The sequence below is a fragment of the Ranitomeya imitator genome, chromosome 7 (genome assembly GCF_032444005.1).
Source record: "Ranitomeya imitator isolate aRanImi1 chromosome 7, aRanImi1.pri, whole genome shotgun sequence".
NCBI classification, from domain to species: Eukaryota; Metazoa; Chordata; class Amphibia; order Anura; family Dendrobatidae; genus Ranitomeya; species Ranitomeya imitator.
In genome coordinates this window covers 217,116,503-217,183,628 of record NC_091288.1, presented here as the reverse complement: position 1 = coordinate 217,183,628, position 67,126 = coordinate 217,116,503, and the positions used below count along the sequence as shown (strand labels likewise).

Below are 67,126 nucleotides of genomic sequence, written 5' to 3'. Positions count from 1 at the left end.
TTGAAACTTTCAAAACTACTTTAAGATCGTATAATATCACACTGGAAGAAAATGCCATGTATAAATAAACACAAGAGGATTTAATTAAACTGGAAGAGGACATCATGCAGAGGAAAAAACGTAAATTCCAGCGAGATATGGATGATTATGCGAATAATAAAATTTATAACTGGCATGAGTGGAATTGTTCCTCTTCCAAAACACCTGGTTCTATTTTGAAACATACAAATTACCAAAGAAAATACAACAAACGGTCTGTCAGTTTCAACTCTCATGACAGCGATTCTGGGGACTGTTGCTTTAATACATCTGAAATTCTTCTAACGAATCAATGAAGAGAAAAAAAAGTGGCAATGCTGCACAGCCTGAATAAAACGTGCTGGTAAGAACACAGTCACTTGTGGGTGTAAAGCTTCAGTAACTGGAGGTGCTCGCATGAGAAGAAAAACAAACAATCCAGTATAAATATGAAGAAAAAAATGCGGCAGCACTCACCAGATAGCGTAGATCAAACCTTTATTGAAGGTAAAAAATCCATCATGACGTGTTCACGGCTCGGGGGAGTGCGGACATAGTGGAAGTGAGCAGGGGAAGACGTCTTCCCCTGCTCACTTCCACTATGTCCGCACTCCCCCGAGCCGTGAACACGTCATGATGGATTTTTTACCTTCAATAAAGGTTTGATCTACGCTATCTGGTGAGTGCTGCCGCATTTTTTTCTTCATATTTATACATTTCTTCTAACGAATCTGCCAGCTGCAGTTTCAGTAGACAGAGCCATAGGTCAAAAAACGCAAAAGGCGTGAAGGCCGAAAGCACAGAAAGTGCTTCGGGCATACAAACACGCCGCAAGCAATACAAACAGAAGTAGAGCCATGCAATGTATTAACCCCTTAGCGACCGCCGATACGCCTTTTAACGGCGGCCGCTAAGGGTACTTAAACCACAGCGCCGTTAATTAACGGCGCTGTGGAAAAAGTGAATAGCGCCCCCCAGAGTCGGATTTTCTCCGGGGTCTCGGCTGCCGAGGGTAGCCGAGACCCCAGAGAACATGATTCGGGTTTTTTTTTACCCACCCCCACATTTGCGATCGCCGGTAATTAACCGTTTACCGGCGATCGCAAAAAAAAAAAACGCGATCTCTTTTTAATTTCTCTGTCCTCCGATGTGATCGCACATTGGAGGACAGAGAAAAGGGGTCCCAGGTAGCCCCCCAATACTTACCTATCTCCCCCGGTGCTCCTCGTGTCTCCCGGTGGGCGCCGCCATCTTCAAAATGGCGGGCGCATGCGCAGTGCGCCCGCCGGCCGGCGCCGGGAGAATCTTTGGGGTCTCAGCTGCCAGGGGTAGCCGAGACCCCAAAGAACATGATCGGGGTCGGTTTTACCGACCCCTGTTTTGCGATCACCGGTAATTAACTGTTTACCGGCGACCGCCATCTGTCTCCATCTGCTGGCCGGCAGGAGAACAGCAGTTGGGGCTAAAATTAGGGCTAGGGTTAGGGCTAGGGTTAGGGCTAGGGTTAGGGCTAGGGTTAGGGCTAGGGTTAAGGCTAGGGTTGGGGCTAAATTTAGGGTTGGGGCTAAATTTAGGGTTAGGGTTGGGGCTAAATTTAGGGCTAGGGTTGGGGCTAAATTTAGGGCTAGGGTTGGGGCTAAAGTTAGGGTTAGAGTTGGGATTAGGGTTAGGGTTTGGATTAGGGTTGGTATTAGGGTTAGGGTTGGCATTAGGGTTACGCTTGGGATTAGGGTTAGGTTTGGGATTAGGGTTAAGGTTAGGGTTGTGATTAGGGGTGTATTGGGATTAGGGTTAGGGTTGAGATTAGGATTAGGGGTGTGTTGGATTTAGGGTTTTGATTAGGGTTATGGTTAGGGTTGACATTAGGGTTGTTTTGGGGTAAGGGTTGTGATTATCGTTAGGGTTAGTGATTAGGATTATGGATCGGGTTGGGATTAGGGTTAGGGGTGTGTTGGGGTTAGGGTTGGAGCTAGAATTGGGGGGTTTCCACTGTTTAGGTACATCAGGGGGTCTCCAAACACGACAGCCAATTTTGCGCTCAAAAAGTCAAATGGTGCTCCCTCCTTTCTGAGCTCTGCCGTGCGCCCAAACAGTGGGTTACCCCCACATATGGGGCATCAGCGTACTCAGGATAAATTGGACAACAACTTCTGGGGTCCAATTTCTCTCGTTACCCTTGTGAAAATAAAAACTTGGGGGCTACAAAATCTTTTTTGTGGAAAAATATATATATATATATATATATTTTTTTTTTATGACTCTGCATTATAAACTTCTGTGAAGCACTTGGGCATTCAAAGTTCTCACCACACATCTATATAAGTTCCTTGGGGGGTCTAGTTTCCAAAACGGGGTCACTTGTGGGGGGGTTACTACTGTTTAGGTACATCAGGGGCTCTGCAAACGCAACATAACGCCCACAGACCATTCTATCTAAGTCTGCATTCCAAAACGGCGCTCCTTCCCTTCCGAGCTCTGCCGTGTGCCCAAACAGTGGTTTACCCCCACATATGGGGCATCAGCATACTCAGGATAAATTGGACAACAACTTTAGTGGTCCAATTTCTCCTGTTACCCTTGTGAAAATAAAAACTTGGGGGCTACAATATCTTTTTGTGAAAAAAAAATATTTTTTATTTTCACGACTCTGCATTCTAAACTTCTGTGAAGCACTTGGGCATTCAAAGTTCTCACCACACATCTAGATAAGTTCCTTGGGGGGTCTAGTTTCCAAAATGGGGTCACTTGTGGGGGGTTACTACTGTTTAGGTACATCAGGGGCTCTGCAATCGCAACATAATGCCCACAGACCATTCTATCAAAGTCTGCATTCCAAAACGGCGCTCCTTCCCTTCCGAGCTCTGCCGTGCGCCCAAACAGTGGTTTACCCCCACATATGGCACATCAGCGTACTCGGGATAAATTGGACAACAACTATTGCAGTCCATTTTCTCCTGTTACCATTGTGAAAATAAAAACTTGGGGGCTACAATATCTTTTTTGTGGAAAAAAAAAATATTTTTTATTTTCACGACTCTGCATTCTAAACTTCTGTGAAGCACTTGGGCATTCAAAGTTCTCACCACACATCTATATAAGTTCCTTGGGGGGTCTAGTTTCCAAAATGGGGTCACTTGTGGGGGATTTCTACTGTTTAGGCACATCAGGGGCTCTCCAAACGCGACATGGCGTCCGATCTCAATTCCAGCCAATTCTACATTGAAAAAGTAAAACGGCACTCTTTCTCTTCCAAGCTCTGCGGTGCGCCCAAACAGTGGTTTACCCCCACATATTGGGTATCGACGTACTCAGGAGAAATTGCACAACAACTATAGTGGTCTAATTTCTCCTGTTACCCTTGTGAAAATAAAAATTTGTCAGCAAAACGATCATTTTTGTGTAAACAAAAGCGATTTTTTTTTCACGGCTCTACGTTATAAACTTCTGTGAAGCACATGGGGGTTCAAAGTGCTCACCACACATCTAGATAAGTTCCTTAAGGGGTCTAGTTTCCAAAATGGTGTCACTTGTGGGGGGTTTCTACTGTTTAGGCACATCAGGGGCTCTCCAAACGCGACATGGCGTCCAATCTCAATTCCAGCCAATTCTACATTGAAAAAGTAAAACGACACTCCTTCTCTTCCAAGCTCTGCGGTGCGCCCAAACAGTGGTTTACCCCCACATATTGGGTATCGACGTACTCAGGAGAAATTGCACAACAACCTTTGTGGTCTAATTTCTCCTGTTACCCTTGTGAAAATAAAAATTTGTGGGTAAAAAGATCATTTTTGTGTAAACAAAAGCGATTTTTTATTTTCACGGCTCTACGTTATAAACTTCTGTGAAGCACTTGGGGGTTCAAAGTGCTCACCACACATCTAGATAAGTTCCTTAAGGGGTCTAGTTTCCAAAATGGTGTCACTTGTGGGGACTTTCCACTGTTTAGGCACATCAGGGGCTCTCTAAACGTGACATGGCGTCCGATCTCAATTCCAGCCAATTCTGCATTGAAAAAGTCAAACGGCGCTCCTTCACTTCTAAGTTCTGCGGTGCGCCCAAAAAGTGGTTTACCCCCACATATCGGGTATTGGCGTATTTAGGAGAAATTGCATAACAAAATTTATGGTTACATTTCTGTTTTTACACTTGTGAAAATAAAAAAAATGGTTCTGAATTAAGATGTTTGCAAAAAAAAGTTAAATGTTCATTTTTTCCTTCCACATTGTTTCAGTTCCTGTGAAGCACGTAAAGGGTTAATAAACTTCTTGAATGTGGTTTTGAGAACCTTGAGGGGTGTAGTTTTTAGAATGGTGTCACACTTGGGTATTTTCTATCATATAGACCCCTCAAAATGACTTCAAATGAGATGTGGTCCCTAAAAAAAATGGTGTTGTAAAAATGAGAAATTGCTGGTCAACTTTTAACCCTTATAACTCCCTAACAAAAAAAAAATTTGTTTCCAAAATTGTGCTGATGTAAAGTAGACATGTGGGAAATGTTATTTATTAACTATTTTTCGTGACATATCTCTCTGATTTAAGGGCATAAAAATACAAAGTTTGAAAATTGCAAAATTTTAACATTTTTCGCCATATTTCCGTTTTTTTCATAAGCGGGATCCGTTGAAGCGTTCCAGAGTTATAACCTCATAAAGTGACAGTGGTCAGAATTGCAAAAATTGGCCTGGTCATTAAGTACCAAATTGGCTCTGTCACTAAGGGGTTAAATCTATCCTCTTGTAGTTTTTCAGTGGAGCAACTAAAAGTGTTATCTTATGGGACGAATTTTGCCCCAGATCATGATTTCAATCTTTTTGCCTCCATACTTGACATAAACAAATTTGTCAGAAATTTAACAATTAAAAAACATTTTTGGTCTGAGGAGTCTTTAAGCAGCCAAGTTCTGGAGCCACAGAGCACTATAGCTAATGAGTTTCATACAATGGATTTTCACGAACAAATTGCTTTATTGTCTTTACATGAGTTACAGGATCAGAGCGCTATGTCTCAGAATTGCGCAAATGTACGGGATCAATTGAAACTCAGGGACCCCTTCTTTTATCCCATCCAATCCAGGGCGGACTGTATGAACAAATTTCAAGAGGTTCTGGAACGACAATTAAAAAAACCTCAAGTTCACAAAACCTGGTACAGGCGTCTCTCATAATATGACTAAACAGCAAAAGGATATCATTCAGGAAATTCAAGAAATGAAAGACATTGTTATCAAAATGAGTGATAAAGGGGGGGTAGTAGTGGTGTTGGATTCTGTGCAATATGAAGAAGCAATTTTTAATTTATTGTCTGACGAACTGACTTGTAAGAAATTGAGACATGATCCCACTACTGACTTTAAAAAAAAGTTGGATAATATTATTAATGAGGGATTCTCTTTAGGAGTCATCTCAAAAAAAGTAAGTGACTCTCTTATAGTTTCTCATCCAGTCACACCTATTCTATATGGGTTACCGATGATCCATAAAAACAGCACCTCTCCACCCATGCGTCCAATCGTATCCAGTACTGGCTCTACCAACGAACTTATGGGACAATGGTTGGATTCTCTATTACAGCCTTTGGTTCTCAGAGTACCAGGCCACATTAAAGACACGAGAGACATTTTGAACATTTTGTCACAAAAAAAATGGTCATCTAATTTTTCCTGGCTCAGTTGTGACGTGGTTTCCCTTTATACTTGCATACCCCACAACATAGCATTAAAAGCTCTACGATTTCATTTGGAGAAATACAGAAGTTATTCCCAAGATTTAATTGAATATATTTTACAGGTTACATTATTTTTGTTGACCCATAATTTTTTTTCTTTCAATCGGGATTTTTATTTACAGCACATGGGTGTGGCGATGGGTGCCAAGTTCTCGCCATCTTTAGCCAATTTAGTTATGGCTTTTTGGGAATTTCATTTTCTGTATAGTACATCTAACAAATTTGTTCCTTTCATTGCCTGGTACGGGAGATATATTGATGATACGCTTATAATTTGGAAGGGGGATGTATCAGTCATACAGGATTTTGTTGATCACATTAATCATAATGAATTTAACATCAGATTCACATATGTTCATGAAAATTCCAAAATTACTTTTCTAGATCTGGAACTCACGGGAGTAGACAAACATATAATTACCACCCGCACTTTCTCCAAACCGCTGGCAGGGAACACCATTCTTCACGCACACAGCAGCCACCCAAAGCACACTGTTCAGTCAATTCCGGTAGGAGAATTTACCAGACTAAAACGCAACTGTAATGATGAAGTTGCTCTGCAACAGGATCTGGTCAAATCTTGTACCAGACTTAACCCCTTCCCGACCCATGACGCCACGTAGGCGTCATGAAAGTCGGTGCCAATCCGACCCATGACGCCTATGTGGCGTCATGGAAAGATCGCGCCCCTGCAGATCGGGTGAAAGGGTTAACTCCCATTTCACCCGATCTGCAGGGACAGGGGGAGTGGTAGATTAGCCCAGGGGGGGTGGCTTCACCCCCCCCCCCGTGGCTACGATCGCTCTGATTGGCTGTTGAAAGTGAAACTGCCAATCAGAGCGATTTGTAATAGTTCACCTATTATAACGGGTGAAATATTACAATCCAGCCATGGCCGATGCTGCAATATCATCGGCCATGGCTGGAAATACTAATGTGCCCCCACCCCACCGATCCCCCCCAGCCCTCCGATCTGCCCGGTACACTGCCCCGCTCCCCTCCGTCCTGTGCTCCGCTCCCTCCCGTGCTCTTGTCCGCTCACCCCCGTGCTCCAATCACCCCCCCGTGCTCCAATCACCCCCCCTGCACTCCGATCCACCCCCCGTGCTCCGTTCCACCCCCCGTGCTCCGTTCCACCCCCCCCGTGCTCCGTTCCACCCCTCCCGCGTTCCAATCCACCCCCCGTGCTCCGATCCCCCCCCCAGTGCTCCCCCCCACCCCATCATACTTACCGATCCTGCCGGGGTCCGTCCGTCTTCTCCCTGGGCGCCGCCATCTTCCAAAATGGCGGGCGCATGCGCAATGCGCCCGCCGAATCTGCCGGCCGGCAGATTCGTTCAAAGTGCATTTTGATCACTGAGATATAATCTATCCCAGTGATCAAAATAAAAAAATAATAAATGACCCCCCCCCCTTTGTCACCCCCATAGGTAGGGACAATAAAAAAATAAAGATTTTTTTTTTCCACTAATGTTGGGGTAGGGCTAGGGTTAGGGTTAGGGTTAGGGGTAGGGTTAGGGGTGGGGGTAGGGTTAGGGGTAGGGTTAGGGCTAGGGGTAGGGTTAGGGGTAGGGGTAGGGGTAGGGTTAGGGCTAGGGTTAGGGCTGGGTTAGGGCTAGGGTTAGGGTTTCGGTATGTGCACACGTATTCTGGTCCTCTGCGGATTTGATAAATCCGCAGTGCTAAACCGCTGCGGATTTATTGCCGATTTACCGCGTTTTTTTCTGCGCCTTTCACTGCGGTTTTACAACTGCGATTTTCTATTGGAGCAGTTGTAAAACCGCTGCGGAATCCGCAGAAAGAAGCGACATGCTGCGGAATGTAAACCGCTGCGTTTCCATGCAGTTTTTCTGCAGCATGTGTACAGCGATTTTTGTTTCCCATAGGTTTACATTGAACTGTAAACTCATGGGAAACTGTTGCGGATCCGCAGCGTTTTCCGCAGCGTGTGCACATACCTTTAGAATTAGGCTATGTGCACACGGTGCGGATTGGCCGCTGCGGATTCGCAGCAGTGTTCCATCAGGTTTACAGTACCATGTAAACCTATGGAAAACCAAATCCGCTGTGCCCATGGTGCGGAAAATACCGCACGGAAATGCTGCGTTGTATTTTCCGCAGCATGTCAATTCTTTATGCGGATTCCGCAGCGTTTTACACCTGTTCCTCAATAGGAATCCGCAGGTGAAATCCGCACAAAAAACACTGGAAATCCGCGGAAAATCCGCAGGTAAAACGCAGTGCCTTTTACCCGCGGATTTTTCAAAAATGATGCTGAAAAATCTCACACGAATCCGCAACGTGGGCACATAGCCTTAGGGTTAGGGTTGGAATTAGGGTTGTGGTTAGGGTTGTGATTAGGGTTCTGGCTACAGTTGGGATTAGGGTTAGGGGTGTGGGGGGGTTAGCGTTGGAGGTAGAATTGAGGGGTTTCCACTGTTTAGGCACATCAGGGGTCTCCAAACGCAACATGGCGCCACCATTGATTCCAGCCAATCTTGTATTCAAAAAATCAAATGGTGCTCCCTCACTTCCGAGCCCCGACGTGCGCCCAAACAGTGGTTTACCCCCACATATGGGGTATCCGCGTACTCAGGAGAAACTGGACAACAACTTTTGGGGTCAAATTTCTCCTGTTACCCTTGGGAAAATAAATAATTGCAGGCTAAAAGATCATTTTTGAGAAAATATTTTTTTTTTTCATGGCTCTGCGTTATAAACTTCTGTGAAGCACTTGGGGGTTCAAAGTCCTCACCACACATCTAGATTAGTTCCTTTGGGGGTCTAGTTTCCAAAATGGGGTCATTTGTGGGGGATCTCCAATGTTTAGGTATACAGGGGCTCTCCAAACGTGACATGGTGTCTGCTAATGATTGGAGCTAATTTTCCATTTAAAAAGCAAAATGGCGTGCCTTCCCTTCCGAGCCCTGCCGTGCGCCCAAACAGTGGTTTACCCCCACATATGGGGTATCAACGTACTCAGGACAAACTGGACAAGAACATTTGGGGTCCAATTTCTCCTATTACCCTTGGCAAAATAGGAAATTCCAGGCTAAAAAATCATTTTTGACTAAAGAAAAATTATTTTTTATTTTCATGGCTCTGCGTTATACACTTCTGTGAAGCACCTGGGGGTTTAAAGTGCTCAATATGCATCTAGATAAGTTCCTTGGGGGGTCTAGTTTCCAAAATGGGTCACTTGTGGGGGAGCTCCAATGTTTAGGCACACAGGGGCTCTCCAAACGCGACATGGTGTCCGCTAACAATTGGAGCTAATTTTCCATTCAAAAAGTCAAATCGCGCGCCTTCCCTTCCAAGCCCTGCCGTGCGCCCAAACAGTGGTTTACCCCCACATATGAGGTATCGGCGTACTCGGTAGAAATTGCCCAAGAAATTTTATGATCCATTTTATCCTATTGCCCATGTGAAAATGAAAAAATTGAGGCGAAAATATTTTTTTTGTGAAAAAAAAGTACTTTTTCATTTTTACAGATCAATTTGTGAAGCACCTGGGGGTTCAAAGTGCTCACTATGCATCTAGATAAGTTCCTTGGGGCGTCTAGTTTCCAAAATGGGGTCACTTGTGGGGGAGCTCCAATGTTTAGGCACACGGGGGCTCTCCAAACACGACATGGTGTCCGCTAACAATGGAGATAATTTTTCATTCAAAAAGTCAAATGGCGCTCCTTCCCTTCCGAGCCCTGCCGTGCGCCCAAACAGTGGTTTACCCCCACATGTGAGGTATTTGTGTACTCAGGAGAAATTGTACAACAACTTTCGTGGTTCAGTTTCTCCTTTTACCATTGGGAAAATAAAAAAATTGTTGCTAAAAGATAATTTTTGTGACTAAAAAGTTAAATGTTCATTTTTTCCTTCCATGTTGCTTCTGCTGCTGTGAAGCACCTGAAGGGTTAATAAACTTCTTGAATGTGGTTTTGAGTACCTTGAGGGGTGCAATTTTTAGAATGGTGTAACTTTTGGGTATTTTCAGCCATATAGACCCCTCAAACTGACTTCAAATGTGAGGTGGTCCCTAAAAAAAATGGTTTTGTAAATTTCGTTGTAAAAATGAGAAATCGCTGGTCAAATTTTAACCCTTATAACTTCCTAGCAAAAAAAAATTTGGTTTCCAAAATTGTGCTGATGTAAAGTAAACATGTGGGAAATGTTATTTATTAACTATTTTGTGTCACATAACTCTCTGGTTTAACAGAATAAAAATTCAAAATGTGAAAATTGCGAAATTTTCAAAATTTTCGTCAAAGTTCCGTTTTTATCACAAATAAACGCAGAATTTATTGACCTAAATTTACCACTAACATGAAGCCCAATATGTCACGAAAAAACAATCTCAGAACCGCTAGGATCCGTTGAAGCGTTCCTGAGTTATTACCTCATAAAGGGACACTGGTCAGAATTGCAAAAAACGGCAAGGTCTTTAAGGTCAAAATAGGCTGGGTCATGAAGGGGTTAAACAATGCGACTATCCAAATTGGATGTTGAACCGCGCTCTTGGCATTGTGTCAAAGAAAAATCATAACGATCTAATAAAATCTCCTGCTGGCAATAGTGCTCCAGTGAATATTAAAAAACAATATGCGGAAAAACCTTTTGTATGCCTGCAGTATAGCCCACAATTCAATGCAATTAAAAAAATAATTCACAAATCTCTACCAATTTTATTTGAGGACCCAATCCTTGCTAAAATCTTACACAATGGCTGTAATATCGTTGCCAGAAAAGCACCCACTTTGGGGAGCATTTTATCACCAAGTGTTTTTGTCTCAGATAGACCGCAATCTACATGGCTAAAATGCAAAGGCTGTTTCAAGTGCAACACAACTAAAGGTACCGTCACACTGAACGATATCGCTAGCGATCCGTGACGTTGCAGCGTCCTGGATAGCGATATCGTTCAGTTTGACACGCAGTTTGACTGGATCCTGCTGTGCTGTCGTTGGTCGCTGCAGAAAGTCCAGAACTTTATTTGGTCGCTGGACTTCCTGCAGACATCGCTGAATCGGCGTGTGTGACGCCGATTCAGCGATGTCTTCACTGGTAACCAGGGTAAACATCGGGTTACTAAGCGTAAAAAAAAAAACGTAAAAAAAAAAACACTACATACTTACCCGATGTTTACCCTGGTTACCGGCATCATTGGTCGCTGGAGAGCGGTCTGTGTGACAGCTCTCCAGCGACCAAACAGCGACGCTGCAGCGATCGACATCGTTGTCTGGATCGCTGCAGCGTCGCTAAATGTGACGGTACCTTTATTGTTCGACATGCAAACACATGGTTGCTATGAAGTTTTTTTCAAAATTATAACCATACTAACTCATTCCAAATACAAGATTTTATAAATTGCAACACTCGGAATGTTGTTTATAAAATTGACTGTACCGCATGCGACAAGTCCTATATAGGGTGTACTGGACGAAAATTAAAAAATCGCATTACAGAACATCTATATGACATTACAAAAAATACAAATCGCAACATTTCATCTGCGGCTAAACACTTTATTGATCATCACACACGGAATACTTCATTTTTTCGTGTATTGGGTCTGGAGAAAATAAAAAAACCTTACCAGGGTGGAGATATCCATAGAATGCTATTAACCCGGGAAGCTTATTGGATTTTTGTTTTGAGCACACGTTTTCCGGGCGGTTTGAATCGTAGAAATGAGATAATGTTTCATTATTGAAATCTGTCTAAAATCCAGTAATCAATATTATATTGTTTTATTAGAAATTAATTTATTTTTATTTTTGTTCATGTGTTCATTTGTATGTAATTGCTACAGCCTTTCAGGACCTTTTAATCATGGGATGTGTTATTTCCTGTTGATTGGTGCATAGTACTATATATGTCCGCATGGGCTTTGGGATAGATCAGCTTGGATAAAGACTGCGGTTGCAGTCGAAACGCGCCGCTTTCCTCCCGGGGTTATTGTGAGATCCGTGGAGCATGCACTTTTTGTATAAATCATTTTTATTGAACACAGCAATAAAGAATAAAGGTAAACAATACAAACTGGAAAATTTGTGCAATGATAGGCAGTAATTACAAGTCAAACAGGAGGAGCATTGTTACAGCATTTAAGACTTATAATTTAACTTTCTGATTAATACTGCTATTGGCTGTCCTGAGATTATGAGGTAATAACAATAGAAAACAGCCGAGATAGTTGGTAACCATTAATAGGTTCCTTTGTATTCATTTAAAATACTATATATATATATATATATATATATATATATATATATATATATATATATATATATATATATATATATATATATATATATATATAATCAAACTGGGTATGGGGAGAACAAACATGGAAAGTCAGAGAGGGGAAAGAAAGGAGGGTAAGAAGAAGAAGAGAGGGATGGAGGAGGGTGTGGGAAATTTGGGGAAGGAGTGTGGCTGCCTCCGCATCCCAGCGGACAGAACGCATGCCAGGAAACGGCCCGGACGTACACGAAAATAGGCTATATAATGTGTCGGGTTCTGGAAACCCAGAGGTCTAGTTCAGGAGTTTCCCTAAAAGCGATCCAGGGGGCCCATATGTTGTAGGTTTTTCTGCGTTACCTGGTGACTGGTTTATCAACTGCTCCATTCTATAGATGTTATTAAGTTCTGCCACAAATTCTGTACGGGAAGGAAATTTTTCTTGTTTCCAAAACCGAGGGATTAGATTTCTGACTGCGGTAAGGAAGTGTCTGAGGATACCCCTCTTGAACCTAGATATTGACAAGTCGCATAGAGACAACAATGCTATACTTGGTGAAGGTTGGATCTGTATGATAGACTGTATGAAGTTCAAAGACGGCCAACCACAAATCCTTTATGGGGGGGCAGTTCCACCAGATATGCATGTAAGAGCCTATCTCCTTTAGACATCTCCAGCAGGTGTCAGGGGTCGTGGGGAACACCTCATGCACCATGGAGGGGCATCTATACCATCTTGCTAGAATCTTATAGCTCCTCTCCTGTGATACCGCGCATAATGACGATCTAGACGAGAAGAGAAGAATTTTTCCACTATCTTCAGATGACAAGGACCTTCCCAGATCGCCCTCCCATTTCGAGAAGAACAATGGCCAACCCTGCAGTGGAGCCCCCCCCTCTTGAAAGATTTTATATAGCAGCGAGACAGTATGGTCCGGGGGGTTTGCTGATATGCAAAGCATCTCAAAGGGAGTTAGCGGCCTGCTGATATTGGTTTGTTTAGAGATTGAGTGGATATAACTTTTTAGAGTGTGATTCCTCCTCTGGGAATAATTCCCGAAGGGTCTTCATCCCAGTTTCTTTTAAATCAGATATTTTTATTAAACCATCAAAATTTTACATAAACAATAAAAGGAATAATTTGTTGTCAGCAATATACAAATACACAATACTTTTTCCTTTTTTAAAGAACTTATTTAGTCCCAAACCAAAATCTCCCCCCCCTTCCCCCCACCCTCCAGAGACCTGTCAAGAGTTGTCCCCCACCAAACTATTACATACAAAAGTACAAGAAGAGGAAGATGACTTGTCAAGAAATATTTCCATAGGGGCAAAAGGTTTTCAGATCACATTGATTCAAGCCACGGACTCCACAACCTGTCAAAGAGATCCATCCTGTTCCTCCTCACGTAGATACTCTTCTCCAAAGCAATGATATGGTCCACTTGCTTCATAAATTCTCTCCTCGTTGGTGGCTCTTCCCTAATCCAGAATTTGGCGATCAACTTTCGCGCAATGAATAACAGTCTAGCTATAACCGTTTTATACAACTTATCAGTTATTACCTCCTCCACATAGCCCAAAACACATACCAGAGGATCCCGGGGCACATTACAACTGTATGCCAATCCCACTTTATTCAACACCACCACCCAAAAGGATGACAGCCTAGGGCACTGCCACAACATATGAAGGATGCCCGCTTCGGACTGCGAGCATCTAGGGCACTCTGAATTAGGCCTCAATCCAGCTTTGAATAACATGTCCGGGGTTCTATAGGCCCTATGAATGACAAATAATTGTGACAGCCTACCAGGCGCGCTCATTGAAATCCTGGGCACATAATCCAACACTGATTCCCATCGGTCATCATCAATCGCCCCCAGGTCAGCCTCCCATTTCGCCCTTGCTCTAATAGGGTGCTCCATCAAAAAAGAGAATAGAAGGAATTCATATATACCCGAGATCACCCCCTTCGTGCTTCCCCCTACGAGGATAAAATCCAGCATAAGATCCACCTGGATTTCAACAGGTCCTCTCTTACACTGTGCCCGGTACGCGTGAGAAAGACGACGGTATTGATACATCTCTGAGTCCGGGAGTGAAAATTCTTCCTGCAATACCTCAAAGTCTCTAATTCTACCCTGATGTAAAATCTGGCCCATCCGAGAGATGCCTGCCTCCCTCCAAATATGAAATCCCTCCATCTGTCTAAACTCTTGTAGGACACAATTATTCCAAATGGGTGAGAATCTAGTGAGTGCCCATACACCCCTAATTCCCTTAACTTTTTCCCACACCTTGTGAATGAGCCTTACAGTGCAAAATTTAGAACCTTTCTCACGGAAATGTCCCCCCTCTAGGCCCTCACTCAACGCCTTCGTCCCAATCAATGATCTCAGACTGCAAGGTGCCCGCATCCCCCCTGACCCATCTCCCCATCCCCTGAAGTGCTGACACTGTGAGGCCAAAAAATACAACCACGGATTGGGCAATGCCACCCCTCCCTCCGTCTTTGGTCTTTGTAGGGTTTCCTGTTTAAATCTGGGGCTCTTCCCACCCCAGATCAGCTCACCAAACAAAGATCTGATCCTCCGAAACCTATTCTGCGATATCCATATAGGGGAATAGTGCAGCACATAGAGTAGCTGCGGCATCACAATCATTTTTATCAGATTTATCCTACCAATTACTGATAAGTGTAACTTTTTCCACGCCTGGACCTTGGTACGTATTTTACGCAGAAGAGGTGCCAAATTCAGCTCCTCAAAACTAGTCAGAGGGAGTGCGATCTGAATCCCCAAATACTTAAATTTCTCAACTAGCTTCAACCTTGTGACAAAGTCCCCCCCATCACCATCCCTACTATCATCCCCATCTATCAACATCATATTCGATTTGTCCCAGTTGATCCTTAAACCCGAATAACTCCCGAATTCCTCAATAATGGCTTCCGTCCTGACCAAGGTCTCCTCGGAATACTCTAAGAAGAGCAGGATATCATCAGCGTATAACGCTACTTTTTCTTCCGCCTCCCCGTACATGAAACCCTTCACCACCCTGGACCCTCTGATCTTTGCGGCAAGGGGTTCCACCGCCAAGGCGAAGAGCAGCGGGGACAGAGGGCAGCCCTGTCTAGTACCTCTAGATAAAGAGAAAGTCTCAGAGAGAGCGTCATTCACTCTAATTTTGGCCACCGGAGAAGAGTACAACAGCCGCACCCATGCAATAAATTTAGGACCAAACCCCATTCGTTCCAGTACTGACCACAAATAGCTCCACTCCACGCAATCAAAAGCCTTATGAGCGTCCAAGGATACCACAACCCGTTTGCCGACATTGTCAGAAGGGATTTGCAAATTTAAAAATAACCTTCTCAGATTAAGTGCCGTTGATTTATTGGGCATAAAGCCTGACTGATCCGGGTGAACCAATCTATCAATCACCCTAGATAACCTGTTTGCCAGAGCTTTTGCCAGTATCTTAATGTCAGCCGTCAAAAGTGAGATTGGTCTATAGGACTCTGGTAGTTGTGGGTCCTTGTCGGCCTTAGGGACAACGACCACGATAGCCTCTCTCATTGAAACAGGTAACTCCCCTCTATCCGATGAACTATTATACACCTCCGACAGTCTGGCCAACAAAGTTTCTTTCAAAACCTTATATATCTCGGCTGGAATACCATCCGCCCCCGGAGCCCTACCCCCCGCAACTCCCGCCAAAGCGGCCCCCAACTCCTCCTCCCCAATCGGCTCCTCCAACAGCTCACATTCTTCTTTGCTCAACCTAGGCAGGTCAATCCCCTCCAAATAGCTCGTCATGTCCTCAGCCCCCCTGTCTACACTTGAAGTATATAACTTATTGTAGAACTTCCTAAACACTTCCAAAATCTGCTCCCCCTGAGTAACCAATATTCCATCCTCCCTCCTAATGGAGTAGACATGAGAAGAATCCCTCTGTGCAGATGCCACTACCGATAGTAAATGCCCCACCTTTTCCCCCTCTGAATAAAAAGACGCTTTTTGAAAGGCCCGCAATCTCTCCGCCCTTCTCAAATATAATTGATTGACCTCCTCTTGAGCCTTCCTCATCCGACTCTGAGACTCCCTAGTACAATGGGCCCCCAATGCTACCTCAGCTGCCTTCAGTTCATCCAGAATAGCTTGATCCTGTACTCTAGTCCTAGTCTTGTGTCGTGAAATGTCACGAAACAGAATCCCCCTTAAACACGCCTTCATGGTGTCCCATACTACATGACATTCCGCACTCCCCTCATTAATCCTAAAAAACTCCTCTATTTCAGCCCCCACACTTTCCATGTCCAAGAGTTGTAACCATGAGGGGTGAACCTTCCATCCCATCTTCCGTAAACCAACCTGTTCAGATAATTTTAATGAGACCTGAACTGGACTATGATCTGATAGAATCCTGGGATTATAATCCACCTCACTTAACAATTCGTTCATCCCGACATTGCCCATGGCGACATCGATACGAGACATAGAACCATACGTGGTCGAGTAGCAGGAATAAGAATAAGTATTAGCGTTACGAACCCGCCATAAATCAATCCAGCCTATCTCTCTAAGGTAATTCCCAAAAGGAGTGCCATTACCATCCCTACGTAGCGGAGCGTGATTACTCTTATCCCAATGGTCGTCAGCAATGTTGTTCACATCTCCCACCACCAGAAGAGGAACCCCGACCCACCCTCTCATATGCTCCAAAATCTCTTGAATTTTCTTACCAGAATACGGCGGGGGTATATATAGTGAAACAATGCAAATCAGACGGTTAAGAATTTTACACACCAAAAGGACATACTGACCATCTTTATCAATTTTAACCTCAACTTCCTCAAATGGAGTACTAGTATGGATCAAAACAGACACCCCCCTTGCATAATTAGAGAACGTCGAGTGATATGCCCTGCGCACCCACTTTTTCTGTAACATATCTACTTTTTCCTCCACCAAGTGAGTTTCTTGCAGGCATATCACCGAGGGCCTCTGTTTCACTAGGTACTGAAATATTGCCGCACGCTTAGTAGCATCCGCTAGCCCCCTAACATTCCAACTTATTATATTAACCTTCCCTCCCATTTCCTTAGGAAAAGGTATAAAATGAGAATCGTCTCTCCCAGGTCTCCCCCAACATCCTCGTCCCCCCCCCTTCCCACCCCCCATCCCAACAACTAACCCAACCTTCCCCATCTATAACTCAAGATACCTCAGATACTCCGAACTTACTTTCTCTATATGAGAAACGAGGGCACTTAGTATACCCTGGAACTAAGTCTTTTACCGCCCATCTCTCCCCCTTCCACCGCGACCAATATGAAATATTCATTGCGCCGCCGAACACAATACTACAACCGTTAGGTGCAGTTGAACCATCTGCAACAGTAACATTCAAAAAGGACCTCTCCAACGAAGAGAGGCAGGACCAGCAGAGTCACAATCCTTACGAAACAGTCTCAACGGTTCCGCTCAGTGCCAATCTTCTTGGCGTTAGTATCCAGCCATAGCATCGCCTCCTCCGGATTTTGAAAAAATTGAACACGGTCCAGCGCCACCACCCTGAGCCTAGCTGGGTAGAGCATTGAGTATTTTAGGTCCAGTTCACGGATCCGTCGCTTGACCTCCCCAAACTTCATTCTAAGTTTCTGCACCGATGCCGAGTAGTCCGGATAAATGGAGATCCGGTTCCCATCTATGCTCAGGCCATCACTCAGCCTGGCCTTTCTCAATAATGTCTCCCGATCACGGTAGTCCAGAATTTTTGCCAATATAGCACGAGGGGCCGAGCCGGGCGGCAGAGGACGAGTGGGGACCCGATGTGCCCTTTCCACCGAGAAATGGTTGGTAAGGTCTGCTCCTCCCACCGAGTTCTTAAGCCATGCCTCAATATATTCAGTAGAGTTATTTCCCTCCACCTTCTCCGGCACCCCAATTATTCTTAAATTGTTTCTCCGAGATCGGTTTTCCAAATCGTCTGTCTTAAATTCCAACTCTGCAATTCGTTGGATATATTTCTTTTCTCTTTTTAACAGTTCATTTGTCTGATCCTCCACACTGCCCACACACTCCTCCACCACCTCCACTCTTTTCTCCACTTTGCGCATAGCAGAGTTAAGGGACTTTATTTCAACTGTCAGATCATCCACCCTAAGATTCAGCGCGGCCAAGGCAGATTTGCAGTGTATAACGACAGAAAAAATGTCCTGCAGTGTTGGTTCCCCCATCTTTAGCTGCTGCACCACATCAGAGTCATTAGTCTGCACAGGACTAGCAGCAGGTGTCCCACTTTCTGCGCCATGCGTCCTCCCTGGGGAACATTGCACCTCCACCCCTCCGGGCCCAGCCTCCCCTCCACATTCTTGCCTCATCAGGGCTTCCTCCACCTCAAGTCCCTCTGGACCCAGCAGCAGGGCTCCCCCCTCCTCCGTGCGGGCAAATCGCTCCAGCCGGGCTATTACCTCCAGCCTCCGGCGGTATGAAACGCTGGCCCTGGCCGCCTCCTCCTCTGCTACGGCGCCATCTTGAATTTTCGCGCCGGCTGCAGGCGCCGACTGTTTGCGGCGCGGCATCTCCGCTCCTCGCCACTTATTGACTCCGGAGCCCTCCTCCCCCCGCCTGAGACTTGCGGGATCCTTCTGCCCGGTTTTCGGCGTTCGGCGGCGCCTTCAAGGGTAGGTTTAAGGAGCGGTGCGGGGAGAGAGATCCTGCGCACGTCCGCTCACATTCGTCGCTAGGCCATGCCCCCGGAATCTTTTCTCTTATTTAGAAATGTCTCTCTATTCAGTCCCGCCGGAAAAGCAGAATTGTCATAAATTGGAATTAAAGGGCCCGGGAGAGTTGTGATCTGAAGGTCTTTGTTTCGGTTTTTAATAAGAAGCAATATGTTTCTCGTAAGGAAGGGTATGTAGATGTCCGGCCCCAGCCCCTTGCCTCCTGTCCAAAGAACAACTTGGGAGTCGCATCCATTAAGATCGTTTTCTAAGTTTACCCACTTTTTGTTGTTTTTACTGTGATAAAGGTCTAGGATACAAGTTCCCATTGATGCATAACTATAAATCGCGAGATCCGGGAGACCCAATCCACCTGTCAGTTTAGATCTACTTAATGAAATACGGGCCCGATTATGAGACCAAATAAAACGAGTGATTGTTTGTTTGGGAAAAGAAGGAAGCTGGTAGGTATAGGGGGATTGTTTGGAAAAAATATAAGAGGCGAGGCAGGAGGTCCATCTTAACTGCATTGATCCTACCCAGCCAGGACAATTGGAGCATGTGCCATTTCTCCAAGTCTGAGTTTGTTTTCTGTAGGGTTGGCGCAAGGTTGGTTTCAAACAGTTTAGAAGTTTTGCTTGTTATTTTAATACCTAAATAAGTAAGGGAATCAAAGCACCATTTAAATGGGAAGGTCTTCCTTAATTGATACACCAAAGGGAGTTGGAGTGAAATATTTAGGATTTCTGATTTATGGGAATTCATTTTGAAGTTACTTAGGTGGCCGAATTTATGTAGGAGCATGCACTTTTTAAGAATTTTTCAATAAATCTGCAATTTTATTTCTAAGAAGCTGGAACATGTGTTTTTTTTCTGCTGTGAATCCATTGCCTTTCAAGACTGAGTCCCGTGCTTCCAACAAACGGTGAGCCGGCTTGTCCACTTTTTTCTTCTTCAAAAGTCATTATCTCAGTAAATTAGAATACTTTATAACACCAGCTGGAAAAATTATTTTAAAACCAGAAATGTTGTCCTACTGAAATGTATGTTCAGTAAATGCACTTAGTACTTGGTCGGGGCTCCTTTTGCATCAATTACTGCATCAATGAAGCGTGGCATGGAGGCGATCAGCCTGTGGTTCTGCTGAGGGCTTATGGAAGCCCAGGTTGCTTTGATAGCAGCCTTCAGCTCGTCTGCATTGTTGTCTCTGGTGTCTCATCTTCCTCTTGGCAATACTCCATAGATTCTCTATGGGGTTAAGGACAGGCGAGTTGCTGCCAATCAAGCCCAGTGATACTGTTGTTTGTGAACCAGGAATTGGTACTTTTGGCAGTGTGGACAGGGGCCAAGTCCTGCTGGAGAATGACATTTCCATCTCCAAAAAGCTTGTCGGAAGAGGGAAGCATGAAGTGCTCTATAATGTCCTGGTAGACGGCTGCACTGACTTTGGTCTTGATAAAACACAGTGGATCTACATCAGCAGATGACATGGCTCCCCAAACCATCACTGATTGTGGAGACTTCACACCAGACCTCCAGCAGCTTGGATTGTGGCCTCTGCACTCTTCCTCCAGACTCTGGGACCTTGGTTTCCAAATGAAATGCAAAATTTACTTTCATCTGAACACAACACCTTGGACCACTGACAACAGTCCGGTTCTTTTCTCCTTGGCCCAGGTAAGAGGCTTCTGGCGTTGTCCATTGGTCATGAGTGGCCTGACACAAGGAATGTGACACTTGTAGCCCATGTCCTGGAGACGTCTGTGTGTGGTGAAGCAATGACTCCAGCAGCGTCCGCTCCTTGTGAATCTCCCCACATTACTGAATGGCCTTTTCTTAACAATCCTTTCCAGGCTGCGGTTATCCCGGTTGCATGTGCACCTTTTTCTACCACACTTTTTCCTTCCACTCCACTTTACACTAATATGCTTGGCTACAGCACTGTGTGAACAGCCGGCTTCTTCAGAAAAGACCTTTTGTGGCTTCCCCTCCTTGTGATGTGTCAGTGACGCCTTCTGGACATCTGTCAGTCAGCAGTCTTCCCCATGATTGTGGAGCTACTGAAACAGACTAAGGACCTTTATAAACCATTAGGAAGCCTTTGCAGGTGTTTTATGCTAATTATTCTAATTTACTGAGATAATGAACGTTTTGGATTTTAAGATCATTTTTCCAGCTGCTGTTATAAAGTATTCTAAATTACTGAGATAATGACTTTTGGGTTTTCATTGGCTGTAAGCCATAATCATCAACATTAACAGAAATAAACACGTGAAATAGATCACTCTGTGTCTAATGACTCTATAGAATATACGAGATTCATTTTTTGTATTGAAGACCTGAAATAGATTTACTGTTTGATGATATTCTAATTTTGTGAGAAGCACCTGTATAGGGGCCTTACACCCACTACACATGAGCGAGGACTGCAGAGTAATAAGTCCTGTGGTTGCAGTTTCTGGGTTTAACATCTCTGTACATCTGTGCTGTCATAAACGTTTGTTATAATGTTTTTCCTGCAGGTCCACTATGGACGTTGTGTCGTGGCTCTATCAATTTGTAGGAAAATGCCGCAAAGCTCTGGGTGAGTGAGACTTTTCCGTAGTCAATATTATAGGCATTTAAAGGAAACTATGCACAAATCTAATAGGCTGTGGTATACCATAAAGTGGCGGAGCATAACACAAACTCCCTGGTCCAGGCTCCACCCTCTGCATTATAAATAATGATCTGCAATATCACGATCAACCTGTAGGCAAAGATTGCACTGTGTCTGCAAGAAAGTGGCCATGTTTTTTTCTAATCCTGAAAACCCATTTTAATTGTTATTGGAGTTCTCCTTTAAGAATTGCTGTGGCTTGTCTTATTGCAATATCCTAGGGCCTGCTGTAGACGCATCATCCCCCACAATGCACCATAGCATATTCTGTACACACTTTGATCCAGCAGGGGTATGGGAAGTCTTGTGATACTGAGAGCTAACTGGATACCAGCAGAATTTAGAGTGCTGCTTTAGATGTAACTGTAGTAGTGACAGTAGTATCAGTGCTGGGGTTGGGGTATGCAGGGCACCGCTGATCTCTTCTTTCTTTCTTTCTTTTAGGTAATACGTCGTGTCCGACAAGAGCTACAGACGAAGATGGACAAACGGGCCCGAGAAAGTGTCTGACGAGAGCTAAGGAGGAAGATGGACAAACAGGCCCAAGAGAGTGTCTGACGAGAGCTAAGGAGGAAGATGGACAAACGGGCCCGAGAGAGTGTCTGACGAGAGCTACGGAGGAAGATGGACAAATGGGCCTGAGAGAGTGTCTGACAAGAGCTACAGACGAAGATGGACAAACAGGCCAGAGAGATATCAGCTTCTTGTGTTGTCTGAGTCTGTGCGGGGCTGGAGTGCCATTGGGCAGCATGTACCCGGGGCCCGCCACAAAATGACATGGTCTGAGCCTTCCTTTCAGATATATCTACTGTTGATCGAGAAGATTTATTGTGGAAAGACTTTTACACATCTGCATCTCAGCTAAAGGTACCGTCACACTTTAGCGACGCTGCAGCGATACCGACAACGATCCGGATCGCTGCAGCGTCGCTGTTTGGTCGCTGGAGAGCTGTCACACAGACCGCTCTCCAGCGACCAACGATCCCGAGGTCCCCGGTAACCAGGGTAAACATCGGGTAACTAAGCGCAGGGCCGCGCTTAGTAACCCGATGTTTACCCTGGTTACCAGCGTAAAAAAACAAACAGTACATACTTACATTCAGCTGTCTGTCCCTTGCCGTCTGCTCCTGCACTGACTGCTGGCCGTAAAGTGAAAGCAGAGCACAGCTCTGTGAAAGTGAAAGCACTCACCGCTGTGTGACTCACCGCTGTGCTGTGCTTTCACTTTCACTTTACGGCCAGCAGTCAGTGCAGGAGCAGACGGCAAGGGACAGACAGCTGAATGTAAGTATGTACTGTTTGTTTTTTTACGCTGGTAACCAGGGTAAACATCGGGTTACTAAGCGCGGCCCTGCGCTTAGTTACCCGATGTTTACCCTGGTTACCAGCGAAGACATCGCTGAATCGGCGTCACACACGCCAATTCAGCGATGTCAGCGGGACCTCAACGATCAAAAAATGGCCCAGGCCATTCCGACACGACCAGCGATCTCACAGCAGGGGCCTGATCGCTGGTACGTGTCACACATAGCGAGATCGCTACTGAGATCGCTGTTGCGTCACAAAACTTGTGACTCAGCAGCGATCTCGCTAGCGATCTCGCTATGTGAGACGGGGGCTTTAACGCTTCAGTTACTGCAGATCGAACCTTTGTCTTTCTCACGACCTCACCTTGTTCACATGCACATTCCCGCCCCCTTTCTCTATATTTACCCTTTGTATATAGTTAACCCCTAATTCAAAGATCACAAAATCCTATTTGTATATTGCACCTTGTATTGTATTGTATTGTATTGTATATTACGCCTGTGTGGCGTAAAATTAAAAAAAAAAAAAAAAACCTAGTTAACTGGTTCATGCAGCTTTACATGAACACCCGAGCCTTACACTATGGCTGGTCCGAATAACTATAGCAATTGTTACCATCCACCTCTTGTGTCTCCCCTTTTCCTCATAGTTTGTAAGCTTGCGAGCAGCAGGGCCCTCATTCCTCCTGGTATCTGTTTTGAACTGTATTTCTGTTATGCTGTAATGTCTATTGTATGTACAAGTCCCCTCTATAAGTTGTAAAGCGCTGCGGAATATGTTGGCGCTATATAAATAAAAATTATTATTATTATTATTATTGCACCCTTCCCCCCACTAATAGTGTCCAGTTTATTGTCCGTGCAGCATATTGAAATATAGGGGGGACAATGATTTAGATTATTTTCCGGCTCTCTGCCCCTTTGACATTCTTTACATCTTACAGAAAGTACTGTGAGGTCAGGATGTGGTTAGTTGTTTTTTTTTTTTTTAATATAAAGTTGTAGATACGTAGACGACGTTTTATTTTTTTTTATTTCCTTCTCTGTGAAATATTGAGAATCTCATGAGATCTTCACATGGGTTTGAGTTTAGAGTCTCACCCCATCATTTCTGTAGTGTCCAAGAGGTGGGGAAGGGGTGACAGATGCTTAAATGGCCCTCCGCCCGGAGAAAAATCCCCAAAATTTAGATATACTGGGAAAAAGGTGATTCACGTTGGCATGGGGCGCAAAGGCATTTGCACCTCACCAAATGTTTGCTAAAAATAATAGTAATTTTTCAAAATTTTGATACCTGACATATCTAAAAATCAACCATAAAATTGATTCTAAAACTGTTTTTATTATTAAAATCCATGTTATTGGATACAATCAGCATTGATATTTTTGGACACACTCCTAAGTTGAGCGGTTCTTCCTTTTTCCATGTGAGAGAATTGTACGATAGTGTTATTACCATTATTATTCTTACTTCACTCTTTTATGGTTCTGTTTCACCCTGAGCTAATAAATGTAATCACGTGAACTATAATAAAATATTACAGATCAGTAATACTCGTCTGTTACTCTGTCGCATTTTGAGGCAATTTTTGGCTGATTATGATATTGATTATATCAATATTACGCGAGACCCAAATGATGTGGAGTTTGTGCTCATTTCCCATAAGGAGGTGTTATGTGCAGGTTGGGAGTTTTAAAACCTGATGGAAAAATGTCCCTTAATTTAGGGCTGTCAAAACAAGAGTAAGTTTGGCCTCAAAGAAGACCAATCACCCGTTCATTAATAGGTATTTTTTACTTGGTGTAAATGCCGTTTTTCTGCTGAAACCGGCGATGTTTTTCTTATGTGCCTTAGATATGGCCTCCTCTCTTCTGTATATTCATCTAGTCCCTTTGTCCAACTGGGCGTGGCTCTCAAGAAAACACCCACTGAGGAGCATTGAGGGCCATACCCACTTGCTAAAACTACTACCTTTATATATATATATATATATAATATAATGAAGAGGGGGCCATATCTCAGGAACAGCGAACAGCAGGAAAAAAAAAAAAAAAAACAGGGCCAGGTTCAGGAGAACGGCGGCATTTACACCAGGTAAAAAAAAAAATCCTGTTTATGTGAAGTGAGAGGTCACATTTCGATGGTGGAACCGCTATACTGTGCCCACTCCACCCATGTCCTGACAGCAGGGCGTGAACACTTATTTTTCTGTATTTTTTTTTTTACCATTCTGCTTCTATCACCACCTGCTTGTCAGCAGTTTCCTGTTCTGTAGATTTAATTATGTCGCGGTTGCAGCTCCGGAAACTCAGGATTTATTTAATGGGATGATGTAATTTCTAGCTTATTTATTTTTCCCTCTTTATCTGAACTCCTCGTCTTCTGTCCTTGTCGTCCTTCAAAACCTGCCAGGTAATAAAAATCCCAACCTTAACCTTATCAAAATATGTGTATCCCCCCCCCACCTCATTGATCAATCCTAGAATGCAAATGATCAAATCACGCTGTTTGGAGACACTGAAGAAGTGGGAGATTTCAGCTCTGGAGGCTGCAGAATTTTACTTCTAATTAAAAATGGCTCCAGGGTTCCTTATTATAGACTGTCCAGTATGTAACAATTTCTAAAAACCCCATTCAGACGGTAATAACAGATCGCAGATAAACTCTAAGCAAATACCAGATCCAAGACCATTCAGAGCTGCATTCACAATTCTGCTAGAACAAACTATATTTTGGTTCTACCTCCTGTCACTGATGTGATCTACCAGCCGAGCTGCAATTGTATAACTTTCATCAAGGCTTCCACAATACATTGCTCTTTGAGTAACAGGAAACTTGGATGTCACCATACAATTTACGGAAGGCGGCAGTGGCTGCAGCAGCAAAGTGTAAGCTCCTAATAAGTAATGACCGGATTTTGCCTGACAGCTGCCCCTGTTGTGTTGGTGTGGGGCAGGCCTGCACAATATATGGCCTGCAGTTTTGCTGCTGCCCGCAGAGCTGATGCCGCTCCCTTGTCTCCATATCCAAATGCATTTGCATCTTTCAGACACAAATACTTTTGAACACTGTGCCGCCGGGACTGGTGTGGAGGAGCGCCGTCAACCCCGCCCCCGACGGGCAGCAGTGGGGTGAGGTCCGCACACTGCTGACATCATCACACTGCTGCTGATGCAGGGGCCGGCGCTGCAAAGGTAGCAGACAAGTTGGGCATCGGTAAGCGCTCCATGGAGGAGCTGAGGATGAAATGTGAAATCATTTTAGATGAGGTATCGGGGATGGGGAGCATTGGCGTTACTGCCAAGGCATATTATGGGGGCAGGGGGAATTGTGAAAGGGACCATATTACAGCGAGTGGCAGCGGGGGACTTAATGCAGAGGGGCACTGTGGGGGAATATTATGGACAGGCTCAGTGTTGAGGGGGAGTATATTATGGGGTGGGGCACTGTGTGTGTGGGGGGATATTATGGAGAGGCTCAGTGTCGGAGGGCATATTATGGAGTGGGGCACTGTGTGTGGGTGTGGGGATATTATGGAGAGGGGCACTCTGGGGGTAGATATTATCAAGCGGGGCACTGTGGGGGATATTATGGAGAGGCTCAATATAGAGGGGGATATTACAGAGAGTGGCACTGTGGGGAGGATATTATGGAAATGCTCAGTGTGGGGAGAATTATGGAGAGGAACACTGTGGGGGACATTACAGATAGGGTCAGTGTCAGGGGCAGTATGGAGAGGGTTATATTATGAAGAGGGGCAGTGTGGGGGGGATATTTTGTGCAGGAAGCACACTGTGTTTCAATTTATTTAGGAGTGCAGCATAGGAGATATTCATATTTATGGGGCAGTAAAATTATACTTTTATTTTTAAGAACACCATGTTGGGAATTGCTGCTGCAGATGGAGAAGAGAGAAGTCTGCAGAGGTGAGCTCTGGGCATAAAATCTCATTATGGTGTCTGTACTATGTGGAGACAAAAGGGATGGGAATGACTCAAATCAGAGAAGATGGTACATATGATGTACCTGACAGTGGTTCTGGTACTGCAATCATGTACTGACAGTGGTTCTGGCACTGCAATCATGTACTGACAGTGGTTCTGGTGCTGCATTCATGTACTGACTGTGGTTCTGGCACTGCAATCAGGTACTGATGGTGGTTTTGGCTCTGCATTGAGGCACTGATGGTGGTTCTGGCACTGCATTCATGCAGTGATGGTGGTTCTGGTGCTGCAGTCATGTACTGTCGGTGGTGGTTCTGGTGCTGTGTTCATGTACTAACAGTGGTTCTTGTGCTGAATTCATGTAATGACTGTGGAGGCAGGAGCTTAGCTTTTGGGACTGAAAGAGGCAGGAGCCTAGTTGTTGGAAAACAAGGTGATGTTCTTTTTTGGTGAGGGTCGGAGCTCAGTATAGGGAAACACAGGCTCCTCCTTGACTCTTGATGGATAATTTGAGATGAAGTGGTGGTGTGACACACAGACTTGTTCACTAGGAGTTTGTTGGTGACAAATTGCTTCACATCCAGTGATCATTTTTCTGATGTGTTGAATCCCGTGTAGTCGCTCTAAGTCCTAGAAAATAATTAATAACTTGTATCGAGAGATATTTGACAAAATTAGGAAGGCTGTGATTGGTAACAGTTAAAGATGTACGTGGATTTTGCTGCTTTCACATGAGGGAGTGATGTCAATATTTGCTTTGTTAACTCTACCTTCCTTTTATTGCTTATTGCTTCTGTGATTGAGATATGGTGAGACTGATTGAAGGGCAATCTTGTTTGATGAGCACTTCCCACTTTAAAGGTCATCCTCCTTATCTGCGGCTGCGAATCAATACTGCTGGATGTGAGAGACCACAATATCTGGTCTGAAAACCTTGATACTGTAAGCGCATAAAGATTGGCACAATTCTCGATAACAGTGTATCCCGAGCTTGGATAAATAGGGTTTCATTTCAAAAAACCTGATCTGCACATCCAAACATAGACACAGTGTGAACAGGTGCTGAACCCAGAGTCGCCAACTCGTATATATTTAAGTAAATAGGGCAGCACACTGCAGCGCCAAAACATGCAAACTTGAAAACACAAAATTTGAACTGCATTACTGCACTAGAAATATGAAAAATGAGAGCTTTTAGCGCATAAAAATGGCCAATTTTATGTGTACCTCGTAGCCACGATAAGGCATCTCTCTTATACGAGGCCCTACGCTTGACCTACCTCTCTGAGAATAAACGTCTCCATCTGAATGGGTACATGTGAAACCTCTCCTTGGACTCAAATTCTCTCTCACTGTGGAGGGGTATTGGACCTATTATAATTAAAACACCTGAAGCTAGGAGGCGGGGAGTGCACGATCAGAAGGCTAGAGAATACTTCTAATTAAAAATGGCTCCAGGGTTCCTTATTATAGACTGTCCAGTATGTAACAATTTCTAAAAACCCCATTCAGACGGTAATAACAGATCGCAGATAAACTCTAAGCAAATACCAGATCCAAGACCATTCAGAGCTGCATTCACAATTCTGCTAGAACAAACTATATTTTGGTTCTACCTCCTGTCACTGATGTGATCTACCAGCCGAGCTGCAATTGTATAACTTTCATCAAGGCTTCCACAATACATTGCTCTTTGAGTAACAGGAAACTTGGATGTCACCATACAATTTACGGAAGGCGGCAGTGGCTGCAGCAGCAAAGTGTAAGCTCCTAATAAGTAATGACCGGATTTTGCCTGACAGCTGCCCCTGTTGTGTTGGTGTGGGGCAGGCCTGCACAATATATGGCCTGCAGTTTTGCTGCTGCCCGCAGAGCTGACGCCGCTCCCTTGTCTCCATATCCAAATGCATTTGCATCTTTCAGACACAAATACTTTTGAACACTGTGCCGCCGGGAGTGGTGTGGAGGAGCGCCGTCAACCCCGCCCCCGACGGGCAGCAGTGGGGTGAGGTCCGCACACTGCTGACATCATCACACTGCTGCTGATGCAGGGGCCGGCGCTGCAAAGGTAGCAGACAAGTTGGGCATCGGTAAGCGCTCCATGGAGGAGCTGAGGATGAAATGTGAAATCATTTTAGATGAGGTATCGGGGATGGGGAGCATTGGCGTTACTGCCAAGGCATATTATGGGGGCAGGGGGAATTGTGAAAGGGACCATATTACAGCGAGTGGCAGCGGGGGACTTAATGCAGAGGGGCACTGTGGGGGAATATTATGGACAGGCTCAGTGTTGAGGGGGAGTATATTATGGGGTGGGGCACTGTGTGTGTGGGGGGATATTATGGAGAGGCTCAGTGTCGGAGGGCATATTATGGAGTGGGGCACTGTGTGTGGGTGTGGGGATATTATGGAGAGGGGCACTCTGGGGGTAGATATTATCAAGCGGGGCACTGTGGGGGATATTATGGAGAGGCTCAATATAGAGGGGGATATTACAGAGAGTGGCACTTTAAAGGTCATCCTCCTTATCTGCGGCTGCGAATCAATACTGCTGGATGTGAGAGACCACAATATCTGGTCTGAAAACCTTGATACTGTAAGCGCATAAAGATTGGCACAATTCTCGATAACAGTGTATCCCGAGCTTGGATAAATAGGGGCCACTTCAGGGTCTGCAATTTTGGAGAAGGAAACCTTTGGTTTTCAAAGGACCATCTGTCACGATTCACAGGGAGGATAACTTTATCATCCCGCCGCTGCCACCAATATGTCACAGATCCCAGGGAGGATATCTTTAGCATCCCCGCCGCTCACACTAATATGTCATGAACCGGGGTTGTTTGGTTGCCCCTGGTTCTTTTCTGAAGGGGATTTATCTATATCCCACTTCCCAGTTCCCGTTTTGAACTTGCAGCTCTCTGGCGCCCCCCTTACCCTCAGGTCAGTCAGGGTACTGCACCTAGGATAATTAGTCACCAGAAAGGCTGCCTTACTTTGTACTGGCTAATGGGCACACTGCAGCGAGGGCGATATAACTACTCCCACTCAGGCGGGAACAATAATTATCAACGCCGTCCGTCACTACAAGGTCTCCCAAATAGTTACTTACCCCTTGATAAAGCTGCACACGAAACGCGCGTCGGGGAACCGGTCCACGCCAACGGAGGTAATGTGCCTATGCCACTGAGCAATTTAACTCTTGGGTCTTTATGTGATAGGGTAATTTAACCCCTTGATCCCCTATTAAGCTGCACTTGCACCTTACAAGTCACTAATCTCACTTCTGTGAGCATTGTTACCCTACTCGGCCATAACTTTACTTAGGCCTTTTACAACCTTAATCTAACTCATATAGGTACAGATACATTAACCGTAGGGGGGATCTTTTTCACCCCCTTCTTACCCCCTTTTTCCCATTGTGGATTTACACTTTTTTTCTGTATACCTATATGTTCCTTTTTTCACACAAGCCCATAGCGCCATTTATCCGTAGGCTGGTCCGTATACAGTTTGCACAGTGTCTTCGCAACTTCTTATCTCTCTGTTTTATACAATGTGTTGATTTTAATAATTGATTGAAATAAAACGTTTGTATTTTAAGGCTATAGCTTTTTTTCGCTTTTTCGGATGTACATATTTTTCATGAGCTGCCTGAACCTAGGCATGGCATATTTCTGAGGTTAAGGTCTCCCAAATGTATACAAGAGACACTGACGCACTACTATTGCACAAATCCAAATTGAAGGGGTGCAAAAGAGTGGTGACATGGCATAACAAAGAAAGAGAAAAAGGAACCACTCCAAAGCAATGCACACCACTATATAAATATATAGAAAAAACAAACTTTTATTGATACAACAAATATAAAAACATTTAAAAGACATATTTAACCAAGATCCCCAAGATGATCCCGCCAGAGTAATAGAGGTAAAAAAACGTACATGTCTTTCATGAATATTTACACAATAAAGAGAATATGATAACAATATATCAAATAACCTCGTGCATTAATGCATGAATTGCCAATCAACCCCCCGGGGTTGGAAAGATAAGTAGTCACTGTTTGTACCAAGAGTGGAAACAAAACCCAATAGGCAACTGAATAATCACAGGACACACTGACAACGATCTCTACAGACACAAAGGATTATATAAAGTGTGTACCTGTCTGCCAGAAGAATATTAATGTACCTGTGGTGTAAGGAGAATGGTTCAAAAGAAAGGGGCTTAAATAAGCATTGTGCCAAAGTCTATTGGCCACAAAAAAGATGGTACACAGGAGCCTAAGTAAGCATTGTGTCATGACGTAAGGGGTACACGTGACTCATGACAGCCTTTACTGACTTAAATGCCTAACCTTAATTACTTACTGAATCGGATCTCTCGTAAACTGCCTTATCGTAAGGTCCCCTCCTGAATAACGACATTACACCAGATTTGGATTAAATGGCCACAGCAGCCTTTTATTAAACATAAAATACAACATGTGAACAATATCCCCCCCAGGGAGTGGCGGTCCTCGAAGCCTCAAAAATAACCTTGCAGAAATTCAAATTGTGTACCTTGGCCTCCAGGCTTAGTCTTGCCTCCAGCCGCTAAGCACCAGCTTGGAGGCAGATAATGACCAACCCGGCCAAACCAACCGATTACCAAATCCTTTAATCAGCCCCTCCACGGGCTGATCTACCACATCCACTCGCAATCCACTCCGGGGGAGTCCAGGACCACTAGAGGTCCCCCCCTAGAATCCGCCATTCCCCTCTTTCCACCAACTTCGAGGACCTCCCTCCCCTGCCACCAATATAAATGTTTTGACACCTCAAACATTTGTGCCCCTCCAAACCTTTAAACCCGTCTCAATTCCTTCCTGAACAGCGAGACACGACATGTCAACCCCGATTGCATTTCAGTGCACGCCATCTGCCCTCCAATATTCGCCCTTTCCGGATTCCAAATTTACATGACGCACTACCAATGCCCCATTCCGCGCCATGAACCGAGATACCGCCTTACTTACTTTTATTCTGGCCTTATTTATCCCCTCAATTGAGCAAGCACCTCGCCACACCTTCCTCGGGATAATATCCGACCAGACAACTAACAACTTCGGATACGCCGCCCAAAGTCTTAAAATGTCGAACTTTATATCCTTTATCAATTCCCTACAGGGCCTTTTACCCTAGTCATTCCCGCCCAAATGAATTACTACCACATCCGGAGCTCGATTATAGTATTATAGTAGTTATATTCTTGTACATAGGGGCAGTATTATAGTAGTTATATTCTTGTACATAGGGGCAGTATTATAGTAGTTATATTCTTGTACATAGAGGCAGTATTATAGTAGTTATATTCTTGTATATAGGGGCAGTATGATAGTAGTTATATTCTTGTACATAGGGGCAGTATGATAGTAGTTATATTCTTGTACATAGGGGCAGTATTATAGTAGTTATATTCTTGTATATAGGGGCAGTATTATAGTAGTTATATTCTTGTACATAGGGGCAGTATTATAGTAGTTATGTTCTTGTACATAGGGGCAGTATTATAGTAGTTATATTCTTGTACATAGGGGCAGTATGATAGCAGTTATATTCTTGTACATAGGGGCAGTATTATAGTAGTTATATTCTTGTATATAGGAGCAGTATTACAGCAGTTATATTCTTGTACATAGGAGGCAGTATTATAGTAGTTATATTCTTGTACATAGGGAGCAGTATTATAGTAGTTATATTCTTGTACATAGGAGCAGTATTATAGTAGTTATATTCTTGTACATAGGGGCAGTATTATAGTAGTTATATTCTTGTACATTAGGGCAGTATTATAGTAGTTATATTCTTGTACATGGGGCAGTATTATAGTAGTTATATTCTTGTACATAGAGGGCAGTATTATAGTAGTTATATTCTTGTACATAGGGGCAGTATTATAGTAGTTATATTCTTGTACATAGGGGCAGTATTATAGTAGTTATATTCTTGTACATGGGGCAGTATTATAGTAGTTATATTCTTGTACATGGGGCAGTATTATAGTAGTTATATTCTTGTACATAGGAGCAGTATTACAGCAGTTATATTCTTGTACATAGGAGCAGTATTATAGTAGTTATATTCTTGTACATAGGAGCAATATTATAGTAGTTATATTCTTGTACATAGGAGCAGTATTATAGTAGTTATATTCTTGTACCTAGGAGCAGTATTATAGTAGTTATATTCCTGTACATAGGTGCAGTATTACAGCAGTTATATTCTTGTACATAGGAGGCAGTATTATAGTAGTTATATTCTTGTACATAGGGAGCAGTATTATAGTAGTTATATTCTTGTACATAGGAGCAGTATTATAGTAGTTATATTCTTGTACATAGGGGCAGTATTATAGTAGTTATATTCTTGTACATTAGGGCAGTATTATAGTAGTTATATTCTTGTACATAGGGGCATTATTATAGTAGTTATATTCTTGTACATAGGGAGCAGTATTATAGTAGTTATATTCTTGTACATAGGGGCAGTATTATAGTAGTTATATTCTTGTACATAGGGGCATTATTATAGTAGTTATATTCTTGTACATAGGGAGCAGTATTATAGTAGTTATATTCTTGTACATAGGGGCAGTATTATAGTAGTTATATTCTTGTACATAGGGGCAGTATTATAGTAGTTATATTCTTGTATATAGGGAGCAGTATTATAGTAGTTATATTCTTGTACATAGGAGCAGTATTATAGTAGTTATATTCTTGTATATGGAGGCAGTATTATAGTAGTTATATTCTTGTACATAGGAGCAGTATTATAGTAGTTATATTCTTGTACATAGGGGGCAGTATTATAGTAGTTATATTCTTGTACATAGGGGCAGTATTATAGTAGTTATATTCTTGTACATAGGGGCATTATTATAGTAGTTATATTCTTGTACATAGGGAGCAGTATTATAGTAGTTATATTCTTGTATATAGGGGCAGTATTATAGTAGTTATATTCTTGTACATAGGGGCAGTATTATAGTAGTTATATTCTTGTACATAGGGGCAGTATTATAGTAGTTATATTCTTGTACATGGGGCAGTATTATAGTAGTTATACTCTTGTACATAGGGGCAGTATTATAGTAGTTATATTCTTGTATATAAGGGCAGTATTATAGTAGTTATATTCTTGTATATAGGAGCAGTATTATAGTAGTTATATTCTTGTACATAGGGGCAGTATTATAGTAGTTATATTCCTGTACATAGGGGCAGTATTATAGTAGTTATATTCTTGTATATAGGGGCAGTATTATAGTAGTTATATTCTTGTATATAGGGGCAGTATTATTGTGTTATTTCAGCAGTCGCTCTTCTGACAGTATATAAACATCTTATGATTGGTCTTGTCGCTATGAGATCATTTTTGGATCAGTGATGTCTCTCGGATTTATCTGTGTCGCACATATGACTGAGGAGACACATTGAGGTTATTAATAGCAGACAGTGCAATATTGATAATGACGGTGACACTTAGTGATCTCAGGAGAGGACGACTCCAGGACTTACCTATATACTGTTTTTTTCCATGCAGAGGTTAATAGCGCTGCGGCTATAAATTATAATTTTGTAATGCTGCAATACCGTGACAATTTTATATTTTAGTTGCAGATTTCACTGTAATCATTGGTAAAATCGTCTGTGTAATACCACAAAATCGGGGACAGGTGACGGCATCTCATCAGTCATAACATCAGGGAAAGTCATCTACCATAAGTGCGATCGGACTTGGTCGCCTCCTCCCAGTTTTCCGCCCGCTAACACCCTGACCGTAGAGATGTAATTAATTGAAGCGAGATCCGAGATTAACCCAGGATTAGATCTCTGATCCGACCTCATCTGTGATTTAACATTGTCCCGGGTGGTGGGTAGGGGAGGAGGGAATGTGAGGGGTTAATGAAATACGATATAAAGTAGGAGAACATAACAATGTGATATTATATAAAACTAATGGTGTAATAATAATTATGGGTCAAACTAACGGAACAATAACAGTAAAATCTAATGTAGAGTAATACGGGATAATAGAGCGCAGTAATAATACTGTACTATTATAGGTATAATAATATACATCCCAGACTAAAGCCCTAAATACAGATCACAGATGAGACCCCTGAAGTAATACAGACTCCAGTGCAGACCCCTTAAACTAAAAGACCCCAGACCAGACCCCAAAACTATTAGACCTCAATCCAAGCCCCCAAACTAATACAGATCTCAGACCAGAACCCCTAAAGTAACTCAGACTTCCGTAGAGGCAGTCCTCGAATTCTGCACTCCCAATAGGTAGACGTTGGTGCTTAGAACGAAACATAATCAGATTCTAGAAAACATGACACTTCGGGATAGTTGAATATGAATCAAGAATTTTGTAACCTTCTCTGCCATGGCTTTGGCTTTTTCGTGTTTCATTTTATGATTAATTATGTGATGATTTATTATGTTTTTTTTTCTGATTATATTTTGTTATTTTACTTATAGATAACTTTGATAAAGGCCATTAGGCCGAAACGTCAGTTTTTTTGACAGTATGTGACTGGTCATTACATTAAAATATTTTTGGCATTACTACTAGCCTTTTTGCCCCAGGTTAATCAAGTACTAGTTTATTCTTTTCCTGAAGGCATTGCCCTTTTCTGATAGCTAACCCCTTGATCAATATATCAAGATTTTTTTAATTCACAGCCGACATATGAAAAGGACAAACATAGTTTCCAACGTTTCGGCACGTAGCCCTTTATCAGAGATATCTATGTGAATAGCAAAAGAAAAAAATGACTAAAAAATAAAATTAAAAAATGACAAACAAATGTACGTGATCGAACCCCATGATTGTTTAAATAAACGAGCGCGGAGTCGTCACTACACACGGCTTTGTTAAATCCTAGCACTGCTGGTCTTGATTAGACATTTGGCTAGTTTTGACTAAACAAATAGGCATGTGCTCTCTTCAGTGTGGCAGCTGGGAGACAAGCCAGTGTCTCTGTGAATGGAGACTGCACGGGTCAGCTGGGAAAGCTGAGCAGTCTGTGTGTTGGAGCTGCAGCTTGTACAGTGTGGACTGTGCCAGTTGAACACTTCTGTTTGGCGCTGGAAGCTGCTGGGGATATGGAGACTGGTGGGATCGTACCTCTTCTTTGTGTAAAATTTTCTCCGGCACAGGACTGTAATCTTTTCTGGTGAGACCGCACTGACATATATGTATCTGCTCAATGAACTGTTTATTTGCTGTGATACATTTGTGCCCAGAAGAGGCTGTTTTTTTTTTAAAAATTTTAATGCATGATAGTTTTATGAAAGCAATAAATAAACCGCATTGCCTATGTGAATGCTACCTACTGCTGAGTGTGAATCCCTATACCCTAAACTAACATAGACCCCACACCAGACCAATTCTGACTCTAGACCAGGCCAATTAAGCTAATTTAAGTCACAGACCAAATCCCCAAAACTGCTACAAATTTGAGACCACCACACCCGTAAACTAGTACAGACCCCAAACCAGAATCCCAGATTTCAAAATTAATTCAGACTCCAGACCTCTCCATGTATGAAAGTCATGAGTTTAAGAATTGGAGATATGGAGCATGGGTTTATACACTGGACAATGGCATGGTGATATTTGCGGTACACGACAATTACACTTGTGGTTCAGGACATTTGGGGTGACACGCATGTGTGCTCCTCTTTGATCTGTGGCGTTGGACAAGAAGTCCCCTCCGGAGCTGCAGACATGTGCTTGCTCCCTATCTCGTGGGTGCAGATGGTAACGCCTCACGTGTTACACCCCAAACATGTCCTTAGATAATATTAAAAGATCTGACTCTGCGCAGAAGAACACAACAACCAACACATCTAAGAGAAGAAACATGGCAGCAGCCTTCATCCTTCTGTCCGTGCTCCTAGGGGCCGGGGTCTCATGTAAGTATGACTTTGTGAACATGTGTGATATGGGGTCACCCATGAGAGAAGGTCCTGACGATGTCCAAGACCTCGTCATCTATGGATTAGATAAATATCATAATTTGTATGTTTCTTTGACCCAGATGCTGTACTTGAGATCTCCGTGGACTCCAATATCGTGGCCAATATTGGGGACACAGTGAAGCTGAAATGTGTCCTGCAGGGTCTGGAAGGTCCCGTGGACCTAAAGAAGCTCATGGTTCAGTGGTACACACGCGGGAAGCAGATCGCTGAGTTTGATGATAAAATCCAAATTTCGAAAACCGGATTGTCCATGTCCTTAGAGGGACTGATGAAAGGTGACGCCACGCTGACCATCCAGTCCTTCACCGCAGAGGATGCTGGGAACTATCGCTGTTATTTCTATTACAAGTCAGACCACACCATGAAGCAGACAGTGCTTTCTGCTATTGGTAAGTTAATGTCACGCACGCTGGCACTTTACACATGTTGCCGTAAATCATTGACTAGATTACCTATTTAGCAGATTTTTATATATACCCTTCCCATTTAGGAAAGATGCCCCCCAAACTAAGGCTTTATAGGTAGTTATTATGATCCCCTTCATCATATCCCAAAATAAATGCAAAACAGATCCCAGACCAGATCCCCTGAACTAATATGGCCGACAAACCAGACCCCTAAAGTAATACAGACCCAGACCAGATCCCCCAAACTACTATAAACGGCAAACTGAGCCCTAAAGTAATACAGATCTCAGACCAGATCCCCAAACTACTATAAACGGCAAACTGAGCCCTAAAGTAATACAGATCTCAGACCAGATCCCCCAAACTACTATAAATGGCAAACTGAGCCCTAAAGTAATACAGATCACAGACCAGATCTTCTGAACTAATATGGCCGACAAACCAGACCCCTAAAGTAAGACAGACCCAGACCAGATCCCCCAAACTACTATAGACCGCACACTGAGCCCTAAAGTAATACAGAACCAGACCAGATCCCCCAAACTACTATAAACCGCACACTGAGCCCTAAAGTAATACAGACCCAGACCAGATCCGCAAACTACTATAAACCGCACACTGAGCCCTAAAGTAATACAGACCCAGACCAGATGCCCCAAACTACTATAGACCGCACACTGAGCCCTAAAGTAATACAGACCCAGACCAGATCCCCCAAACTACTATAGACCGCACACTGAGCCCTAAAGTAATACAGACGCAGACCAGATCCGCAAACTACTATAAACCGCACACTGAGCCCTAAAGTAATACAGACCCAGACCAGATGCCCCAAACTACTATAGACCGCACACTGAGCCCTAAAGTAATACAGACCCAGACCAGATCCCCCAAACTACTATAGACCGCACACTGAGCCCTAAAGTAATACAGACCCAGACCAGATCCGCAAACTACTATAAACCGCACACTGAGCCCTAAAGTAATACAGACCCAGACCAGATCCCCCAAACTACTATAGACCGCACACTGAGCACTAAAGTAATACAGACGCAGACCAGATCCCCCAAACTACTATAGACCGCACACTGAGCACTAAAGTAATACAGACCCAGACCAGATCCCCCAAACTACTATAGACCGCACACTGAGCACTAAAGTAATACAGACGCAGACCAGATCCCCCAAACTACTATAAACCGCACACTGAGCCCTAAAGTAATACAGACCCAGACCAGATCCCCCAAACTATATAGACCGCACAGAGCCCTAAAGTAATACAGACCCAGACCAGATCCCCCAAGCTACTATAGACCGCACACTGAGCCCTAAAGTAATACAGACCCAGACCAGATCCCCCAAACTACTATAGACCGCACACTGAGCACTAAAGTAATACAGACCCAGACCAGATCCGCAAACTACTATAAACCGCACACTGAGCCCTAAAGTAATACAGACCCAGACCAGATCCCCTGAACTAATATGGCCGACAAACCAGACCCCTAAAGTAAGACAGACCCAGACCAGATCCCCCAAACTACTATAGACCGCACACTGAGCCCTAAAGTAATACAGACCCAGACCAGATCCCCCAAACTACTATAAACCGCACACTGAGTCCTAAAGTAATACAGACCCAGACCAGATCCCCCAAACTACTATAGACCGCACAGAGCCCTAAAGTAATACAGACCCAGACCAGATCCCCCAAACTACTATAGACCGCACACTGAGCCCTAAAGTAATACAGACCCAGACCAGATCCCCCAAACTATATAGACCGCACAGAGCCCTAAAGTAATACAGACCCAGACCAGATCCCCAAACTACTATAAATGGCAAACTGAGCCCTAAAGTAATACAGATCTCATACCAGATCCCCCAAACTACTATAGACCGCACACTGAGCCCTAAACTAATACAGATCTCAGACCAGATCCCCCAAACTACTATAGACCGCACACTGAGCCCTAAAGTAATACAGACCCAGACCAGATCCCCCAAGCTACTATAGACCGCACACTGAGCCCTAAAGTAATACAGACCCAGACCAGATCCCCCAAGCTACTATAGACCGCACACTGAGCCCAAAAGTAATACAGACCCAGACCAGATCCCCCAAACTACTATAGACCGCACACTGAGCCCTAAAGTAAGACAGACCCAGACCAGATCCCCCAAACTACTATAGACCGCACACTGAGCCCTAAAGTAATACAGACCCAGACCAGATCCGCAAACTACTATAAACCGCACACTGAGCCCTAAAGTAATACAGACCCAGACCAGATCCCCCAAACTATATAGACCGCACAGAGCCCTAAAGTAATACAGACCCAGACCAGATCCCCAAACTACTATAAATGGCAAACTGAGCCCTAAAGTAATACAGATCTCAGACCAGATCCCCCAAACTACTATAGACCGCACACTGAGCCCTAAACTAATACAGATCTCAGACCAGATCCCCCAAACTACTATAGACCGCACACTGAGCCCTAAAGTAATACAGACCCAGACCAGATCCCCCAAGCTACTATAGACCGCACACTGAGCCCTAAAGTAATACAGACCCAGACCAGATCCCCCAAGCTACTATAGACCGCACACTGAGCCCTAAAGTAATACAGACCCAGACCAGATCCCCCAAGCTACTATAGACCGCACACTGAGCCCTAAAGTAATACAGACCCAGACCAGATCCCCCAAGCTACTATAGACCGCACACTGAGCCCTAAAGTAATACAGACCCAGACCAGATCCCCAAACTACTATAAACGGCAAACTGAGACCTAAAGTAATACAGACCCAGACCAGATCCCCCAAACTACTATAAACGGCAAACTGAGCCCTAAAGTAATACAGATCTCAGACCAGATCCCCCAAACTACTATAAATGGCAAACTGAGCCCTAAAGTAATACAGATCACAGACCAGATCTTCTGAACTAATATGGCCGACAAACCAGACCCCTAAAGTAAGACAGACCCAGACCAGATCCCCCAAACTACTATAGACCGCACACTGAGCCCTAAAGTAATACAGACCCAGACCAGATCCGCAAACTACTATAAACCGCACACTGAGCCCTAAAGTAATACAGACCCAGACCAGATCCCCTGAACTAATATGGCCAACAAACCAGACCCCTAAAGTAAGACAGACCCAGACCAGATCCCCCAAACTACTATAAACCGCACACTGAGCCCTAAAGTAATACAGACCCAGACCAGATCCGCAAACTACTATAAACCGCACACTGAGCCCTAAAGTAATACAGACCCAGACCAGATCCGCAAACTACTATAAACCGCACACTGAGCCCTAAAGTAATACAGACCCAGACCAGATCCCCCAAACTACTATAAACCGCACACTGAGCCCTAAAGTAATACAGACCCAGACCAGATCCGCAAACTACTATAAACCGCACACTGAGCCCTAAAGTAATACAGACCCAGACCAGATCCCCTGAACTAATATGGCCGACAAACCAGACCCCTAAAGTAAGACAGACCCAGACCAGATCCCCCAAACTACTATAGACCGCACACTGAGCCCTAAAGTAATACAGACCCAGACCAGATCCCCCAAACTACTATAGACCGCACAGAGCCCTAAAGTAATACAGACCCAGACCAGATCCCCCAAACTACTATAGACCGCACACTGAGCCCTAAAGTAATACAGACCCAGACCAGATCCCCCAAACTATATAGACCGCACAGAGCCCTAAAGTAATACAGACCCAGACCAGATCCCCAAACTACTATAAATGGCAAACTGAGCCCTAAAGTAATACAGATCTCAGACCAGATCCCCCAAACTACTATAGACCGCACACTGAGCCCTAAACTAATACAGATCTCAGACCAGATCCCCCAAACTACTATAGACCGCACACTGAGCCCTAAACTAATACAGATCTCAGACCAGATCCCCCAAACTACTATAGACCGCACACTGAGCCCTAAAGTAATACAGACCCAGACCAGATCCCCCAAGCTACTATAGACCGCACACTGAGCCCTAAAGTAATACAGACCCAGACCAGATCCCCCAAGCTACTATAGACCGCACACTGAGCCCAAAAGTAATACAGACCCAGACCAGATCCCCCAAGCTACTATAGACCGCACACTGAGCCCTAAAGTAATACAGACCCAGACCAGATCCCCAAACTACTATAAACCGCACACTGAGCCCAAAAGTAATACAGACCCAGACCAGATCCCCCAAACTATATAGACCGCACAGAGCCCTAAAGTAATACAGACCCAGACCAGATCCCCAAACTACTATAAATGGCAAACTGAGCCCTAAAGTAATACAGATCTCAGACCAGATCCCCCAAACTACTATAGACCGCACACTGAGCCCTAAACTAATACAGATCTCAGACCAGATCCCCCAAACTACTATAGACCGCACACTGAGCCCTAAAGTAATACAGACCCAGACCAGATCCCCCAATCTACTATAGACCGCACACTGAGCCCAAAAGTAATACAGACCCAGACCAGATCCCCCAAACTACTATAGACCGCACACTGAGCCCTAAAGTAATACAGACCCAGACCAGATCCCCCAAGCTACTATAGACCGCACACTGAGCCCTAAAGTAATACAGACCCAGACCAGATCCCCAAACTACTATAAACGGCAAACTGAGCCCTAAAGTAATACAGACCCAGACCAGATCCCCCAAACTACTATAGACCGCAAACTGAGCCTTAAAGAAATACAGATCTCAGACCAGATCCCCCAAACTACTATAGACCGCAAACTGAGACCTAAAGTAATACAGACCCAGACCAGATCCCCCAAACTACTATAAACCACAAACTGAGCCCTAATGTAATACAGATCCCAGACCAGATCCCCTAAACTAATTAAGACCTCAGACCAGACCCATAAAGTAATAAAGACCCCAGACCAGATCCTCCAAACTGAGCCCTAAGGTAATATTGATCCAGACAGATTCCCCGAAACTGAGCCCTGAAGTAATACAGACCTTAGACCAGATCCCCCAAACTGAGCCCTAAAGTAATACAGACCCCAGACCAGATCCCCCAAACTGAGCGCTAAAGTAATACAGACCCCAGACCAGATCCCCCAAACTGAGCCCTAAAGTAATACAGACCCCAGACCAGACATCTAAGCTAATACACACCCAGACTGCAACCACTAAATACAGACCCCAGACCAGACCCCTTAAACTAAAAGACTGTAGACTAGACCAGACAACTAAATTATTTCAGACCCCAGACCATCTGAATTAAAAGACCCCAAACCAGATCCTTTAAACTAATAGAGACCTCAGACCAGACCCCCTAAATTTATAAAAGCCCCACATCAGAGCCTTTCATGTAATTTGTACCCTCGACTAGAGTCCCTAAACTAATACAGACCCACTAGACTGTAAGGCCACAGATCAGACCCCCTAGACTAAGATTTTAGACCAGATCCTCTAGATAAATTCCAGACCCCAGACAAGAGTTTGGGATCCATTGGCTTCGATTAATGGCAGATTGTCAGATACTCCAGATTATTGGATGATCCTTAGATAGCAATTCTCTATGTCATGTATCTGAGCCGCCATGTTCCCTGGACCTGGCTATTTTTTATCGTTTTTTTTTTTTTTTTACTTTTTTTGCAGGTGCACCAACCCAAAGCGTAAGTGACGTGGAGCTGAGCACCTGTGAGACCGTCCTGGACAAGAAGCTGGACAAGATCATCGACTGGATCAGCAAAGTGGAGAGCAAACTGGCGGACGTGCAGAGTGGCTGCTCCTCCCAGAAGCACAAGACGCTCGGAAACTGATCCGACGCCTCTCCGCGCTTTCCCTGCTGCCTCACTTATCAAGACCGACCTTGTTGCCTGTAGCAACCAATCAGAATGCAGCTTTCATTTTTCCACGGCAGTTTTAGAGATGAATGCTGCTTTCTGATTGGTTGCTATGGGTAACGAGGCCTGTTTTCCTCCTTATACCTTGTTTCCATGAGTATTATGGCTTCTGGATTCGTAGTTTTGATGGATCCACTTATAAACAGATCTCATAGCAGGATCTGTCAGCTTTCTGCCTGACTTCAAGAATCGCTCAGCTGACGTCACACCTTACCGTTACCCTGCGATAGACCCATGATGGAAATCGGCCTACTTTTGTTATATTTGCATCCGCAGTTTTAAGCACCGCCCTTATATCTCTAGGGAAACCCGAAAAATTCCTAGAAATTCTCACTTTTCGATATTTTTGTGTAATTTCTCTTTCTTTTGAGCATCAGGGAAAATCACACACACAAAAAAGTTGAGTTGAAGGGTATGGAAGAGAGATGAGCACTCCTAGGGTGCACTTTTTTATTTTATAGCCAAAAATTCAGTTTTTTTGTGGGATTTTCCGCTGAAACAGGCCTCAAAGGGCTTGGCGTGTACTAAAAGGGGCGTTCTAGTGACATTTTGAGGGCGCACCTGGTCATGTGTGAATGGGGATGAAAGTTTGGGAAGGTACAGATATTGCTTCACTTCTCTGTGCTGTCGCTTCATTGTGGGGTTGAATACTTATGCAATAAAGCAAAAATAATAATAACTGCTGTCTCTATGTGTAATCATTATAAGAAGAGTCATTTCTTGTGTTGTAGGCAATACCCGGCAAACATAGGCAAGTGCCAGGGTCTCTGGTGCCTGGGGGTCCGACTCGACCCAGATATCCATTGGCGAATGCGCACACTGTGCGTACACAGCACCGGCACTGGCTGTGTCGTACAGCCGACGCCTAAAGCTATGCTCACACATTGTGTTATTGCTGATTTGTTATTGTCTCTTGTGCATGTTGATAACGTTTAGTGCCCCCCCCCCCAAAAAAAAAAAATAACGCAACTTCCTTAAGTTTTTGCACCAAAAATACAGCAAAACCTTAGTGATAGTAGTGTATCGATGGCAGGGTCATGGCACCCAGAAGGCCGACTGTAGGCCCCTGCTTCTTCCTTGTCCGTCTGCCATGGTTGTATGGCCATTGGTAATTTTACAATAATCTGTAATATTACAATATATCGTACATATATCGTATATCGTACAATATATCGTATCGTACAAGCGATGACGCCATTGAAGGTTCAAGCTCCTAGTAGGGGAACCAAGAAAAAAATGTACATAAAGAATGTAAAGGCTAAAAAAAACTATTAGAAAATCTTCCCTGAAATGGAAACAACAGAGAATAAAAAATAATAAAATATCTGAATATTTATCCCATACTGTGTAATCATCCGAAAAATTGGAATACAAATAATGTGTGAGTTGCATGTCACCGATCATAGTAATAACTACAAAAATACAACCCCAACGACTGAAAAATGAAAAGCTATTTCTCTTGGAAGGTGAGAAAATCGTGAAAGTGGAGCGGGGCCCTCCTGGGCTGTGTCCCCCAGGGCCTCTATGGATCGGGAGCCGGCCCTGGTGGTAGGTGGACATTCTTTACCGGGCGTTATCGCAGAATACAGTCATGACTCCATCGGTCATAAGGCCGGTGATTGAGAAATCCACAGACGTCCCTACAGAAGTGGTGGCACCGTAACCTTATAAACCCCCAGGCGGTCGGTACGACTGTGCCACGTTACATTGTGTGTGGGGGGCATTATACAATGTGGGGGCTATGAAAGGGACACTTAACAGGAGCTCAGTTTCTGTATGGCTGTGCTGTGGGGTGGGTCTTTGCATCCCAAAAATTGACCGCAATGTGCATCATCTGTTCCATCGTAATGCAAAAACGAAGCTTGACGATCTGGGATCTGCTACATTTGGCCATTAGGGTAGAGTTGACGTTTTTTATCTGTGTGGAAGTCTCTGGTGTCAGCATTAGATAAGGCCCCCGGCAGCCATATCACAGGAAGCAGCGGGAACAGGCCCTTCTTCACAGCCAGGATCTGCACTTGGCGGAGCAGAGTCCTACACGGGCGAGCGTCCATGACCATGAGCTGCGCAGTCCCCGTACTCAGTCTGGTGATATGTGCCGGTAAGTGACATGATATTTGCACACGCGTGACACAGGGTCGCACACGGGTGCAGCGTGTGGGTCATATTATGTGTATGGAAGCTTTCACTCAGATAGAATCACATCTTAAAGAGTCAGATTACTAAGTGCCATGATGAAAAGTCTCCTGACTACCTGCGAGTCTCCATGGTAACAGACTACAAACAAACCCTGCGTAGTCTGATCCTGGGACTTTCCCTCTGTCACCTTGTCTACTCTCTGCAGGTAATGCAGACAAAGGGGTCGATGGAGGATAATAACCCAGGGTGTGTAGTCTGTAACCATGGAGACGCAGCTCTGCGGAGTAGCTGTATACAAAAAGTGGCTAAAGTTTTTTTTTATGATTTTTTTTTAGCCCTCTCGTTCCTCACCTCCTCAGACACCTCTACGATCACTGCCCGCCTCCCCCATCAGATTCTCATGAATACCTCCATAAAGGTGGTCAACCCTCCAGTGAGAATGGACATGCTGTCAGTGCGCTGGGAGCACAATGAGCGCCCCCTGGTGGAGTATATCGACGGGAATCTGACGTTTCACAGCCCTTGGGCCAAGATGTCTTTGGAGCAGCTCGCACAAGGAAATATCTCTCTGGTTTTGACGAATCTTACCCTGAGCGACGCTGGAAATTATACTTGTCTGGTCCAGTATGGTGTAAAACTGCAAACCGCCATCTATACCCTGATTATAGAACGTAAGGGGGTCCGCTTTTTCTCCGTTATGTGAGGGAGCGGTAATTGACACAATATTGGATCTAAGCCACCTGGCTTAGACAAAGAGACTAATGTTAATATTATGATTGCTCTGGGGTTGTCATGGAGACGCCAGCACAGTCTTGTTGTCCTGTGACCTCAACGTTCAATTCATAAGTCACATGATGGAATGTCCATTCTGCAATGGCAACCATGGCAACTTAACTGTCTTTTCTATCTATGCAGGAAGGGTTATTAAAAAGTACAAAGTCCCTTTATATATTTTTTAAATTGACCCTTAAAGTGGTCTTTTCAGCAGGTCCTGTTTGATTAGGGCGTTTCTATGATGCAATGTTAGGTGGGCACAAATGGATCATCCAAGAGAAGAACGCCATACTGAATGAGAAACAGTTATTTATAAGGACAGACGTATGTGATGTGGGTTTTTAAGGAGAGGCTAATTAGCTGGGTAGCTTCATTTGGCCACTTTGAAGAGTTTTCTTGCTTTGAACTAATCAGGTGGGTGAAGCCATATAGCTGGGTCATGTGACCACTCTGCTTTTAAGTCCGGTGGGTGGGGCTTATAGTATGTTTACAGATAGAAGGGTGGAGCTATGTAGCAGGGGACTGTGTCATTTGACCACTTGTGTTAAGGAGTCCAGTGGGTGGGGCTTACATCCAACCCTCTTTATTGGTATTTCAGAGTAATATTTATTGGTACCCACATGCTCAGCTTTGATTCAGTCTATCTATAGATTCTAGGTTGGATCCCTCTTCGGTTCACACCAACGATTCTCACCTTTTTGTTTTTGTCCAGGCAATAGGATCCGCATCTTGGACTTGACGCCTCCCCCGGAGAAAGCCAGTAAGACTTGGGTTATCGATGAATGAAGTGGATGTAGATATTAAAGGGGTTCTTTAATGTTTATTCTGGTCCTTCAGAGGAAAGTAAGACCCTCTTCCCTGGAGAATGACCACTTTTCATACATAAGTAGAATTTTGAAAAATTAAAAATGAAAATGTTAAAGTTTTTCAAAAATTTAGTTTTTAGATCAAGGCTTTTTTTTGTCTCATATCGAGGATCTCCAACCTGGGGCCATCAGGGCACCATGGATGATCCACAGCTTGGCCGTTACTGCTGATCAAGTATAAATATGTCTGAAAATGTACTGGATGAATGTTTCTGAAACTCAAAAACAAGAATTTGATATCTGACGTAGCATAAGCTTCTGTCGCTCCCTCCCTACGCGACTGGGGTTTTAAGATAACGATGTTGTTACCTCATATATAAGCTTCGCTCATCTGCTTTCCTTCAACCTTTTCGAAACGTTGCACCAGCCTGGCCACATGGCCATGCCCAGGAATGTTTTCTTTTTTTTTCAGCTACATATTCTTACTCAATGGTAAGATGGTTGTTCCTGCTTTATTTTATACTTCTGTACTTCTTGTTCTTACCACCTCCCTTCTCTCTCCTCTAGGGCTCACCTTAGTCAGATCGACCAATAAAAACGATGGGGTTGAACTTGTTACGGTCAAGCTGGGAGAGAACGCTACTCTGCATTGCAACTTTTCGATGGGTGCTGTCCCAGAATTGTCAACGCTGGTTGTCCATTGGTCAAAGGACGGAGTGACCAAGTATTTTTCAAACAAGTCATGTTGCGATTCCTCTAGTTATGAAATTTCAGAACAAGATCTCCAACAGGGAAGAGCGCCCCTACAATTGGTCCATGTCCAGGAAAAGGATGCTGGGGTGTATACGTGCTCCATAAAGTACAAATCAATGGAGGAAAGCTGGAGCACCACATTTCGCATCCAAGGTAGGCGACGGGGCAAAAGTTTAGAGGGTAAATCCCTTGTTAGATATTTAGCACTGCAAGGAATGGAAAGAAGTCCTATTTAAGACCCCTATGGTTGTCATCTGAAGGCCTAATTAAGACCAAAACGCTTCCATCTGAAGGTCTAGTGACAGCTCCCAAGGTTGTTATCTGAAGGCCTTCCATAGCTCAGTCTAAAAGTCTACTGTAGGCCCCCATGCCTGCCACCTGAAGCCCTACTTGAGGCCTGCATGGCTGTAATATAAAGACACCCATGGTTGCTATCTGAGGCCTACTTAAAGCTTGCATGGCTGCAATCTGAAAGACTAGTGAAGTTTCCCATCGTTACCATCTGAAAGTCTACTGAAAGGGCCCATGGCTGCCATCTAAAGGCCCTCCATAATTGCCTACTCAAGTTTCTCATGGCTGCCATCTGATGACTTATTGAAGGCCCAAATTGCTACCATCTGAAGGCATACTCATGTCTGCCATCTAAAGGCCTAGTGAAATCACCCATGGCTGCCATCTGAAGGCCCTCCATAGCTGCTGTCTAAAAGCCTACTGAAGCCCCCCATGGCTGCCATTTGAAGGCCTAGTGAAAGCTCCCATGGATGCCATCTGAAGGCCAATTGAAGGCCCCTATTGCTGCCATATAAAGACCCTCATGTATGTCATCTAAAAGCCTATTTAAGGCCCCTATAGCTGCCATCTGAAAGCACCCATGGCTGCCATATGAAGACTTTCATGTCTGTCATCTGAAATCCTATTTAAGGCGCCCATGGCTTTTCTGAGGGTCTATTGAAGGCACCCATGGCTTCTCTCTGAAGAGCCAGAGAAGGGCCTTATGGCTGCCATGTGAAAGCCTATTGAAGGCAGTCATGGCTGCCATGTTAGTACGCCTTCATACGAAACAATGCAGTTCACTACTGTATATACTGCAATTCTATAATTTTGCAGCATAGCGAGCAAGCCATCAACAGATCACAGGTTGAAGTCCCCTAGGGAACTAAACAATAAAGTAAAAACAATTTTGAAAAAAAAAAATATAAATGTTTGAATCACTCTTCTTTTTCCCCAGTTTAAAGATATAGTAATAGAAAGAAAAAAAAAACAAGAAAAAACATCAACATGTTTGGTGTTATCGCTTCAGTAAAAATGTGATCTATAAAATATAACATTAATTAGCTATATGGTAAAAGCTATAAAGGGAAACAAAAGCTGCCAGAATTGCTGTATTTTTCCACATCTCCATATAAAAACACAACAAAAAGTGATCAAAACATTGCACGCACCCCAAAATGGTATCAAATAAAAAGTACGGCTAAGCAAGCAAAAAAATATCAGACCCTCACACGGCTCCACTGACGGGAAAACAAAAAATGTATGGGTCCCAGACAAAGGTGGCACAAACAAATTTTTGGGGGCAGAATTGCGTTTTTTTTTTCACTATATCGCCACGGTGGGAATTTTTTTTTTCCTGTTTTCACTACATTGTAAGGTAAAGTGAATGACAGGATTCAAAACTAGAAATCGTGCCGCAAAAAAACAAGCCCTTGTGTGGGGATGTAGATGGAGAAATAAAAGAGTTACGGCTCTCGGAATAAATGGAAGAAAAAAAACCAAAAAGCACAAAAAAGAAAAATTGCTAGGTCCATAAGGGGTTAAAGAGACCCCCTGTAGAGAGAGCCCTAGGACCAGTGCCCACTTGCCCACCACCCATTCGGATCCATCCTATTGACGCCATCTTTTTGGTCTCCTTCACAGATGATCTGGGATCTCGAAGACGACATCTTGGCCTCCAGACGGCAGCAGCGGCAAGAACCCTGGAGAACCATGACGCGGTGGTCCCGGGGTCCGCGCAGTTATACAGAACGGTGAAGCTCAGCCTGGTCTCGGCGGCACTGGTGGTCACCGGGCTTTTGGCCATATTTCTGTATTTTTGCTACAAAGGTTGAATTCTCATCAAAAACTTTCGTTGTGACGATCCTTGGTGGAAAGCGGACTGGTGGCATCATCTCCGGGATGTCCATCCTCCTCCTCGTGATCATTCTCCATCAGATTTAAAGGGGAAGTACTTGATTACAAAAAACAATGGCAGCTTTTTTTTGCAGAAACAGCGCCACCCTTGTCCAGTATCTGGTATTGCTTCTCTGCTCCATTAAAGTGAATGGGATTGAGCTGCAATACCAAACAGAACCTGTGGTCCATGGTGGCGCTATTTTTGGAAGAAAGCAGCCATTTTTTTTTAATTCCATACAACCTCTTTAGTTCACAAGAAGACGATAAATGAGAGACGGGGGCGGCCATGTCGCTGATTTGTGCCTTTATTCAGTGACTCCTGCACTCGCTGCTGATTTTTTTTTGCATTATATGTAGATAAACTTGTGTGGGAGTTTAGAATGATTTGTAGCTGCTTCTCTTAAAGGGCCAGCATCCATATTAACAGGAGCGAAGCCCAATCATTAAACTTTCTGTGACTTTCTCGGACTTGGTGGGTCCGTTCAGCGCCATTTTTAGGATCTCTGCTTGCGGTCAGCGAATGAGAATTTATAGGCCCGATATCTCTCACAGCTGAGGTTGCGTTTCAATGTGAACAAATCTCCCAAAATGGCCCCAAGTCACTGACAGCGAGCCGAGAGGTTCAATCATATAGTAATGGAGTCCGGATCTAGGAGAAGACGGCGCTGACAACTTGAGGCAGGTTGTCAGCATCACACAACATATTAGGACCCCCCATAGGACATCCGACTGGGGAGACCCCACACCGGACGCTCAGCCGTGTAATCCTCCAGAATTCAGACAGAGGCGGACAATGGATCCCTCCAGAGCAGCGCTCACAGCGAAGGAGACACGTTCACATAATCCAGATCCGACTCCAACGACACTGCAACACCGGAGCCAGGAAAGAGTTAATGAGACAGGGAAGGATTAGATACACAGCTCAGCAGACAGTATCACACAGGAGAGGATTAGATACTCACCAGTGGGGCCTTCCATGGCCACATTCTCATACGAGTGGCACAGACTGTCCGAATGTGAGGAGTATTTCCCGATGCTGTTGATGGCGGACCTCGGGGTCTTGTCTGTAAGGAGACAATAGACGTCTGTATAGTTGGGGGGCGCTGAGCGCTGTATGACTTTATCACAGCACTCCCTGTGGACAAGCGAGGGACTACAAGTGATGATGAGACCCGTTGCAGACCTACGATCCACACTTACCCGCCCCAGTCTTGTTGTCTGCGGCTGTCGCATCAGTTTCAGGATTACTTTCCAGAATTTTCCTGCAAAGAAGACAATGGCGCAAACATGATTACATCCTTCCAATTCCCCCTCACTGGGCAGCACTGGGGGGCTCATTTATTAGAACTGGGGCGGTCTCTGTGTAGAGACCAGAAGGAGAGACAACAACAGGAATCATCACATTTGGGAAATTGTAATAAAATTTGTCACTTACAGGTAAACGTGGTCTTCTGTCCAGTAGATAAAAAAAAAAGAGAGAAAAAGAAGGGTTAATTTATAGGGAAAAACTACAACTCCCAACATGCCTAGAAGCACTGGTCTTCTGCGGGTATACAGCATATATATCAGGAGTGTCAAACTGCATTCCTCGAGGGCTGCAAACAGGTCATATTTTCAGGATTTCCTTGTACTGCACAGGCGATAATTTAATCACCAACTCATTATGTGTGTAGATGATTAAATTATCACCTGTGCAGTACAAGGAAATCCTGAAACATGTCCTGTTTGCAGCCCTCGAGGAATGCAGTTTGACACCCCTGATATATACGGGACCGAGTGATCTAATCAGTTACATAAGACAAGAAACGACAGAGAGGATTAAATCCGCTGGAAATCTCGCAATAAGAAAGCAATGAGACGCGGCCGGAGCGCACGGACTCCGTTATAAGCCTCCGCCATCTCGCACGGATGCATAGAAAATCCTGCAGAGTACGGGATGACGGAGCGGACGCAGAGCGCCATGAAGCCGCGCCATCAATCGCGGCAGCCTGAAATGACTGCAGCTTCGGCCCTTAAATAAAAATTGCATTAAAATGTGTAAAATATGACAAAAAAAATCCAAATTTGCTAAAATCATTCAATTGTCTCCACTCACCCTTCACGGCGAGATCCGGCAAATTCTCATAATCCTGCGCTGCGTCTGCAACAATGACACGAATACAAAACAATTATTTCATCTTTAGTAGTTTACATCTAACTATAGTAAAAAATACACAAGAATATAATACAGTGACACATAGAATAAAAGCTAATAAGTATCCAAGTCACATAGTAAGAATAAACTGACCTAAGTTCACATAGGTGTCCTGCTGTGCGCCTCTATCTGCACAGAAAATAATGAGAGTGAGTGTATCAGGAGCATAATAAATAATAAACACTGCATAATATTCCCACTAGGGGAGCTCCCTGTATACATAGATACATGATAAGACCCTGTCTGCAGCCACCACTAGGGGGAGCTCCCTGTATACAGAGATACATGATAAGATCCTGTCTGCAGCCACCACTAGGGAGAGCTCCCTGTGTACAGAGATACATGATAAGATCCTGTCTGCAGCCACCACTAGGGGGAGCTCCCTGTATACATAGATACATGATAAGACCCTGTCTGCAGTCACCACTAGGGGGAGCTCCCTGTATACAGAGATACATGATAAGATCCTGTCTGCAGCCACCTCTAGGGGGAGCTCCCTGTATACAGAGATACATAAGATCCTGTCTGCAGTCACCACTAGGGGGAGCTCCCTGTATACATAGATACATGATAAGACCCTGTCTGCAGCCACCACTAGGGGGAGCTCCCTGTATACAGAGATACATGATAAGATCCTGTCTGCAGCCACCACTAGGGAGAGCTCCCTGTGTACAGAGATACATGATAAGATCCTGTCTGCAGCCACCTCTAGGGGGAGCTCCCTGTATACATAGATACATGATAAGACCCTGTCTGCAGTCACCACTAGGGGGAGCTCCCTGTATACAGAGATACATGATAAGACCCTGTCTGTAGCCACCACTAGGGGGAGCTCCCTGTATACAGAGATACATGATAAGATCCTGTCTGCAGCCACCTCTAGGGGGAGCTCCCTGTATACAGAGATACATGATAAGATCCTGTCTGCAGCCACCTCTAGGGGGAGCTCCCTGTATACAGAGATACATAAGATCCTGTCTGCAGTCACCACTAGGGGGAGCTCCCTGTATACAGAGATACATGATAAGATCCTGTCTGCAGTCACCACTAGGGTGAGCTCCCTGTATACAGAGATACATGATAAGATCCTGTCTGTAGCCACCACTAGGGGGAGCTCCCTGTATACAGAGATACATGATAAGATTCTGTCTGTAGCCACCACTAGGGGGAGCTCCCTGTATACAGAGATACATGATAAGATCCTGTCTGCAGTCACCACTAGGGGGAGCTCCTTGTATACAGAGATACATGATAAGATCCTGTCTGCAGTCACCACTAGAGGGAGCTCCCTGTATACAGAGATACATGATAAGATCCTGTCTGCAGTCACCACTAGGGGGAGCTCCCTGTATACAGAGATGCATGATAAGATCCTGTCTGCAGCCACCACTAGGGGGAGCTCCCTGTATACAGAGATACATGATAAGATCCTGTCTGCAGCCTCCACTAGGGGGAGCTCCCTGTATACAGAGATACATGATAAGATCCTGTCTGCAGCCACCACTAGGGGGAGCTCCCTGTATACAGAGATACATGATAAGATCCTGTCTGCAGCCTCCACTAGGGGGAGCTCCCTGTATACAGAGATACATGATAACATCCTGTCTGCAGCCACCACTAGGGGGAGCTCCCTGTATACAGAGATATATGATAATATCCTGTCTGCAGTCACCACTAGGGAGAGCTCCCTGTATACAGAGATACAAGATAAGATCCTGTCTGCAGCCACCACTAGGGGGAGCTCCCTGTATACAGAGATACATGATAAGATCCTGTCTGCAGCCTCCACTAGGGGGAGCTCCCTGTATACAGATACATGATAAGATCCTGTCTGCAGCCACCACTAGAGGGAGCTCCCTGTATACAGAGATACATGATAAGATCCTGTCTGCAGCCACCACTAGGGGGAGCTCCCTGTATACAGAGATACATGATAAGATCCTGTCTGCAGCCACCACTAGGGGAAGCTCCCTGTATACAGAGATACATGATAAGATCCTGTCTGTAGTCACCACTAGGGGGAGCCCCCTGTATACAGAGATACATGATAAGATCCTGTCTGCAGCCACCACTAGGGGGAGCTCCCTGTATACAGAGATGCATGATAAGATCCTGTCTGCAGCCACCACTAGGGGGAGCTCACAGTAATATTTTTTTACCTTCCACAGATTTCTGTCCTTTCCTAAAAGACAAAAATAAAATTAATTAATCTTAATGCAGTTAGTAATATATTATGTCCCCACTACCGCCTCCTTGACAACGTTTTTTATGATCAGACTTCTTTTTCCACCCGGTGATCAGTTGTCAGATGCACACAGTTATGGTTTAATATATAGTCCCCATCACTGATGCATCATGGGACATATGGTAAAGTCACCTCCGTCCTACATTGTGGGATGTTATCTGTGGGTTATTGTTCTTCTTCTATAGGGGATGATGGAGGTTTTGGGTCGGACATTAGAGGACAGAACACTCACCCCTCTGCCTGCTGTGTCGCGTTCACACTCAGAACTGTGGAGAGAAGACTGAACGTTACCGTGGACCCCATTACAAACGATCACAGGTCCCGGCCCCCTCCTGACTGTCAGATCTTCAAGTGTATAAGATCTCTGCTTACTGTCAGTGAGTAGAACTAGTCAGATAAACCCACCGAGCCCCCACTGCCGGTGTCACGATGGAAAGTATATTAGAACGTTGCAGAACTTTTCATCATACATAAATCTGCAACTTCTGCAGGTACAGTCATTGAGGAGGGCGATGGGGCGACGAGGCGGGGGCGATGGAGGCGGGGGCGATGGAGGCGGGTGTGATGGGGCGACGAGGCGGGGGCGATGGAGGCAGGGGCGATGGGGCGATGGAGTTTAGTTTCCTGTTTTACGGAGACCTGTTACTTGTGCGATGTTACAGGAAAGTGTAAGATTCCGCAGAGCTTCACTGTATCATTGACCTGAATATCCTAAAGCTCAGAAGTGCAGCTATGTTCACTGACAGCAAGCAGAGGTCGGGTACCAGGAGACGACCACCTCTAGAATTTAAAAATACATTTTCAATGAGTTTGTTTCAAAAAAATAAAAGCTTACCAAAATTATTACCAAAATGCAGGTTCAGCTGAGGTCACGTGACCTGTTATCTAGAGGGTTCGGCAGCGAGACGCCTCTCTCCGGGGCAGGCGCCGCTCCACCAGACCGGTTCCTGGAAATCTCCCCAATTCCTGATCCCTGAACTCCTCACTGTCGTGACCCCAATACTGAGGAACACCCAAATCCCACAAAGATGGACACTCACGCGAGATCTGGTCCAGGTCACATCCCAGGGCTAATTATCATCTACCACTCTTCAAGGGGCTACCACATTTCTACACAACTCAGTCATGTGTCGTCTTATTTTATTTATTTTATTTATTTTTTTTTTTTTGGGGGGGGGAGGGTAAGTGTCAACTACTGATGTCTCTGCCTGATACAAAATCCATCAGTAACTGACAGCATTGTACAAATGAGAGCTAAAAATACACCCTAAAAAATGCTAGCCACTGATGTCTCCATACATGACAGCCACCGATGTCTCCATGCATAACAGCCACTGATGTCTCCATGCATGACAGCCACTGATGTCTCCATGCATGACGGCCACTGATGTCTCCATACATGACAGCCACCGATGTCTCCATGCATAACAGCCACCGATGTCTCCATGCATGACAGCCACTGATGTCTCCATGCATGACGGCCACTGATGTCTCCATACATGACAGCCACCGATGTCTCCATGCATAACAGCCACCGATGTCTCCATGCATAACAGCCACTGATGTCTCCATGCATGACAGCCACTGATGTCTCCATGCATGACAGCCACTGATGTCTCCATGCATGACAGCCACCGATGTCTCCATACATGACAGCCACCGATGTCCCCATACATGACAGCCACCGATGTCTCCATACATGACAGCCACCGATGTCTCCATACATGACAGCCACTGATGTCCCCATAATACATGACGGCCACTGATGTCTCCATACATGACAACCATCGATGTCTCCATACATGACAGCCACTGATGACTCATTACATGACAACCACTGATGTCTCCATACATGACAGCCACCGATGTCCCCTTACATGACAGCCACTGATGTCTCCATACATGACAGCCACTGATGTCTCCATACATGACAGCCACTGATGTCTCCATGCATGACAGCCACTGATGTCTCCATGCATGACAGCCACCGATGTCTCCATACATGACAGCCACCGATGTCCCCATACATGACAGCCACCGATGTCCCCATACATGACAGCCACCGATGTCTCCATACATGACAGCCACCGATGTCTCCATGCATGACGGCCACTGATGTCTCCATGCATGACAGCCACTGATGTCCCCATACATGACAGCCACCGATGTCTCCATACATGACGGTCACTGATGTCCCCATACATGACGGCCACTGATGTCTCCATACATGACAGCCACTGATGTCTCCATACATGACAGCCACTGATGTCTCCATACATGGCAGCCACTGATGTCTCCATACATGGCAGCCACTGATGTCCCATTACATGACAACCATCGATGTCTCCATACATGACAACCACCGATGTCTCCATACATGACAGCCACTGATGTCTCCATACATGACAACCATCGATGTCTCCATACATGACAGCCACTGATGTCTCCATACATGAGAACCACCGATGTCTCCATACATGGCAGCCACTGATGTCCCATTACATGACAACCATCGATGTTTCCATACATGACAGCCACTGATGTCTCCATACATGACAACCATCGATGTCTCCATACATGACAGCCACTGATGACTCATTACATGACAACCACTGATGTCTCCATACATGACAGCCACCGATGTCCCCTTACATGACAGCCACTGATGTCTCCATACATGACAGCCACTGATGTCTCCATACATGACAGCCACTGATGTCTCCATACATGACAGCCACTGATGTCTCCTTACATGACAGCCACCGAAGTCCCTCATACATGACAGTTATCTATCACAGAGCCCCCATAACTGGCCTGGACCCCGATGTTTCCCACTTTAGTCCCTCGTGATGACTGGACACTGACATTTTTATCTTTGTTGGGTATCTGGTCCCAAAGCTTCACAGTGGAGCGCCTCTCCTAGTGTTCAGTTCTTCCAAGATTTGCTTCCTTTGATGGTGAAGCCACGTAGGCTCTTGTCCCCATCATGATGGTAATATTACCGGAATCTGACCGGTTTTCTAAACATTACCAAATATTTGTACTTACATTCCTCAAAATCCTCTTCAGAATCCCCGTCATTTGCGCCTGTCACGGTGATAAAAGATTTAAAGGGTTTAGTAATTTTGAAGGCAGTCACATGAATAAAAAGTAAAGTAAGCTCCGCCTCCCTGACTCTTTAGAAAGAGAGGATTTGTTCACACCCACTGACTGGTACCGGAGGGGCAGAGAAATTGGGGGACAAATTTGAGATAGCCATACTTGTTTTCTGAAGGACAGAGTGGTCGGCTGCAGCCGCTGGAGCTGGATTTGGAGGATATGGACCTGTAAATGAGACATAAATACCAAAATATGAGCGAAAAGTCATGAGAAGGAGAAGTTACTTTTTGTAAATTTAATCTCACCATGTTCATAACGAGGTTGTAGATCTGGGGTTCTGTGAAAAAAAGATGACAACATTGATAAATAGAGGAAAATATTCCCAAATAATAATAATGATGGTTCATCTATAGGTTCTTACGGAGGAGGCGGAGGCTGGCGGCGTCCTCCGGGATGTGAGGATTTATCTATAAAGATTGTGTAAAAGAAAAGGTTAGAAATATCAGAGGAGGGATGTAATTTTTAATTGTTCCTTTCAATTCTTATTTTTACATTTTTGTGAAAAATTGTACAAATTAAAAAAAAAGTTGCTGCAGACTCCTGATGGTTTATTCAGGACTATGACTTCATCTGGGGCAAGAGGTTCACCTTACCTTGTATCTACTGTACATACCTCAGTCCATGTAGGGTGGCTTGTTCTCCACCACCTCCACAACACCCGGGGCACACGCCCCAATGCCTTTCCCCCTTATCTACGCCCCTGGTATCTAACCCGCCTCTGTGGTTTCTAAGCTCAGCTTTGTAAGTTCTGTACTTGTAGCTGGGTCAACTACAGTTTCACTGTCAGCCACATTGGTTCTCAAGGAGCTTGTTAATCTGTCATCCGGTCACCAAAGGACTCATGCCTCTTTTAGTTCTTCCTGTTAAACAACTACATTGTGACAGGGAGGTGACGTTTTAGGAGTAATAATCCTGTACTCACCCTAATACATGATGTCTTAAAACTAACACCACACGCTTTGAGCCTGACCCAGACACAAGTTCTGCACTCCGACCTAATACAAGCCCTGGGCCCCAACACAACAGAAGCTCTGCACCTGAAACCAATGCAAACCCTGTCCCAGGACCTAACACTATCCCTGTCCTGGACCCAACACAAGTCCTGTCCCAGGACCCAATACAATCCCTGCACTCGGACCCAACACAAGCCGTGTACCCAGACTCAACACAAGCCCTGTACCCGGACCCTACACAAGCCCTGAACCCGGACTCAACTCAAGCCATGTACCCAGACCCTACACAAGCCCTGAACCCGGACCCTACACAAGCCTTGTACCCAGACCCAAGACATGCTCTGCACCCGGACCCAACACAAGCCCTGTACCCAGACCCATAACATGCTCTGTACCCACATCCATCACATGCTCTGCACACCGACGCAAAAAGGTCTGCACCCAGACCCAACATAAGCCCTGCACCTGGACCAAACACAATCCCTGCACCCAGACCACAAACCCTGTACCTGGATCCAACGCAATCCCTGTACCCAGATCCAACACAAGCTCTGCACCCATACCCAATAGAAGCCCTGTACCCCAACCCCCCAAAAAATGTCCTGCGACATGACCCAACAGAAAGCCCTGTACCTTGACTCAACTCAAGCTTTGTACTTGGACCCTACACAAGCCCTGTACCTGGACCGAACACAAGCCCTATACCCCAACCCAAAACAATCTCTGCACACTGACCCAACACATAGACTTGAGCCCCAAACCAAACAGAAGCTTTGAACATGGACCCAACACACATTCTGGACTCAATCCTAATGAAAGATGTAACTCTAACCCTAAAAAAATCCCTCAACCAAACCCCAAAACAAGCCGTGAACCAAAACCTAACATGTCTTGCACTAACCCCAAGACATACCTTCAGTCAACATAACACGTTCTGATCCTGACCCCAACGCAAGTCCTGAATCCAAGTCCAACACATGATCTGGACTCAATACTAATGCAAGACCTGAATTTGACCCCAACACAAGTCCTCAACCCAACATGAGTCCTGAAGCCAAATTTAACACAAGTCATACCCAACATATGCTGTTGATTGATCCTAATGCAAGACTTGAATCTAACTCCGATATATGTTTTATAATTCCACAAAGGAACTAAATGCGACCATGACACAAGCTTTGAAAATTACACTATTAGCAGCCCTGAACCCAACCTCGATACATGATCTGCACAATATCTTAACTCAAAACTTGAACCCGATTCACAAGTCCTTGTGGCTCATTTGGAAGAACTTATGATTGGAAAATGAGCATTTATAGCAGGGCTCGTTCTCAACTATCAGTCAGTCTTAACAAGATTGTAATCACTTGATGAACGAAACACTTGTTCGTTGGATGTGATCATTTTTATTCTGGCGTAAAAATCTTCTTTATTGGCAGCACATCGCCAATTAAATCAGATGCTGTTCGGGCAATAAAGATAATATTGCATGGGCACAGAATGATCATATTAACCATCATTCTGCCCATAAAGAACATTTTGTGGCATGTCTAAACAGATCATTAAACAATCTCCTTGTATTTATCCGGTTGGCCGTCGTTTCACAGTTTGGATCAAGCTATCTAATGGGGCTTCCGACCCTAACAAAAACCCTGAACATGACCTCAACACATGTTATTAACCCAAACCCAGCATATCTGTCACGCCGTAAACGGTGATAAAGGGGCAGGACGGCGTACTGGGACCCGCACCTGACCTTACCACTTAAATGGGGCCCTGGCTTACCTCGGGGGTACCTATGATGGTTAGGAGGCCCGAGCCGCCAGCGTATCCCTGTCTCCTGTGCAGGCCCTATCAGTGGCCCCCTCTCCCCCCAAAGGAGGTGGACTGCACCAGTGTATAAATACAACAATAAACAGTGTATACAGACAAGGTAACTAAAAGTCTCAAACTCACCAAATGCTCACACAACCACAGAGGAAACACAGAGAAGGGAAGAGAAGGAATAAACTTAGGAAGGAAAATAGGTTTAACATGCAACCAAAACAGCAGACACCAATCTCTGTAAATAAACCTCCAACACTACTCTCCTTCAACCTCCAAGCCAGGCAGTAGAACTGATCACTGACAATAGCTGAAGTCAGGACTGGGTCTATATAGAGGATCAGATTACAAAATCCACTTCAGCTGAGAGAGACCCAACTCTCAGCAACTCAGCAATAAGGTTAACTCCTGCACTGCTGGCACAAAGCCAGGTCAGAATACAGGTGAAGAGCTTCTGTTCACTGTGTGTGAACGAGGCCAAGAGCACTGCGGTTCTCTGGAACCTCTCTGTCGCGGTAGCCCCGTGACAACATCTAGCTTGTATTGGGGTCTTCTGACTCTCGTCCAACATATAGTGGAGAATCAACGTTTCAGGGGTGTCTATTAGTGGCTTCATTCTGATTTCTATATTGGAAGCCTGTGAACTTTTGATCAAGCCAAGAGTTAGTGTTTATGGGGGAGTCAAAATATATAGCTGGCGGCCTAAAAAGCCTTCAACTGACATCTATCGGAGGCATGTGGCATCTTAACACAAGTCTTGAGCATAACACCAACAAAAGTCTTGAAGCGGACGAGCCCTGAAACCATGATAAAGAGTAGGCCTTCAGGCCAAACTGGTGAGATGTACTTACGGTGCCAGCAGCTGGTGCAACCAATGAATAAGGCCATACCCAATATTCCAAACAACCCAATTATCCAGTCATCGAATGCGCTGTGGAACATTTATCTTTCTGTGTTCACCCCCGGTGAGTCTTCTGTCTTAGGTCCTCCTACGGTCACTCAACATTGCCTTCCTGAAGGTGTCCTTTCTTCTGTCCTTCAGCTTCTCTGGCCATGTAATGCTCTTCTTTTCTTCTCTGCTCTTTCTTATGGCTTTTCATACCTTGTCCTATCGTTCTCACTAGGTTTCGTGACCCACCAAAGCAGCATGTCTGGAACAGTAATTGTGCGCCCCATCTGATGAGACACACGACGCTTAGAACTAGGTGGAATGGAAACCACCAAAACCACATTGGACAGGATGCTCAGTCGTCATCAGGCCTCGGTACAGCACATAGGTGTCTTATTTTCAGAGTTTGTCATTGAGACGAGGACCATTTTTAAAAACTTTTTGTAATATTTTGTCGTTTTGTATAACTCACTGAATGAACGGAGCCAAACAGCTGATGGGATAATATTGAGAAGCTCCCTGCAGAAGCAGACCGTGGGACTGGTGGGGAAATCTGGACATGCCGATGCCACTTTCATAATTCTGAATTACAATTAATCTAAATTAGCAGGTTTTATTTGATGTCCACGGACAACCCCTTTAACTCGTCACGCTCTTGAGCAAGATGTAAGACCTTTCACTTTTTGACATCCTAAACGCAACGCTCCTCGGGTGTCAACCCTAAGAGTGAGATGAGACCACAAGTAGCACCGTCTAATTCTCCGAGCACAAGAGCAAAGGCCGTGCTGACACATGAGAACTTCATTCAGTCTTATTTCTTCATTTTTGGATTTTTTTTTGCCTTTAGGACATAGATCATTTATTTAATTTTTTCATTTACACGTTTTTTTAAAAATTTTACTACGATTTCGCAATTTCTTTTTTTAATCACTTTTATTTGCCATATTCCTAGACCCATAACATTTTTATTTTTCCGTAGACAGAGTTGTGTGACAGATTATCTTTTACCCTACAGGATAAATAATAGCAACAAAAGGGGGTAAAAACCACACACAGAAAAATAATTCACAAATAATAAATGTATAAACAATTCAATAAATCCGAATGAAAAATTTAAAATGTGAAGTGTGGTTTAATAGATAGTGGTGACCACTTAATTACAAAGTAAAGAACCAAAACCCAGAGAACTCATGGAAGGAGAGAGATACAGACAGGGAGTTCATATAAATGTATCTTTATTAATGTAGCAGTAAGTCAAATTACAAAAATAATAATATTAACCCCTAGTGGCTCCGTCACTAAGGCAAATACTTCGTCCTGACGAAGGATTTTGTACTGAAACGCGCGTCGGGGCGCGTGTGCACGCAGACACCTATCTTCTAAGGTACCCTATATGTTCGGACCATCACATTTGTATTGCCATCTTTAGATTTGAGCTACGTCTGGGATATCTTTGTTTTGACAACATCGGTATTCCCCTTCCCCCCTCCTTTCTTTTTTTGTTGTGGCACCATTGCACTTTAATTATCCTGTGGGCACTGTTTTCTATACAGCGCTTGCTTTGTGACAATCGTCACACGTATAAATTACACTGTTATATTTTTATATTTATTTATTATAGCACTTTGTAGTATTTCTGTGCCTTACCAATATGGATTGTCCCTTTTCTTTTTATTTAATTATTTTTTTGCTGTGGCACTTATGCACTTTTATTCATTTTTAGGTATTGCGCTACACAGCTTTTTATGTATTATTCCTTTAATGAATATATAGTATTTAAACAAGCCATTTTTGCTTCACTTTTCATGTTTCATATTTTTTAATATTATATTTTTTATTCCGAACATATGGCATATATAAATAAAACATCAGTTTTTTCTATATAAGTTACATATTCAATTGTGGGATACCACAAGAGAAACAGAAGTGAGGAAGGAAAAAGGATATTTTTTAAAAAAAAGTAATAAATTTATTGAAACAATATGTTTAAAATTACACAGAACATTTAATATGGGGAGGGGAAAAAAAGAGAAAGGGAGGGGGTTAAACCGCCAGACTGGAGAAACGAATCTGCACTATACCATAAAGGGTTTAAAGTAAAATAATAGTACTGGTACAAGAAGGGGGGCAGTCTAGTTACGCTGAGCAAACCAAATATCCACACAGGGCAAGGTATAATCCCCCACAAACCAAAAGGGTATCCTATTGAAGGGTTAATAAATGAGCACACAATGAGTACATGTCTGTCCAAGAATGCAAAGCAAGAAAAAAACCTGCTAATGTCCTGGTGAGTACATCCAAGGTAGTGTGCCAATGTAAACAAAGGTGCTGCAAGGAGAAGGATATACTGCCAAGGAATGAATTACCTGTGGTGCCTAGCAAGTGCGGTGGTAACTAGCGCTGGTGGTGAGGTGCAGATGCGGTTCCCATGCGCCCGACAAGCTCTGTTTCGCCGTAGCTTCTTCAGTGGGGCGAGGACAAGGTTGGGGAGGTGTGAAGGGCTTTTATAGTATATGGGGGTTGCACTGAATTAGCCGGAAATAACCTAAGCAGCTTCAATTGCGCGAGCTTCCAAGGGCCGTCCCACCAGACCAAAGGGACTTCCGAGCTTGCGCACCGTGACACGCAGTGGAACGCACTGCGGTCACGTAGCTGTCGCCTCTCGGAAGTCAGGGGCGGGGTACGGACCCCGCGCGTGCACAGTGCCGCTAAGGAATATCCTGGAGGACGGAGGAGGCGTTATCCAAATGTGCCAGAGGGGTAATGGTTGCACACGCAGACAAGGGCCGTCCCACCATGCCAAAGGGACTCCCGAGCGTGCGGACCGTGACACGCAGTGGAACGCACTGCCGTCACGTAGCTGGCGCCTCTCGGAAGTCAGGGGCGGGGTACGGACCCCGCGCGTGCGCAGTGCCGCTAAGGAATATCCTGGAGGACGGAGGAGGCGTTATCCAAATGTGCCAGAGGGGTAATGGTTGCACACGCAGACAAGGGCCGTCCCACCATGCCAAAGGGACTCCCGAGCGTGCGGACCGTGACACGCAGTGGAACGCACTGCGGTCACGTAGCTGGCGCCTCTCGGAAGTCAGGGGCGGGGTACGGACCCCGCGCGTGCGCAGTGCCGCTAAGGAATATCCTGGAGGACGGAGGAGGCGTTATCCAAATGTGCCAGAGGGGTAATGGTTGCACACGCAGACAAGGGCCGTCCCACCATGCCAAAGGGACTCCCGAGCGTGCACACCGTGACACGCAGTGGAACGCACTGCGGTCACGTAGCTGGCGCCTCTCGGGAGTCAGAGGGGGAGCGCGGACCCCGCGCGTGCGCAGTACCGCTTCCAGGCACATAGAAGAGAAGGGGAAAAAGAGTCACTCTAACTGGGCATGCGCACTGTAATGAGAAACAGTATAGCGCTGAGCAAAACAGAGAATGAACAAAGAAGGGGCATAAAAAGTGAGCAAGTACAGTGTGATACCGGGGGCCAGAATAAAATGAAATGTATATAGTAGGGGAAGGGGGGGGGGGGGGAAGAGAGGGGGAAAAGGGAAAAAAGAGCCTGCTTAAATAGATAATAATCATAAGGACAAAGTGGATATACATACATATACATATATATGGCCAGAAAATAAAAAGGCTAGTAGTGACAAATGTGGCAGGGACAAGGGATATGTGTGAAAATTTGTTATATATCTAGTGAGGAAGGGATATATAACAAAAATAAATGAGGATGTGTCACGATACTGATCACAGTGACTAATATACACATGGCCAGTGTGTGAATATAAACTGTATTATAGGGTACAAAATAAAGCTATAATACAAAAAGGCCAATTTTACGTGCAGATACATAAATAAATATATAAAAAATAAATACATAAAAAGGGGAATAAATATATCACCAAACCCAAATACAAGACTATATAAAATTTAAAAATAACATGGGAATAACAAAGATGTCTGCCCAGAGACCCAGATGTCAATATATATATTTTAGGGTTAATGCCTCCAAAAATATGGGCCATACTGAAAAAGGTTGGTAGAAAAAATTAATAAATAATGAATATATATAGCTGAATAATTTTTAGTCCATATGTTAGAATATAATGAATATATATAGCTGAATAATTTTTTAGTCCATATGTTAGAGTGTAAACCACCCATTCTCTTTCAGGAAACGCAGGAACGCAGGAAAACACCAGATGTCCAGATTCCGTCACAAAAAGCGTAGACGAGGGCCTATCCTTTGGAACAGGACGTCTGCCGTGATCCGGGATAGGATACAAGGAGGGCCAAGATAAGAGAGGCACAATAATCAGGAGCAACGCCACATATATATACAAGCCTAGGGTAAGAACAACATAATTAATACGATATACCAAAATTTATACTAAAAATACCCCACGAAGGGGTAAAGAGAGAAAGGTTAAAAAGTACATCAACAAGAAAAATGAGTAAAAACACCTAAAAACCGGTCCTTTAGTATATAAAAGAGAATTCAGTTACAGGAAAGAATTAAATCCAAAACTTTCGTTGAGGTCATGTGGGGTGATTGTACCAAGTCGATAAATCCACTTGCTTTCCAGTTATGCTAGAGACTTGGCCAAATCACCACCACGTGTTCCCAAGTCGACCTAATCAATAGCCTTAAAAAGTAGTCCTTTGGGGTTACAGTCGTGTCTGGTTTTAAAATGACGTGGTATGGTCTTAAGAAGGGAAAGGTCCTGAATGGTTTTGGCTTTTTCTATATCCCTGACATGTTCACGTACCCGGAGTTTGACTTCCCGAGTAGTCATACCAATATATATTAAGCCACAAGGGCATGTAGCATGGTATATGACACCTTGGGAGGAACATGTGAGGTGTTTACGGATCTCCAGGGTCCTAGATCCCTCAGCATTGATAAAAGAGAACGCTCTTTTCATGTTGAGGCAAGCTTTGCACATCCCACATGGGAAGAATCCCTGCTGTAGTGGCTTCTGCCTAAATTCGGGAATAGGGTCATAGTGACTGTGTACTAACCAATCATGTAAATTCCTGCTTCTTCCTGCTACCATAGATGGACCAGAAGGGAGGATTTTTGGAAGAATAGGGTCAGTCTAAAGAATATTCCAGTGTTTCTTAAATATTAGTTTAAGATCATTCCAGCGATTATTGTATGTTGTGATGAATCTTACTTGGTTTCCATTTTCTTTTGGCTTTTTTTGGGTGGAATATAACAAACAGTCTCTGGGAGTATTTTGAGCCCTTCTGTAACCTTTCCGAATATTTCTTTTACTATACCCCCGCAGTAGAAACCTATCCGTAAGATCTACTGCTTGTTTTTCAAAATCAGAGTTCTCGGAACAAATGCGTCTGGCTCTTAAGAACTGTCCTATCGGGATTCATTTGATGATTGTGGGTAGGTGCGAAGAGCTGGCATGTAATAGAGAGTTAGTTGCCGTAGGTTTTCTGCATAGATCAGTGCATACCATGCCATCGGAAACTTTGATCTTTATATCCAGAAATTCTAAATCACGACCAGATTTATAGGTCAGGAATATATTACGATTGTTGCTATTGAGTTTGGACATCAGATTTTGAAGGTCCAGGGGTGTACCCTCCCAAATGAACCATACATCATCGATGTATCTCATCCACCCCTGGACCCATTGTATCTCAGGGATGGTGTCCCCTTGGAAAATTTCCCTTTCCCAAGCACCCCAAAAAAGATTGGCATATGAGGGGGCACATGAGGCTCCCATGGCGGTACCTTGAGTCTGCAAGTAGGTGTGTCTATTGAAGGTGAAGATGTCGGGCGCATGGGAACCGCATCTGCACCTTACCACCAGCGCTAGTTACCACCGCACTTGCTAGGCACTACAGGTAATTCATTCCTTGGCAGTATATCCTTCTCCTTGCAGCCCCTTTGTTTACATTGGCACACTATCTTGGATGTACTCACCAGGACATTAGCAGGTTTTTTTCTTGCTTTGCATTCTTGGACAGACATGTACTCATTGTGTGCTCATTTATTAACCCTTCAATAGGATACCCTTTTGGTTTGTGGGGGATTATACCTTGCCCTGTGTGGATATTTGGTTTGCTCAGCATAACTAGACTGCCCCCCTTCTTGTACCAGTATTACCATTATATTTTCATCGGGTTTATTTATTTATTTATTATTTTTCTTTAAACCCTTTATGGTATAGTGCAGATTCGTTTCTCCAGTCTGGTGGTTTAACCCCCTCCCTTTCTCTTTTTTTCCC

The 67,126-nt window shown here is 44.3% G+C and overlaps 3 protein-coding genes across 3 annotated transcripts; 2 read left to right on the top strand and 1 right to left on the bottom strand.

Moving 5' to 3' along the window:
• The first annotated feature begins 36,453 nt into the window (after positions 1 to 36,453).
• LOC138645534 (uncharacterized) lies at positions 36,454 to 43,657 on the top strand. The gene is made up of 3 exons (XM_069734923.1): positions 36,454 to 36,595; positions 36,721 to 37,050; positions 42,731 to 43,657. The coding sequence occupies exons 1-3, from the start codon at positions 36,469 to 36,471 to the stop codon at positions 42,892 to 42,894; spliced, it is 621 nt and encodes a 206-aa protein (XP_069591024.1). The 5' UTR covers positions 36,454 to 36,468; the 3' UTR covers positions 42,895 to 43,657.
• A 1,047-nt stretch (positions 43,658 to 44,704) lies between these two features.
• Positions 44,705 to 50,087, top strand: LOC138645532 (titin-like). The gene is made up of 5 exons (XM_069734921.1): positions 44,705 to 45,079; positions 45,453 to 45,788; positions 46,604 to 46,651; positions 47,265 to 47,603; positions 49,365 to 50,087. Exons 1-5 carry the CDS (start codon positions 45,031 to 45,033, stop codon positions 49,553 to 49,555), a joined length of 963 nt encoding a protein of 320 aa, XP_069591022.1. The 5' UTR covers positions 44,705 to 45,030; the 3' UTR covers positions 49,556 to 50,087.
• A 152-nt stretch (positions 50,088 to 50,239) lies between these two features.
• LOC138645533 (uncharacterized) lies at positions 50,240 to 61,156 on the bottom strand. The gene is made up of 13 exons (XM_069734922.1): positions 60,846 to 61,156; positions 57,579 to 57,624; positions 57,463 to 57,494; positions 57,320 to 57,382; positions 57,107 to 57,145; positions 54,291 to 54,324; positions 53,973 to 53,995; positions 51,907 to 51,942; positions 51,715 to 51,759; positions 51,055 to 51,070; positions 50,820 to 50,881; positions 50,582 to 50,683; positions 50,240 to 50,484 (listed from the first exon to the last, which is right to left on the bottom strand). Exons 1-13 carry the CDS (start codon positions 60,934 to 60,936, stop codon positions 50,435 to 50,437), a joined length of 639 nt encoding a protein of 212 aa, XP_069591023.1. The 5' UTR covers positions 60,937 to 61,156; the 3' UTR covers positions 50,240 to 50,434.
• Between the last annotated feature and the right edge of the window lie 5,970 nt (positions 61,157 to 67,126).

Excerpts from the sequence above, each read along its gene's own strand:
- LOC138645534 (XM_069734923.1), top strand. The coding sequence starts at position 36,469 with ATGTCCTTAGATAATATTAAAAGATCTGACTCTGCGCAGAAGAACACA. Across the intron at positions 36,596-36,720 it reads CCTAGGGGCCGGGGTCTCAT|ATGCTGTACTTGAGATCTCC; the intron begins GTAAGTATGACT and ends TCTTTGACCCAG. Across the intron at positions 37,051-42,730 it reads GACAGTGCTTTCTGCTATTG|GTGCACCAACCCAAAGCGTA; the intron begins GTAAGTTAATGT and ends CTTTTTTTGCAG.
- LOC138645532 (XM_069734921.1), top strand. The coding sequence starts at position 45,031 with ATGACCATGAGCTGCGCAGTCCCCGTACTCAGTCTGGTGATATGTGCC. Across the intron at positions 45,789-46,603 it reads CTATACCCTGATTATAGAAC|GCAATAGGATCCGCATCTTG; the intron begins GTAAGGGGGTCC and ends GTTTTTGTCCAG. Across the intron at positions 47,604-49,364 it reads CACCACATTTCGCATCCAAG|ATGATCTGGGATCTCGAAGA; the intron begins GTAGGCGACGGG and ends TCTCCTTCACAG.
- LOC138645533 (XM_069734922.1), bottom strand. The coding sequence starts at position 60,936 with ATGTTCCACAGCGCATTCGATGACTGGATAATTGGGTTGTTTGGAATA. Across the intron at positions 57,625-60,845 it reads TTGCACCAGCTGCTGGCACC|ATAAATCCTCACATCCCGGA; the intron begins GTAAGTACATCT and ends CAATCTTTATAG. Across the intron at positions 57,383-57,462 it reads ACAACCTCGTTATGAACATG|GTCCATATCCTCCAAATCCA; the intron begins GTGAGATTAAAT and ends TCTCATTTACAG.